The sequence below is a fragment of the Syngnathus floridae genome, chromosome 15, assembly GCF_059516105.1.
Source record: "Syngnathus floridae isolate MCC-2025c chromosome 15, RoL_Sflo_1.0, whole genome shotgun sequence".
Classification (NCBI taxonomy): domain Eukaryota; kingdom Metazoa; phylum Chordata; class Actinopteri; order Syngnathiformes; family Syngnathidae; genus Syngnathus; species Syngnathus floridae.
This window is the reverse complement of record NC_142427.1, coordinates 1,237,971-1,307,879: the sequence shown is the minus strand read 5'-3', so window position 1 is coordinate 1,307,879 and position 69,909 is coordinate 1,237,971. Positions and strand designations below refer to the sequence as shown.

General features: G+C 47.3%; 3 protein-coding genes and 2 long non-coding RNA genes across 7 annotated transcripts; all 5 read right to left on the bottom strand.

Annotated features, from left to right (window-relative positions):
- Positions 1-5,396: 5,396 nt before the first annotated feature.
- Positions 5,397-6,812, bottom strand: LOC148385855 (janus kinase and microtubule-interacting protein 3-like). Of its 2 annotated transcripts, none has more exons than XM_088399199.1 (5): positions 6,659-6,812; positions 6,474-6,572; positions 6,145-6,384; positions 5,835-6,030; positions 5,397-5,758 (listed from the first exon to the last, which is right to left on the bottom strand). In XM_088399199.1, the coding sequence occupies exons 2-4, from the start codon at positions 6,561-6,563 to the stop codon at positions 5,845-5,847; spliced, it is 516 nt and encodes a 171-aa protein (XP_088255325.1). In that variant the 5' UTR covers positions 6,564-6,572; positions 6,659-6,812; the 3' UTR covers positions 5,397-5,758; positions 5,835-5,844. The 2 variants fall into 2 exon arrangements, with proteins under 2 accessions (XP_088255325.1, XP_088255326.1); XM_088399200.1 differs by having other exon boundaries at positions 6,151-6,384; positions 6,659-6,810.
- A 285-nt stretch (positions 6,813-7,097) lies between these two features.
- LOC148385854 (uncharacterized) lies at positions 7,098-8,900 on the bottom strand. The gene is made up of 3 exons (XR_015863161.1): positions 7,634-8,900; positions 7,393-7,497; positions 7,098-7,248 (listed from the first exon to the last, which is right to left on the bottom strand). It is a non-coding gene; the product is annotated as an uncharacterized LOC148385854 (long non-coding RNA).
- A 1,772-nt stretch (positions 8,901-10,672) lies between these two features.
- Positions 10,673-13,869, bottom strand: LOC148385853 (uncharacterized). The gene is made up of 3 exons (XM_088398780.1): positions 13,591-13,869; positions 13,402-13,478; positions 10,673-12,934 (listed from the first exon to the last, which is right to left on the bottom strand). Exon 3 carries the CDS (start codon positions 11,555-11,557, stop codon positions 10,841-10,843), a length of 717 nt encoding a protein of 238 aa, XP_088254906.1. The 5' UTR covers positions 11,558-12,934; positions 13,402-13,478; positions 13,591-13,869; the 3' UTR covers positions 10,673-10,840.
- Positions 13,870-23,625: 9,756 nt separating this feature from the next.
- On the bottom strand, positions 23,626-24,427 carry LOC148385852 (uncharacterized). Its single transcript, XR_015863253.1, has 3 exons — positions 24,320-24,427; positions 23,812-24,233; positions 23,626-23,691 (listed from the first exon to the last, which is right to left on the bottom strand). It is a non-coding gene; the product is annotated as an uncharacterized LOC148385852 (long non-coding RNA).
- A 21,417-nt stretch (positions 24,428-45,844) lies between these two features.
- Positions 45,845-47,296, bottom strand: LOC148385851 (janus kinase and microtubule-interacting protein 3-like). Of its 2 annotated transcripts, XM_088399112.1 has the most exons (3): positions 46,725-47,296; positions 46,520-46,645; positions 45,845-46,150 (listed from the first exon to the last, which is right to left on the bottom strand). In XM_088399112.1, the coding sequence occupies exons 1-2, from the start codon at positions 46,935-46,937 to the stop codon at positions 46,529-46,531; spliced, it is 330 nt and encodes a 109-aa protein (XP_088255238.1). In that variant the 5' UTR covers positions 46,938-47,296; the 3' UTR covers positions 45,845-46,150; positions 46,520-46,528. The 2 variants fall into 2 exon arrangements, with proteins under 2 accessions (XP_088255238.1, XP_088255236.1); XM_088399110.1 differs by having other exon boundaries at positions 45,845-46,645.
- Positions 47,297-69,909: the final 22,613 nt, after the last annotated feature.

Below are 69,909 nucleotides of genomic sequence, written 5' to 3'. Positions count from 1 at the left end.
GCGGGATGGTGTTGTTCATTGCGGCATGGTGTTGTTCAGTGCGGCATGGTGTTGTTCAGTGCGGCATGGTGTTGTTCAGTGCGGCATGGTGTTGTTCAGTGCGGGATGGTGTTGTTCAGTGCGGCATGGTGTTGTTCAATGCGGCATGGTGTTGTTCAGTTCGGGATGGTGTTCAGTGCGGCATGGTGTTGTTCAGTGTGGCATGGTGTTGTTCAGTGCGGCATGGTGTTGTTCAGTGCGGCATGGTGTTGTTCAGTGCAGCATAGTGTTGTTCAGTGCGGCATGGTGTTGTTCAGTGCGGAATGGTGTTGTTCAGTGCGGCATGGTGTTGTTCAGTACGGCATGGTGTTGTTCAGTGCGGCATGGTGTTGTTCAGTGCGGCATGGTGTTGTTCAGTGCGGGATGGTGTTCAATGCGGGATCGTGTTGTTCAGTGCGGCATGGTGTTGTTCAGTGCGGCATGGTGTTGTTCATTTCGGCATAATGTTGTTCAGTGCAGCATAATGTTGTTTAGTGCGGCATGGTGTTGTTCAGTGCGGGATGGTGTTGTTCAGTGCGTTATAATGTTGTTCAGTGCGGCATGGTGTTGTTCAGTGTGGCATGGTGTTGTTCAGTGCGGCATGGTGTTGTTCAGTGCGGCATAATGTTGTTCAGTGCGGCATAATGTTGTTCAGTGCGGCATGGTGTTGTTCAGTGCGGGATGGTGTTGTTCAGTGCGGGATGGTGTTGTTCAGTGCGGCATGGTGTTCAATGCGGAATGGTGTTGTTCAGTGCAGGATGGTGTTGTTCAGTGCGGCATGGTGTTGTTCAGTGCGGCATAATGTTGTTCAGTGCGGCATGGTGTTGTTCAGTGCGGCATGGTGTTGTTCAGTGCGGCATGGTGTTGTTCAGTGCGGCATGGTGTTGTTCAGTGCGGCATAATGTTGTTCAGTGCGGCATGGTGTTGTTCAGTGCGGCATGGTGTTGTTCAGTGCGGCATAATGTTCAGTGCGGCATAATGTTGTTCAGTGCGGCATGGTGTTGTTCAGTGCGGGATGGTGTTGTTCAGTGCAGGATGGTGTTGTTCAGTGCGGCATGGTGTTCAGTGCGGGATGGTGTCTTTCAGTGCGGCATGGTGTCGTTCAGTGCGGCATGGTGTCTTTCAGTGCGGCATGGTGTCGTTCAGTGAGGCATGGTGTTGTTCAGTGCGGCATGGTGTTGTTTAGTGCGGCATGGTGTTGTTCAGTGCGGGATGGTGTTGTTCAGTGTGGCATGGTGTTCAGTGCGGCATGGTGTTGTTCAGTGCGGTATCGTGTTGTTCAGTGCGGTATCGTGTTTCTCAGTGCGGTATCGTGTTGTTCAGTGCAGTATCGTTGTGTTGTTCGTATTGTGTTTAACACTTAGCCTCTAACACTTAGCCTCTAACACTTAGCCTCTAGCATCTAGAAGGTAAATAAATAGGAAGGAAGGACTCACCGGTGACGCCTTCGCCCACGTCCAAGCGTTGTACTTTGTATTTTCATCCTTCTGACAGTGGAAAACATAGCCAACAAACACCGTGGAACCTAAACGAATGAAAGAAAACTATCATTTGGCCACAACCAACATTCACAGATACAACACAATGTGACGTGCGGGGTTGAGGTTAAAGGTTGAGTGAAGGGCCCTCGTTTTAAACTACTTTTTTGAAAAGGATTGGGAACAAGTAAGACGTATTTAATTTATTTAATGGGAAGTAGAAAGAGCTATATAATTTAATCTATGTATTATATTCTATTGTATTGTATTCTGTTGTATTCTTTTGGATTGTATTCACACTAACCCCACTAAAACTTCAGCCCACAAATACTCGCCTCTGGCGCCTAGCCTCTGGCACTTAGCCTCTAACACTTAGCCTTTAACACTTAGCCTTTAACACTTAGCCGTTAACACTTAGCCTTTAACACTTAGCCTAGAAGGTGAATAAATAGGGTTACAGGTTGAGTGAAGGGACCTCGTTTTAAACTACTTTTTTGAAAAGGAGTGGGAACAAGACAGACTTTTTTAATTTATTTAATGGGAAGAAGACTTATTTAGTTTAATTGATCTATTTTTGTTCCCTGCCAAAATTCGATTTGCTGCAATTCCAAATTTCCAAAGTGAATGAAGGAAAGAAGTCGTTTAAATTATGATTTTGTTTAAATACTAGGCATAGACACAAAATCTACGGCACAAAATGGGCAGACTTTACTTGTTTGAAGAGGACTGGTTACAAGACAGACTTTTCTGATTTATTTAATGGGAAGAGGACTTATTTAGTTTATTTAATCTATTTTTGTTCCCTGGCAAAATTGGATTTGCTGAAATTGTATTTTGCCAAATCTCGATTTGAGACCTGATAGGAAGTATTAAACGCTTAGTTAAATCAATACAAGTTGGTAATAAGAGCGAGTAATGTTGGTTGAACCGATGAATGAAGGTTGAAAGCAATTTAAATTATGACTTTGTATAAATACTAGATATTAACAGAACATCTACTGCGCAAAATGGGCAGAGTTTACTTGTTTGAGAAGGAGTGGCTTATTCAAAACTAAGATTTATGTAATCTGTTTGTTCCAAGGCAAAATTGGATGTGATGCAATTCCAAATTTCACCACATGATGGTGCCCAATTTTGACTTCATAGGACATATTAAACACTTAGCTTGTTATTATGTTCAAGGTAATCAGATTTGTTTATCATTCTAATGGCCTCTTCAAAACTATTCTGGATTACTACTTTGGATCTATTCTACATTACTTGGCAACAACATACTCTGTAACAGATTAGGCAGTATAATCACATATGTTAACTTGAGAGTGCCCACACTCAATCTACTTATCGTGATGTGTTAAATCAATTACTGTTAGACATTATTTGTCTGATAATCTACCAAATCTTTGAATTGAAGAATTTGTGATTTAATTAATAGCTTGTTCAGGGTAATCAGACTTGTATATAATTCTAATGGCCTTCTTTTGAAAACTATTCTGAATTACAACTTTGGATCTTATATTACTTTGCAACAATCTACTCGGTGACAGATTAGGCAGTATAATCACATATGTTAACTTCAGTGCCCACACTGTATTTATTTATGGTTATTTGTTAAATCAAGTACTGTTAGACATGAAATAGGAAGTGTTTAACATAAATGTTATGGCTACTCACCATTGTAGCTCGCTCCTGGTCAATGATATGAGCCTCTTCTTGCAGTGGAAAACTTGCAGCCAACAAACACCGTGGAACCTAAAGGAATGAAATTAAACATTAACATTTCGCCCGGACCAACATTCACACGTACAACGCAACGCGGCTACACTTCTGCTATTACAAACGTAAATCTCCTTAAACACAACGAGTGTTACTTACCGTGTACGCTCTAGGCAAAATTGGATGTGATGCAATTCCAAATCTATCTGAAACGGCAGTTAAAAGTAGAGTTACATCAAGTTTTCTTTTTTAATCAACACAATCATTTACAACCGTTGACCAGAAAGAATCGTCGAAATTCGACGTCCCCCACAAACGCCACGCTCACTCGCTTTTCAGGGCAACAAAAGTACTTCTTTTTAAAAACGATGAGTTGTACTTACCGTGTACACTCTGGACGGTCCAGTTGCAAGCAGAAAATAAAAATATTTCTCTTGTTAGTCGTATGTTACCATCCGCTGTGTCTTTGTCAACATCGCCGCCATTTTCCTACTTCCTGCTGCGAGCCACGCCCACGGATTTAAATTTGGGCGGAAGCTCTTTCCATTGGCGTCGTTTTTGCGTATAGCAAATCCGATTGGTTGGGAAGGGGGCACGGTTATGCAGCCGAGGGGTCCTGTGATCGGTGGGATGTAAAGTAGGCGTCGACGTCACGTCCGCGTCACGTGACCACGACGTGGCAGACGTCATATAGCAACCGCTGTTTTGTTTAGTAGACTTACAGTTGTTATGCATTGACATAATGGCGCACACACCAAATAGATTTAAATAAATTAAATAATTCTTCTGCCCACTCTCTTTTAAACAAGTTAACTCTCCCCGCGGATTTGAATTCCGGCGAAAGTTACGCCCATCGACGTCACGTATGTCACGTGACCACGACGTGGCAGATGTCATATAGCAACCGCTGTTTTGTTTAGTAGATTTACAGTTGTTATGCATTGGCATAATGGTGTGCACTCAAAATAGATTTAAATAAATTAAATATTTCTTCTGCCTACTCCCTTTTAAACAAGTTAACTCTGCCCACGTCCATTGACGTCTTGTCTGCGTCACGTGACCACGACGTAGCGACGTCATATAGTAACCGCTGTTTTGACCAGTAGACTTAGTTATTATGCGTTGACATAATGGCGCACTGGTTAGCATGGCCACCTCTTAAGCATGATGATGCGGGTTCGACGCCTGATCAATGTTAGCATGGAGTGAGCTGAAGTGCATGGCGCTGAAGATATGAATCTTTGAAATGCGCTGAGGTCTGACATATCAGGCAGAATGGTTTGCCATCACGTTCAACAAAAAATAGAAACTTTCCCACTCTGATTAAAACGTCCTGTGTTCATCTACGTATTTTCGTTTTGCTGTGCATCTTTTCCCTGCCATTTCGAGAGCCCAATTGACACTCATAGTTTAAAGAAATGTGTTTGCCCATCCTACTTTGTGGAATTTCACCACATGCGCTTTTGACCAAAATACCAAATTGAACTCAAGTGAAGCCAACACGCACAACCCCCCCCCCCCCCCCCCCACACACACACACAAATGTTGATATGAACATAAAAGAGCCGCATGCGGTTCGGGAGTTGCGGCTTGGCCAAACCTGTACTATACAACTTTATTTGTATAAAATTTTCACAACAGCTGTCACACAAACAAAGCGGGAAAAACCGAAGACGTGCGTGTTCCGCCCACGCTGGATTTATTTGCACCTTTGAAAAGACACCGTATTGCCGCAGATGTGGCAAAGAGTACTTTTGGGCATCTGAGACGGAAGGATGTCCAAAGCATCACGTCACCTGCTCTGGTAGGCATGGTGGTGGGACGTTGAGGTCAACCGCTTTGGGGTTGGCTGAATCTTTGATCGCAGGATGCCACACACTTGAAGACAGAAGCAGAAAAGCAGAGCTAAATGCAAAATGTACTCACCGGTGACTCCATCGGAGGTGTCGAGTGCGGTGCCGCTGGAGCTCACTCACCAGCTGGTGTTAGGGCCACAGAATGAAGGCCAAGGAGAAGAATAGAAAGAGAAACAGAAACTTCTCCTCCAATTGTTTGATTTGTCTCTTCTGAGCTTCGATGAATTCTTTCAGCTCTTTGTTCCTCTAGGACGGACAAATGGAAAGTGGCATTCAAAAGCCAGTAAGCGTGCAAGTAAGTGCCGGGCTGGCTTTGGGCCCTTACCTGTTGCGCGCTGTGCAGCAGATCCATTCTCTCTTGGAGGATGCAAGCGTCGCGCTCCCTCAACTCGCACATCAGGGCTCGCTTCCATTGGTCCACGGCGCTCCTAAGCTCTTCTCTCTGATCCGCCGTCAGCACGTCATTCACGCCAGCGTGGCTGGCTTTTTCGCCGTCCGTGGCGGGGCAGTCCCGCTGCGGTAGCGCCTCGTACAACATGGCCTCCAGCTCCAGGATCCTCTGGGCCGCAATCCTCGTCCATCAGTGGTCCGGCGGGAGATTTGAGGGCGGCTTACCTTATGAGCCTGGTCCATGGAACACTTCCTGAAGTCCAACTCTTCATCCAGGTAGCCCTTCTGCTTGCAGAACATATCCTAGCACAGCTCAAGGTCAGAATTGTTGGGGCACATTGCCGGAGTTCCCCTTGGCTGATGTCGCGTGTCTGTCTACCTTCTCACTTTCAATGTCCAACATCTTCTGTTGAAGTGCTGACTTGGTCACTTTGATGTATTCTAACCACTGAGGAAAGGCTGCTGTCACATAAGCAGAATGCGAGAGCGTGCGTGGACGTGCGCGTTACCTTCTCGGCTAGGGTGAGAAGGGTCCTGGCGTGAATCACGACCACCTGCTCCTCGTTGGTGAGATTCTGCAAGAGCCCAAAGGCACAGCGTCAACAAGCTTCTTTCAGCGCAAAGCCTTCCAAAAGTCACATTTGAGCCGCCGAGTCTCGTGGAGTGCGAACATAAGGAGTTCGACATACACTTACGGCGTTATAGCCCAGGATGTCCAGCTTCTTCATCAGATCACTGATGACGATGTCCGGGGGAAAGGCGCAAGGAGCAATGTAAGGTGTTCTGGGACCTCGGGTTAAGGTTAGGGTTGCGAGGGACGCCTTACGTACGCTCACGCCCTCGGCCTCGCAGTAGATCTGCAAAGGGCTGAGGCCGTCTGGGAAACGGACTTGCAGAAACTTCAAGACGGGGGAGCGCCACTCCCTCTCCTGAAAGGCAGAGGCATGCATCCGTCCGTCCGTCCGTCCGTCCGTCCGTCACATCTCTGGCCTCAACACGCTTGTGCGAGTCTTCCCACCTCCAGCTCCAGGATGCGGAACTCAAGCAGTTCGTTTTGGTCTCGGATATCCTGGATGTGCTCTTTCAGACGCGCTTCTTCCGCCTCCATCCGCCTGACCTGAAAAGACAGTCAGACCTCATCTGCGGGGCTTCCCGACAGATGTGACGCCAAGCGACTCCGCCCAGCGCCTTTCTTTCCGTCACCTTTTCGGCCAACTGCTGATTGCTCTGACGCAGCAGCTGCTTCTCCTCCACCCACTTGACATTCTAGAAGAGACAAACGCGTGGACAGCTTTGGAATGTTGTGTCATTTTCATCCACAAATTCTTTGGTTGACTGGAAAATGACATTTGCTTTTCTCCGCATTTTCCCAGCCACGTTCGGGGGGGGGGGGGGGGTTGGTCCAGTAATGCCAGACGGATGAGTGACTGAAGAATGTAGCTATTTTGTCTGAGAAAAAGGTGTGCTCATTGATGAGCTTACCTGTCCTTGTTGCTTCAGCGCTGACTCCAGATCTGCTACTCTGCTTTGATAGTGACCCATTTCTACCATCAGCTTTTCTCTGGTCTGAAAGGAGGAGGAGGGAGGCTCCTCCTCCTCCTTTCAGACCAGAGAACACCCGAGGCTGGGTGAGAACGGGGAGGCTGCGACCCGGCCGGGGGTTGCGGGAAGGGGCGCCACCTTGATCTCCTTCTCGGCGTCGTAGTCCCCTTCGCTGGTCTGGGCTAGCAGAGCGTAGGCTCGTTGCAGCGCTTGATATTCTTGCGTCAGCTGGCGGTAGCGAAGCTCCGCCTCTTCATGCACACACCAATGCAACACAGCACTAGTACCAGAATCAGTCAGACCGGCGACAAAGCACCCGCGACGCAAAGACGAGTCCGATTCCAGGCTGAAGAGGAATGTTTGGTGCCAATACGCTGGCAGAAATGGCGGGCTACCTCTTCGGGTTCCGTGTCGGGGGTTCTGTCGGTGTGAAAAGACAAGGACGATCCGTCCGAGTCCACCAACACGTCTTCGTCGTAGCCGTAAAATTTTTCGATGACCTGCGGGCGCGGAAGCGAACATCTCTCTGAACAAACTGAAGCGACACCTCACGATGAATCGACGAGAGGAACGATAGCGAGAAAAAGGCCATTTCATCTTGCGCAACACCAAGCAGCCGCAAACAAACAGACTCACCTTGCAGGACCTCACGCTTTGTTCCTCCTCAGAGATTCTCGACGTCGGTATCGTAGCAGCAAATCTCTCTCCTGTCGACACAAATAATCCGCCTTTGAGATTCTTTGGATGCAAAGGGAACGAACGGCTCCGGCGCAGAAACAAACGCGACTCACAATGACATTTCTGACATGAGCTCCTGTCTCCAGAGCCTGAAAAACACGTCACCGGCGATGATTGGAGGGACGCTCGTCTTTTCCAAAAGTGACAACTACAGGGTGTGTCAGGGTTTTCCAGATTATCTTTATCGTATCATTGTGTTGCTTTGACTTTGACTGCGACCTGTAATAAATAATATTATTTATCCCTTATTTATCCCTATCGCTTATCCCTTCCTACACAAAGTCGTAAAACACCCCTTGCTATGTTTTGACTAGAGGTCAAGGGCTTCCTCTATTCAATCCACTCTTACACCCACCCTGTTTCTCTTAATTAAAATGCTCGTGCAGGAGCCGAGAGTCAGACTTCATTCGTACAACGGATGGACTCTCCACCTGCAGGTGTCCAAAAGAACTTACTTGTCTCCCGTGTGGTTCTTGCAAAATAAGTTGGAGCGAGCGCAACTCTAACAGGGTGCATTTTGCCACTAGCTGCCTACGGACAATGACGTCGCGCTCGCGGCTCATGGTTGACGGGCTGAGCAGCCGGGCAAGTCCGTCGTTTTCAGCGCACAGCGAGTGGCAAAGGCGCTGACAAAACGGGAGCTTTGAGCTGCTGAAAACGGCAAAACAAGTCTAAAGCGTGTTCAAACGCGTGCGCACAATGCTCCTGCTTGAAAGGTCGGAATTTAAGGGGCCAATTTTTTGGATGGCGGCCGCCGGCCAAGCTTTGGACGGAAAAGGTTTCCTGGCGACAGCGAGCGAGCGCGGCGCTGCCGTACGTGCACCGAGTCGCCTGCCTGAAGACCTTGGACAAGTCGTCGATGATGTGCCGCTGCTCCACAACTTGAAGGAACTCCATTTCACCGTCCTGCTGGCCGCAACCGCGGTCCAGGTCATTGAGCGAACTAGGCCTTCTCTGTGGAACACAAATGCAGTGGACTCTGTTGGCACGCCGCCGTTGTCCGCGTCGACTTACCAAGCTTGCCATCTCCTCGTTCTCCTGGGTGACAAAGCGCACTTTGTTTTCAAGGCGACACAGCACCAGCGAGAGTTCTTCATTCTTCCTGCTCAGGCGTTTGTTTTTGTACAGGAGTGGCAGAAACTGGCTTTCTGTTTCTCTCAGTCGCTTTAGCTGCAAGCATGAAGTGCGGGATGTGAAAGACGCACAACACGCGGGCCAGAACGTATCCATTCCTTTTGCATCGGTTTGAACGGAATCGTGGCTTTGGCTCCCAATAAAAGACATCTACCAGGCAACCGACTCGCCGCGCCGCTCAACTAATAAGCAAGCGCAATGGGTGCCTCGCTGGATGGCGCGCATCAAATGTAGTGCCGTCAATAAATTACCAGTTCATTGCGCTCTTCAGAAAGCAGGGCGTTTCGATCCTCCAGTTTCCTGATGACTGCGCTGAGCTCAGCGATTTTCAGATGAAACCGTCGCGTGTCCCGATCCTCCTGAGACTGAAAACGCCCCGCAACACACACACACAAGCACTCGTTCAAAGTTCAAAACTGTTTTTGTGCTACCTTCCTCCAGCAACGAACTAAGTCATGCGTACTGCAAGTGTGTGATGAGGTGGCTTACGCAATGAAGAGGATTGCTAGTAGCGGCATTGACCCCACTTCCAGGGTAGTTTAGGCCCGCCCTTTGGGAATCCCTCAGGGCAGCGATCTGCTGCTCGGCAGCCTGAGTCTGCAGCTGAAGGCGGTGGACGTGGCCGGCCCCAGGGCTTCATCCAAAACACTAACCGCTCTGTCTTTCAGCTTGATCTCATCCGTCTGGATGTACAAACGGGGAGCGCTCAGGCAGGCGGGCAAACTCATTTGCCAGAATTGTGACAAAAACAAAGAGAGCAACCGGCCAATTTTTTTCTTGAATCGACTAGAACACCTTTGCTGTGACAAAAGCGAAGCGAGCAACCGGACATTTTCTTCTTGTGAAATAGAATAGAATAGAATGCCTTAGGTGTCATTGCACTGCAGGTATACAACGAAATTGGGAACATAGCCACGCACCGCGCATCTGATCAGTCCTACCAGTCGGCGGATCTCCCTCTCGCAGTCTCTCTTGGTTCGGCTCAGCTCCTCCCGATGCTGGTGATGAGCCGATCGGAGCTCGGCCGCTCGGGACTGCCAGGCCTGCTGGGCCGCTGCCAGGGCTTCTTCCGCGCTCCTGGTGGAGGCGACACCGCTCGGTCTCCCGACACCGCCGCGTCTCCTCCACCTCCGCCAGCAAAGCGCCCCCCCTCCTCACCTGAGCAGACATTGCGCCACACCGGGCCGTTGAGACCGCAACGGAGCGCCGCGACGCTTACTGGGGACAAGCTACACAATACGGTAGCGGCCGCATCGAAGCCCGACGTGGCGTGCGGATAGTCAGACACGGATAGAGCGGATCACCTTGTCCATGGAGCCGTCCCTCAGGCTGAGGACCAAGGCATTCAGTCGCTGGATCTCTCCATCTTTGATTTTGATCACTCTCATCAGCTCCATTTCATGCTGCCGCAGTAATGTCTCCCTGGTAATGGCTAACTCTTTCTGCTTCTCCTCATGGAGTTTGCTTTTGAGTTCCGTCATGGCGGCGGTGGCACGGTGGTGCTCCGCCCGCAGGTCCTGACTTCTCTCTCTCTCCAGACAGCTGACCTGACATGACTTAGACTTAGACAAACTTTATTGTCATCTTGTCTGCACATGGTGCATACAAAACGAAATTCCGTTGCATACGTCTTACAACAAAGTAGTGATATTGCAGTTGAATAGAAGTAACATATCCTATGAAAATATATATATATACATATATACTATATATATATATATATATATATATTGAAAATAAGTATAAAGTGCAGCAGTGATAATTATGCAATAGTGCAAGTAGGCAAAACAGTATTCAAGAGTGTGCAGAGGAATGCTAAACCATGTATTAAACTTCTATTTAAAGGGTTTATACAAGTTCAGTAAAGTTGGTAGTGCGAGATAGTGCAAGATAGAGGTCCGTAGTGTCATAAAGTACAGTTCTGTGAATGTGTGATGCAGAGTTCAGTTTAGAGCTCAACAGTTCTAGTGTTCAACAGTCTGATGACAGCAGGGAAAAAGCTGTTGCAGAACCTGGTGGACCTGCAGCGGATGCTGCAAACCTCTTCCCAGAGGGCAGCAGGGAGAACAGTCCATGGTGGGGGTGTGATGGGTCATTGATGATGTTACGGGCACGGGACATGCAGCGCTGAGATGAAATGTCCTGAATGGAGGGAAGAGGAGCCCCTATGATCCTCTCTGCTGTCCTCACCACTCTCCTCACGTTCTTCCAATCGGAGGCGGTGCAGCCTCCACACCACACAGAGAGACAGCTTGTCAGAATGCTCTCTATGGTGCTCCTGTAGAACGTCCTCATGATGGGTGGGGGCAGGTGGGCTCTCCTCATCCTCCGCAGGAAGTACAAGCGCTTCTGTGCCCTCTTGACCAGTGCCGTAGTGTTCATAGTCCAGGTGAGGTCTTCTGTGATGTGGACCCCCAGGAATTTGGTGGTGCTGACCACCTCCACAGCTGAGCTGTTGATGATCAGTGGAGCGTGGTGAGGCTGTTTTTTCCTGAAGTCGACGATGATCTCCTTCATCTTCTCCTCATTCAGGATCAGGCTGTTTTCTCTGCACCAGCCCACCAGCTGCTCCACCTCCTCTCTGTAGTCCAGGTCGTTGTTGTCTCTGATGAGCCCCACCACCGTTGTGTCGTCTGCTGACTTCACGATGTGATTGGTGGTGAACCTGAGGACGCAGTCGTGTGTCATCAGGGTGCACAGCAGGGGGCTCAGGACGCAGCCCTGAAGGGAGCCTGTGCTGAGGGTGATGACATCAGAGGTGTTCTGTCCGACCCGGACTGACTGAGGTCTGTTGGTGACTTCCTAGCAGCCAGTTGCGAAGGGGGGGTGTTGAAGCCCAGGTGTTCCAATTTTCCTACCAGATGCTGTGGGATGATGGTGTTAAACGCTGAGCTGAAGTCCAGGAACAGCCTCCGCACATGGGTGTTCTTCTCCTCCAGGTGAGCCAGGCTCAGGTGAAGAACGGAGGAGATGGCGTCCTGAGTGGAGCGGTTTTGCCGGTCGGCAAACTGGAACGGGTCAAATAATAGGGGGAGTCTGGAAACGATGTGACCTTTAAGCAGCCTTTCGAAGCACTTCATCATAACCGGAGTCAGTGCAACAGGCCGGTAATCATTAAATGAGGTGATTTGAGGTTTCTTCGGCACCGGAATGATGGAGGCAGTCTTAAAGCACGCCGGCACTGTGGCTTGGCCCAGCGAGGTGTTAAAAATGTCTGTGATGACCCCAGCCAGATGACTTGCACATTCCCTGAACACACGCCCAGGAATGTTGTCGGGGCCAGGGGCCTTACAGGGGTTGACTCTCCTCAGGGTCTTCAACACATCGGCGGAGTCAAGGCAGAGTACCTCCTCTTCCTGATGGGGGACAGTTTTAACTGCTGGAGTGCCGTTTAGTGCCTCGAACCTCCCAAAGAAGTTATTTAGACCATTTAGAAAGTCAGCATCAACTACACCCACCGGGGGGGGGGGAGGGTGAGTTGTAGTCTGTAATCGCCCGTATGCCTTGCCACATACTCCTGATGTTTTTGACGTCGTGGAAACGATCCTGAAATTTTCGACTGCGGTCTCGCTTCGCTATCCTGATGGCACGGTTCAAGTTGGCTCTCGCTGTCCTCAGTGTCTCCTTGTCGCCAGACTTGAAGGCAGAGTTCCGCGCTCGTAGCGTTTGACGTACCTCCTCAGTCATCCAGGGTCGTTGGTTGCCCCGGGTGATGATATTCTTAGTGGTGCTGACGTCCTCGGTGCATTTGTTGATGTAGGCTGACACAGTCATGGCACACGCATGTCTAATCTACATCGGGAAAACTGGGAGGGAGGGAGGCAGGCAGGGAGGCAGGCAGGGAGGCAGGCAGGGAGGCAGGCAGTGTCTGTCTGTTGAGGTTTTCACCTTGTTCTTCTCCTGCTGAAGTTCTAACTGGACGTCCATCAGTTTGGTTCTCAGCTCGTCATTGGCGGCCTGAAGGGCGTCCGTTCGCTCCGCCTTGGCCCGCCCTGCCGGAGCTCGTTTGGACATCTCTTACTCGAGTCTCGCCCGGTCGTCAGTCAGAGATCACAACATTTGTACCTGGAGAGCACAAACGCAGCGCTGTTTTCCACTGGCTTCGAACTCAACTTCAATCGGTACCGTAACTTACAACATCATAAACATAGAACTAGCTTGACTTATTCATTGAATAAATGCATTTGGTTCTTCAAAACTGCATCACGCAACATAGCGTGACCGAGACGGCCGTTATCCACCTGCGTGAAGTTATTTGGTGAAATGAATGAGATGTTTAAGACACCATCGTTCTGTCTCTATGTAGATGAAGGGAAATAATCGATTGCTGAAGGTCCAAAGGTGTTGTGATAAACAAATAAACATATTAGTGATTAGTGACATATTTGTGATAAACATATTAGGCAGGATAATCACATATGTTAACGTGACTGCCCACACTGTATTTATTTATGGTTATTTGTTAGATCGAGTACTGTTAGACATGAAATAGGAAGTGTTTAACATAAATGGAAGACGAAAGGGGTACTCACCATTGTAGCTCTTGCTGGTCAATGATACGAGCCTCTTCTTGCAGTGGAAAACATACAGCCAACAAACACCGTGGAACCTAAAGGAATGAAATTAAACATTAACATTTAGCCTCAACCAACATTCACAGATACAACGCAACGCAAACTACACAAACGTAAATCTTTTTAAACACAATGAGTTGTACTTACCGTGTACGCTCTAGACGGTCCACTTGCAAGCAGAAAATAAAGATATTTCTGTTGATAATCGTCGTGTTTGTATCCGGTGTCTCGCTCAAGGCCATTGCGCCCACAGATTTGAATTTTGGCGAGAGTTCAGCCTATTGACGTCATTTCCGCGGTGTAATACCCGCATATCTGAAACGGCAAAGTTAAGAGTAGAGTTAAATAAAGTTTTTAGTCAACGCAATAATTTACAACCGTTGACCAGTCGAAATAATCGTCGAAATTTGGCGTCTGTGGCTGGAAGGAGACGCCGAGTTCGACATTCCTCCCAAACGCCACACTCCCTCGCTTTTCAGGGCTAAAAAAAAACAGTTGTAATTACCTTGTACGCTCTAGACGGTCAAGTTGCAAGCTGAAAACAAAAATATTTGCCTTGTTAGTCATCGTGTTACTAACCGCTGTGTCTTGTTTGCCAGAATTGCCGCTTTCCTACTTCCTGTTGCAAGCCACGCCCACGGATTATAATTTTGCCGTGAGTTCCGCCTATTGACGTCAGGTCCGCGTCACATGACTGCGACGTAATATTATCTAAAACTGTTTGTGCGGTATTGTGTTGTTCTGTGCGGTATTGTGTTATTCTGTGCGGCGTCGTGTTGTTCTGTGCGGCGTCGTGTTGTTCAGTGCGACGTCGTGTTGTTCAGTGCGGCATGGTGTTGTTCAGTGCGGCATGGTGTTGTTCAGTGCGGCATGGTGTTGTTCAGTGCGGCATAATGTTGTTCAGTGCGGCATAATGTTGTTCAGTGCGGCATGGTGTTGTTCAGTGCGGCATGGTGTTGTTCAGTGCGGCATGGTGTTGTTCAGTGCGGCATAATGTTGTTCAGTGCGCCATAATGTTGTTCAGTGCGGCATGGTGTTGTTCAGTGCGGGATGGTGTTGTTCAGTGCAGGATGGTGTTGTTCAGTGCGGCATGGTGTTGTTCAATGCGGCATGGTGTTGTTCAGTGCGGGATGGTGTTGTTCAGTGCGGCATGGTGTTGTTCAGTGCGGCATAATGTTGTTCAGTGCGGCATGGTGTTGTTCAGTGCGGCATGGTGTTGTTCAGTGCGGCATGGTGTTGTTCAGTGCGGCATGGTGTTGTTCAGTGCGGAATGGTGTTGTTCAGTGCGGCATGGTGTTGTTCAGTCCGGGATGGTGTTGTTCAATGCGGGATCGTGTTGTTCAGTGCGGGGTGGTGTTGTTCAGTGCGGGATGGTGTTGTTCAGTGCGGCATGGTGTTGTTCAATGCGGCATGGTGTTGTTCAGTGCGGGATGGTGTTGTTCATTGCGGCATGGTGTTGTTCAGTGCGGCATGGTGTTGTTCAGTGCGGCATGGTGTTGTTCAGTGCGGCATGGTGTTGTTCAGTGCGGCATAATGTTGTTCAGTGCGGCATGGTGTTGTTCAGTGTGGAAAGGTGTTGTTCAGTGCAGGATGGTGTTGTTCAGTGCGGCATGGTGTTGTTCAATGCAGGATCGTGTTGTTCAGTGCAGCATAATGTTGTTCAGTGCAGCATGGTGTTGTTCAGTGCGGCATGGTGTTGTTCAGTGCGGCATGGTGTTGTTCAGTGCAGGATGGTGTTGTTCAATGCGGGATCATGTTGTTCAGTGCGGCATGGTGTTGTTCAGTGCGGCATGGTGTTGTTCAGTGCGGCATGGTGTTGTTCAGTGCGGCATGGTGTTGTTCAGTGCGGCATGGTGTTGTTCAGTGCGGCATGGTGTTGTTCAGTGCGGCATGGTGTTGTTCAGTGCGGCATAATGTTGTCCAGTGCGCCATAATGTTGTTCAGTGCGGCATGGTGTTGTTTAGTGCGGGATGGTGTTGTTCAGTGCAGGATGGTGTTGTTCAGTGCGGCATGGTGTTGTTCAGTGCGGCATGGTGTTGTTCAGTGCGGCATGGTGTTGTTCAGTGCAGGATGGTGTTGTTCAGTGCGGCATGGTGTTGTTCAATGCGGCATGGTGTTGTTCAGTGCGGGATGGTGTTGTTCAGTGCAGGATGGTGTTCAGTGCGGCATGGTGTTGTTCAGTGCGGAATGGTGTTGTTCAGTGCGGCATGGTGTTGTTCAGTGCGGCATGGTGTTGTTCAGTGCAGGATGGTGTTGTTCAATGCGGGATCGTGTTGTTCAGCGCGGCATGGTGTTGTTCAGTGCGGCATGGTGTTGTTCAGTGCGGCATAATGTTGTTCAGTGCGGGATGGTGTTGTTCATTGCGGCATGGTGTTCTTCAGTGCGGCATGGTGTTGTTCAGTGCGGCATGGTGTTGTTCAGTGCGGCATAATGTTGTCCAGTGCGCCATAATGTTGTTCAGTGCGGCATGGTGTTGTTTAGTGCGGGATGGTGTTGTTCAGTGCATGGTGTTGTTTAGTGCGGGATGGTGTTGTTCAGTGCAGGATGGTGTTGTTCAGTGCGGCATGGTGTTGTTCAATGCGGCATGGTGTTGTTCAGTGCGGGATGGTGTTGTTCAGTGCGGCATGGTGTTGTTCAGTGCGGCATAATGTTGTTCAGTGCGGCATGGTGTTGTTCAGTGCGGCATGGTGTTGTTCAGTGCGGCATGGTGTTGTTCAGTGCGGCATGGTGTTGTTCAGTGCGGAATGGTGTTGTTCAGTGCGGCATGGTGTTGTTCAGTGCGGGATGGTGTTGTTCAATGCGGGATCGTGTTGTTTAGTGCGGGGTGTTGTTGTTCAGTGCAGGATGGTGTTGTTCAGTGCAGGATGGTGTTGTTCAGTGCGGCATGGTGTTGTTCAATGCAGGATCGTGTTGTTCAGTGCAGCATAATGTTGTTCAGTGCAGCATGGTGTTGTTCAGTGCGGCATGGTGTTGTTCAATGCGGCATGGTGTTGTTCAGTGCGGCATGGTGTTTTTCAGTGCGGCATAATGTTGTTCAGTGCGGCATGGTGTTGTTCAGTGCGGCATGGTGTTGTTCAGTGCGACATAATGTTGTTCAGTGCGGCATAATGTTGTTCAGTGCGGCATGGTGTTGTTCAGTGCGGCATGGTGTTGTTCAGTGCGGCATGGTGTTGTTCAGTGCGGCATGGTGTTGTTCAGTGCGGCATGGTGTTGTTCAGTGCAGGATGGTGTTGTTCAGTGCAGGATGGTGTTGTTCAATGCGGCATGGTGTTGTTCAGTGCGGGATGGTGTTGTTCAGTGCAGGATGGTGTTGTTCAGTGCGTCATGGTGTTGTTCAGTGCGGCATGGTGTTGTTCAGTGCGGCATGGTGTTGTTCAGTGCGGCATGGTGTTGTTCAGTGCAGGATGGTGTTGTTCAATGCGGGATGGTGTTGTTCAGTGCGGGATGGTGTTGTTCAGTGCAGGATGGTGTTGTTCAGTGCGGCATGGTGTTGTTCAATGGGGCATGGTGTTGTTCAGTGCAGGATGGTGTTGTTCAGTGCGGCATGGTGTTGTTCAATGCGGCATGGTGTTGTTCAATGCGGCATGGTGTTGTTCAGTGCGGGATGGTGTTGTTCAGTGCGGCATGGTGTTGTTCAGTGCAGCGTAATGTTGTTCAGTGCGGCATGGTGTTGTTCAGTGCGGAATGGTGTTGTTCAGTGCGGCATGGTGTTGTTCAGTGCGGGATGGTGTTGTTCAGTGCGGCATGGTGTTGCTCAGTGCGGCATGGTGTTGTTCAGTGCGGGATGGTGTTGTTCATTGCGGCATGGTGTTGTTCAGTGCGGCATGGTGTTGTTCAGTGCGGCATGGTGTTGTTCAGTGCGGCATAATGTTGTTCAGTGCGCCATAATGTTGTTCAGTGCGGCATGGTGTTGTTCAGTGAGGGATGGTGTTGTTCAGTGCGGCATGGTGTTGTTCAATGCGGGATGGTGTTGTTCAGTGCGGGATGGTGTTGTTCAGTGCGGCATGGTGTTGTTCAGTGCGGCATGGTGTTGTTCAGTGCGGCATGGTGTTGTTCAGTGCGGCATGGTGTTGTTCAGTGCGGCATGGTGTTGTTCAGTGCGGCATGGTGTTGTTCAGTGCGGCATAATGTTGTTCAGTGCGGCATAATGTTGTTCAGTGCGGCATAATGTTGTTCAGTGCGGCATAATGTTGTTCAGTGCGGCATAATGTTGTTCAGTGCGGGATGGTGTTGTTCATTGCGGCATGGTGTTGTTCAGTGCGGCATGGTGTTGTTCAGTGCGGCATGGTGTTGTTCAGTGCGGCATGGTGTTGTTCAGTGCGGGATGGTGTTGTTCAGTGCGGCATGGTGTTGTTCAATGCGGCATGGTGTTGTTCAGTTCGGGATGGTGTTCAGTGCGGCATGGTGTTGTTCAGTGTGGCATGGTGTTGTTCAGTGCGGCATGGTGTTGTTCAGTGCGGCATAGTGTTGTTCAGTGCGGCATAGTGTTGTTCAGTGCGGCATGGTGTTGTTCAGTGCGGAATGGTGTTGTTCAGTGCGGCATGGTGTTGTTCAGTACGGCATGGTGTTGTTCAGTGCGGCATGGTGTTGTTCAGTGCGGCATGGTGTTGTTCAGTGCGGGATGGTGTTCAATGCGGGATCGTGTTGTTCAGTGCGGCATGGTGTTGTTCAGTGCGGCATGGTGTTGTTCATTTCGGCATAATGTTGTTCAGTGCAGCATAATGTTGTTTAGTGCGGCATGGTGTTGTTCAGTGCGGGATGGTGTTGTTCAGTGCGTTATAATGTTGTTCAGTGCGGCATGGTGTTGTTCAGTGTGGCATGGTGTTGTTCAGTGCGGCATGGTGTTGTTCAGTGCGGCATAATGTTGTTCAGTGCGGCATAATGTTGTTCAGTGCGGCATGGTGTTGTTCAGTGCGGGATGGTGTTGTTCAGTGCGGGATGGTGTTGTTCAGTGCGGCATGGTGTTCAATGCGGAATGGTGTTGTTCAGTGCAGGATGGTGTTGTTCAGTGCGGCATGGTGTTGTTCAGTGCGGCATAATGTTGTTCAGTGCGGCATGGTGTTGTTCAGTGCGGCATGGTGTTGTTCAGTGCGGCATGGTGTTGTTCAGTGCGGCATGGTGTTGTTCAGTGCGGCATAATGTTGTTCAGTGCGGCATGGTGTTGTTCAGTGCGGCATGGTGTTGTTCAGTGCGGCATAATGTTCAGTGCGGCATAATGTTGTTCAGTGCGGCATGGTGTTGTTCAGTGCGGGATGGTGTTGTTCAGTGCAGGATGGTGTTGTTCAGTGCGGCATGGTGTTCAGTGCGGGATGGTGTCTTTCAGTGCGGCATGGTGTCGTTCAGTGCGGCATGGTGTCTTTCAGTGCGGCATGGTGTCGTTCAGTGAGGCATGGTGTTGTTCAGTGCGGCATGGTGTTGTTTAGTGCGGCATGGTGTTGTTCAGTGCGGGATGGTGTTGTTCAGTGTGGCATGGTGTTCAGTGCGGCATGGTGTTGTTCAGTGCGGTATCGTGTTGTTCAGTGCGGTATCGTGTTTCTCAGTGCGGTATCGTGTTGTTCAGTGCAGTATCGTTGTGTTGTTCGTATTGTGTTTAACACTTAGCCTCTAACACTTAGCCTCTAACACTTAGCCTCTAGCATCTAGAAGGTAAATAAATAGGAAGGAAGGACTCACCGGTGACGCCTTCGCCCACGTCCAAGCGTTGTACTTTGTATTTTCATCCTTCTGACAGTGGAAAACATAGCCAACAAACACCGTGGAACCTAAACGAATGAAAGAAAACTATCATTTGGCCACAACCAACATTCACAGATACAACACAATGTGACGTGCGGGGTTGAGGTTAAAGGTTGAGTGAAGGGCCCTCGTTTTAAACTACTTTTTTGAAAAGGATTGGGAACAAGTAAGACGTATTTAATTTATTTAATGGGAAGTAGTAAGAGCTATATAATTTAATCTATGTATTATATTCTATTGTATTGTATTCTGTTGTATTCTTTTGGATTGTATTCACACTAACCCCACTAAAACTTCAGCCCACAAAAACTCGCCTCTGGCGCCTAGCCTCTGGCACTTAGCCTCTAACACTTAGCCTTTAACACTTAGCCTTTAACACTTAGCCTTTAACACTTAGCCTTTAACACTTAGCCTAGAAGGTGAATAAATAGGGTTACAGGTTGAGTGAAGGGACCTCGTTTTAAACTACTTTTTTGAAAAGGAGTGGGAACAAGACAGACTTTTTTAATTTATTTAATGGGAAGAAGACTTATTTAGTTTAATTGATCTATTTTTGTTCCCTGCCAAAATTCGATTTGCTGCAATTCCAAATTTCCAAAGTGAATGAAGGAAAGAAGTCGTTTAAATTATGATTTTGTTTAAATACTAGGCATAGACACAAAATCTACGGCACAAAATGGGCAGACTTTACTTGTTTGAAGAGGACTGGTTACAAGACAGACTTTTCTGATTTATTTAATGGGAAGAGGACTTATTTAGTTTATTTAATCTATTTTTGTTCCCTGGCAAAATTGGATTTGCTGAAATTGTATTTTGCCAAATCTCGATTTGAGACCTGATAGGAAGTATTAAACGCTTAGTTAAATCAATACAAGTTGGTAATAAGAGCGAGTAATGTTGGTTGAACCGATGAATGAAGGTTGAAAGCAATTTAAATTATGACTTTGTATAAATACTAGATATTAACAGAACATCTACTGCGCAAAATGGGCAGAGTTTACTTGTTTGAGAAGGAGTGGCTTATTCAAAACTAAGATTTATGTAATCTGTTTGTTCCAAGGCAAAATTGGATGTGATGCAATTCCAAATTTCACCACATGATGGTGCCCAATTTTGACTTCATAGGACATATTAAACACTTAGCTTGTTATTATGTTCAAGGTAATCAGATTTGTTTATCATTCTAATGGCCTCTTCAAAACTATTCTGGATTACTACTTTGGATCTATTCTACATTACTTGGCAACAACATACTCTGTAACAGATTAGGCAGTATAATCACATATGTTAACTTGAGAGTGCCCACACTCAATCTACTTATCGTGATGTGTTAAATCAATTACTGTTAGACATTATTTGTCTGATAATCTACCAAATCTTTGAATTGAAGAATTTGTGATTTAATTAATAGCTTGTTCAGGGTAATCAGACTTGTATATAATTCTAATGGCCTTCTTTTGAAAACTATTCTGAATTACAACTTTGGATCTTATATTACTTTGCAACAATCTACTCGGTGACAGATTAGGCAGTATAATCACATATGTTAACTTCAGTGCCCACACTGTATTTATTTATGGTTATTTGTTAAATCAAGTACTGTTAGACATGAAATAGGAAGTGTTTAACATAAATGTTATGGCTACTCACCATTGTAGCTCGCTCCTGGTCAATGATATGAGCCTCTTCTTGCAGTGGAAAACTTGCAGCCAACAAACACCGTGGAACCTAAAGGAATGAAATTAAACATTAACATTTCGCCCGGACCAACATTCACACGTACAACGCAACGCGGCTACACTTCTGCTATTACAAACGTAAATCTCCTTAAACACAACGAGTGTTACTTACCGTGTACGCTCTAGGCAAAATTGGATGTGATGCAATTCCAAATCTATCTGAAACGGCAGTTAAAAGTAGAGTTACATCAAGTTTTCTTTTTTAATCAACACAATCATTTACAACCGTTGACCAGAAAGAATCGTCGAAATTCGACGTCCCCCACAAACGCCACGCTCACTCGCTTTTCAGGGCAACAAAAGTACTTCTTTTTAAAAACGATGAGTTGTACTTACCGTGTACACTCTGGACGGTCCAGTTGCAAGCAGAAAATAAAAATATTTCTCTTGTTAGTCGTATGTTACCATCCGCTGTGTCTTTGTCAACATCGCCGCCATTTTCCTACTTCCTGCTGCGAGCCACGCCCACGGATTTAAATTTGGGCGGAAGCTCTTTCCATTGGCGTCGTTTTTGCGTATAGCAAATCCGATTGGTTGGGAAGGGGGCACGGTTATGCAGCCGAGGGGTCCTGTGATCGGTGGGATGTAAAGTAGGCGTCGACGTCACGTCCGCGTCACGTGACCACGACGTGGCAGACGTCATATAGCAACCGCTGTTTTGTTTAGTAGACTTACAGTTGTTATGCATTGACATAATGGCGCACACACCAAATAGATTTAAATAAATTAAATAATTCTTCTGCCCACTCTCTTTTAAACAAGTTAACTCTCCCCGCGGATTTGAATTCCGGCGAAAGTTACGCCCATCGACGTCACGTATGTCACGTGACCACGACGTGGCAGATGTCATATAGCAACCGCTGTTTTGTTTAGTAGATTTACAGTTGTTATGCATTGGCATAATGGTGTGCACTCAAAATAGATTTAAATAAATTAAATATTTCTTCTGCCTACTCCCTTTTAAACAAGTTAACTCTGCCCACGTCCATTGACGTCTTGTCTGCGTCACGTGACCACGACGTAGCGACGTCATATAGTAACCGCTGTTTTGACCAGTAGACTTAGTTATTATGCGTTGACATAATGGCGCACTGGTTAGCATGGCCACCTCTTAAGCATGATGATGCGGGTTCGACGCCTGATCAATGTTAGCATGGAGTGAGCTGAAGTGCATGGCGCTGAAGATATGAATCTTTGAAATGCGCTGAGGTCTGACATATCAGGCAGAATGGTTTGCCATCACGTTCAACAAAAAATAGAAACTTTCCCACTCTGATTAAAACGTCCTGTGTTCATCTACGTATTTTCGTTTTGCTGTGCATCTTTTCCCTGCCATTTCGAGAGCCCAATTGACACTCATAGTTTAAAGAAATGTGTTTGCCCATCCTACTTTGTGGAATTTCACCACATGCGCTTTTGACCAAAATACCAAATTGAACTCAAGTGAAGCCAACACGCACAACCCCCCCCCCCCCCCCCCACACACACACACAAATGTTGATATGAACATAAAAGAGCCGCATGCGGTTCGGGAGTTGCGGCTTGGCCAAACCTGTACTATACAACTTTATTTGTATAAAATTTTCACAACAGCTGTCACACAAACAAAGCGGGAAAAACCGAAGACGTGCGTGTTCCGCCCACGCTGGATTTATTTGCACCTTTGAAAAGACACCGTATTGCCGCAGATGTGGCAAAGAGTACTTTTGGGCATCTGAGACGGAAGGATGTCCAAAGCATCACGTCACCTGCTCTGGTAGGCATGGTGGTGGGACGTTGAGGTCAACCGCTTTGGGGTTGGCTGAATCTTTGATCGCAGGATGCCACACACTTGAAGACAGAAGCAGAAAAGCAGAGCTAAATGCAAAATGTACTCACCGGTGACTCCATCGGAGGTGTCGAGTGCGGTGCCGCTGGAGCTCACTCACCAGCTGGTGTTAGGGCCACAGAATGAAGGCCAAGGAGAAGAATAGAAAGAGAAACAGAAACTTCTCCTCCAATTGTTTGATTTGTCTCTTCTGAGCTTCGATGAATTCTTTCAGCTCTTTGTTCCTCTAGTACGGACAAATGGAAAGTGGCATTCAAAAGCCAGTAAGCGTGCAAGTAAGTGCCGGGCTGGCTTTGGGCCCTTACCTGTTGCGCGCTGTGCAGCAGATCCATTCTCTCTTGGAGGATGCAAGCGTCGCGCTCCCTCAACTCGCACATCAGGGCTCGCTTCCATTGGTCCACGGCGCTCCTAAGCTCTTCTCTCTGATCCGCCGTCAGCACGTCATTCACGCCAGCGTGGCTGGCTTTTTCGCCGTCCGTGGCGGGGCAGTCCCGCTGCGGTAGCGCCTCGTACAACATGGCCTCCAGCTCCAGGATCCTCTGGGCCGCAATCCTCGTCCATCAGTGGTCCGGCGGGAGATTTGAGGGCGGCTTACCTTATGAGCCTGGTCCATGGAACACTTCCTGAAGTCCAACTCTTCATCCAGGTAGCCCTTCTGCTTGCAGAACATATCCTAGCACAGCTCAAGGTCAGAATTGTTGGGGCACATTGCCGGAGTTCCCCTTGGCTGATGTCGCGTGTCTGTCTACCTTCTCACTTTCAATGTCCAACATCTTCTGTTGAAGTGCTGACTTGGTCACTTTGATGTATTCTAACCACTGAGGAAAGGCTGCTGTCACATAAGCAGAATGCGAGAGCGTGCGTGGACGTGCGCGTTACCTTCTCGGCTAGGGTGAGAAGGGTCCTGGCGTGAATCACGACCACCTGCTCCTCGTTGGTGAGATTCTGCAAGAGCCCAAAGGCACAGCGTCAACAAGCTTCTTTCAGCGCAAAGCCTTCCAAAAGTCACATTTGAGCCGCCGAGTCTCGTGGAGTGCGAACATAAGGAGTTCGACATACACTTACGGCGTTATAGCCCAGGATGTCCAGCTTCTTCATCAGATCACTGATGACGATATCCGGGGGAAAGGCGCAAGGAGCAATGTAAGGTGTTCTGGGACCTCGGGTTAAGGTTAGGGTTGCGAGGGACGCCTTACGTACGCTCACGCCCTCGGCCTCGCAGTAGATCTGCAAAGGGCTGAGGCCGTCTGGGAAACGGACTTGCAGAAACTTCAAGACGGGGGAGCGCCACTCCCTCTCCTGAAAGGCAGAGGCATGCATCCGTCCGTCCGTCCGTCCGTCCGTCCGTCACATCTCTGGCCTCAACACGCTTGTGCGAGTCTTCCCACCTCCAGCTCCAGGATGCGGAACTCAAGCAGTTCGTTTTGGTCTCGGATATCCTGGATGTGCTCTTTCAGACGCGCTTCTTCCGCCTCCATCCGCCTGACCTGAAAAGACAGTCAGACCTCATCTGCGGGGCTTCCCGACAGATGTGACGCCAAGCGACTCCGCCCAGCGCCTTTCTTTCCGTCACCTTTTCGGCCAACTGCTGATTGCTCTGACGCAGCAGCTGCTTCTCCTCCACCCACTTGACATTCTAGAAGAGACAAACGCGTGGACAGCTTTGGAATGTTGTGTCATTTTCATCCACAAATTCTTTGGTTGACTGGAAAATGACATTTGCTTTTCTCCGCATTTTCCCAGCCACGTTCGGGGGGGGGGGGGGGGGTTGGTCCAGTAATGCCAGACGGATGAGTGACTGAAGAATGTAGCTATTTTGTCTGAGAAAAAGGTGTGCTCATTGATGAGCTTACCTGTCCTTGTTGCTTCAGCGCTGACTCCAGATCTGCTACTCTGCTTTGATAGTGACCCATTTCTACCATCAGCTTTTCTCTGGTCTGAAAGGAGGAGGAGGGAGGCTCCTCCTCCTCCTTTCAGACCAGAGAACACCCGAGGCTGGGTGAGAACGGGGAGGCTGCGACCCGGCCGGGGGTTGCGGGAAGGGGCGCCACCTTGATCTCCTTCTCGGCGTCGTAGTCCCCTTCGCTGGTCTGGGCTAGCAGAGCGTAGGCTCGTTGCAGCGCTTGATATTCTTGCGTCAGCTGGCGGTAGCGAAGCTCCGCCTCTTCATGCACACACCAATGCAACACAGCACTAGTACCAGAATCAGTCAGACCGGCGACAAAGCACCCGCGACGCAAAGACGAGTCCGATTCCAGGCTGAAGAGGAATGTTTGGTGCCAATACGCTGGCAGAAATGGCGGGCTACCTCTTCGGGTTCCGTGTCGGGGGTTCTGTCGGTGTGAAAAGACAAGGACGATCCGTCCGAGTCCACCAACACGTCTTCGTCGTAGCCGTAAAATGTTTCGATGACCTGCGGGCGCGGAAGCGAACATCTCTCTGAACAAACTGAAGCGACACCTCACGATGAATCGACGAGAGGAACGATAGCGAGAAAAAGGCCATTTCATCTTGCGCAACACCAAGCAGCCGCAAACAAACAGACTCACCTTGCAGGACCTCACGCTTTGTTCCTCCTCAGAGATTCTCGACGTCGGTATCGTAGCAGCAAATCTCTCTCCTGTCGACACAAATAATCCGCCTTTGAGATTCTTTGGATGCAAAGGGAACGAACGGCTCCGGCGCAGAAACAAACGCGACTCACAATGACATTTCTGACATGAGCTCCTGTCTCCAGAGCCTGAAAAACACGTCACCGGCGATGATTGGAGGGACGCTCGTCTTTTCCAAAAGTGACAACTACAGGGTGTGTCAGGGTTTTCCAGATTATCTTTATCGTATCATTGTGTTGCTTTGACTTTGACTGCGACCTGTAATAAATAATATTATTTATCCCTTATTTATCCCTATCGCTTATCCCTTCCTACACAAAGTCGTAAAACACCCCTTGCTATGTTTTGACTAGAGGTCAAGGGCTTCCTCTATTCAATCCACTCTTACACCCACCCTGTTTCTCTTAATTAAAATGCTCGTGCAGGAGCCGAGAGTCAGACTTCATTCGTACAACGGATGGACTCTCCACCTGCAGGTGTCCAAAAGAACTTACTTGTCTCCCGTGTGGTTCTTGCAAAATAAGTTGGAGCGAGCGCAACTCTAACAGGGTGCATTTTGCCACTAGCTGCCTACGGACAATGACGTCGCGCTCGCGGCTCATGGTTGACGGGCTGAGCAGCCGGGCAAGTCCGTCGTTTTCAGCGCACAGCGAGTGGCAAAGGCGCTGACAAAACGGGAGCTTTGAGCTGCTGAAAACGGCAAAACAAGTCTAAAGCGTGTTCAAACGCGTGCGCACAATGCTCCTGCTTGAAAGGTCGGAATTTAAGGGGCCAATTTTTTGGATGGCGGCCGCCGGCCAAGCTTTGGACGGAAAAGGTTTCCTGGCGACAGCGAGCGAGCGCGGCGCTGCCGTACGTGCACCGAGTCGCCTGCCTGAAGACCTTGGACAAGTCGTCGATGATGTGCCGCTGCTCCACAACTTGAAGGAACTCCATTTCACCGTCCTGCTGGCCGCAACCGCGGTCCAGGTCATTGAGCGAACTAGGCCTTCTCTGTGGAACACAAATGCAGTGGACTCTGTTGGCACGCCGCCGTTGTCCGCGTCGACTTACCAAGCTTGCCATCTCCTCGTTCTCCTGGGTGACAAAGCGCACTTTGTTTTCAAGGCGACACAGCACCAGCGAGAGTTCTTCATTCTTCCTGCTCAGGCGTTTGTTTTTGTACAGGAGTGGCAGAAACTGGCTTTCTGTTTCTCTCAGTCGCTTTAGCTGCAAGCATGAAGTGCGGGATGTGAAAGACGCACAACACGCGGGCCAGAACGTATCCATTCCTTTTGCATCGGTTTGAACGGAATCGTGGCTTTGGCTCCCAATAAAAGACATCTACCAGGCAACCGACTCGCCGCGCCGCTCAACTAATAAGCAAGCGCAATGGGTGCCTCGCTGGATGGCGCGCATCAAATGTAGTGCCGTCAATAAATTACCAGTTCATTGCGCTCTTCAGAAAGCAGGGCGTTTCGATCCTCCAGTTTCCTGATGACTGCGCTGAGCTCAGCGATTTTCAGATGAAACCGTCGCGTGTCCCGATCCTCCTGAGACTGAAAACGCCCCGCAACACACACACACAAGCACTCGTTCAAAGTTCAAAACTGTTTTTGTGCTACCTTCCTCCAGCAACGAACTAAGTCATGCGTACTGCAAGTGTGTGATGAGGTGGCTTACGCAATGAAGAGGATTGCTAGTAGCGGCATTGACCCCACTTCCAGGGTAGTTTAGGCCCGCCCTTTGGGAATCCCTCAGGGCAGCGATCTGCTGCTCGGCAGCCTGAGTCTGCAGCTGAAGGCGGTGGACGTGGCCGGCCCCAGGGCTTCATCCAAAACACTAACCGCTCTGTCTTTCAGCTTGATCTCATCCGTCTGGATGTACAAACGGGGAGCGCTCAGGCAGGCGGGCAAACTCATTTGCCAGAATTGTGACAAAAACAAAGAGAGCAACCGGCCAATTTTTTTCTTGAATCGACTAGAACACCTTTGCTGTGACAAAAGCGAAGCGAGCAACCGGACATTTTCTTCTTGTGAAATAGAATAGAATAGAATGCCTTAGGTGTCATTGCACTGCAGGTATACAACGAAATTGGGAACATAGCCACGCACCGCGCATCTGATCAGTCCTACCAGTCGGCGGATCTCCCTCTCGCAGTCTCTCTTGGTTCGGCTCAGCTCCTCCCGATGCTGGTGATGAGCCGATCGGAGCTCGGCCGCTCGGGACTGCCAGGCCTGCTGGGCCGCTGCCAGGGCTTCTTCCGCGCTCCTGGTGGAGGCGACACCGCTCGGTCTCCCGACACCGCCGCGTCTCCTCCACCTCCGCCAGCAAAGCGCCCCCCCTCCTCACCTGAGCAGACATTGCGCCACACCGGGCCGTTGAGACCGCAACGGAGCGCCGCGACGCTTACTGGGGACAAGCTACACAATACGGTAGCGGCCGCATCGAAGCCCGACGTGGCGTGCGGATAGTCAGACACGGATAGAGCGGATCACCTTGTCCATGGAGCCGTCCCTCAGGCTGAGGACCAAGGCATTCAGTCGCTGGATCTCTCCATCTTTGATTTTGATCACTCTCATCAGCTCCATTTCATGCTGCCGCAGTAATGTCTCCCTGGTAATGGCTAACTCTTTCTGCTTCTCCTCATGGAGTTTGCTTTTGAGTTCCGTCATGGCGGCGGTGGCACGGTGGTGCTCCGCCCGCAGGTCCTGACTTCTCTCTCTCTCCAGACAGCTGACCTGACATGACTTAGACTTAGACAAACTTTATTGTCATCTTGTCTGCACATGGTGCATACAAAACGAAATTCCGTTGCATACGTCTTACAACAAAGTAGTGATATTGCAGTTGAATAGAAGTAACATATCCTATGAAAATATATATATATACATATATACTATATATATATATTTATATATATATATATTGAAAATAAGTATAAAGTGCAGCAGTGATAATTATGCAATAGTGCAAGTAGGCAAAACAGTATTCAAGAGTGTGCAGAGGAATGCTAAACCATGTATTAAACTTCTATTTAAAGGGTTTATACAAGTTCAGTAAAGTTGGTAGTGCGAGATAGTGCAAGATAGAGGTCCGTAGTGTCATAAAGTACAGTTCTGTGAATGTGTGATGCAGAGTTCAGTTTAGAGCTCAACAGTTCTAGTGTTCAACAGTCTGATGACAGCAGGGAAAAAGCTGTTGCAGAACCTGGTGGACCTGCAGCGGATGCTGCAAACCTCTTCCCAGAGGGCAGCAGGGAGAACAGTCCATGGTGGGGGTGTGATGGGTCATTGATGATGTTACGGGCACGGGACATGCAGCGCTGAGATGAAATGTCCTGAATGGAGGGAAGAGGAGCCCCTATGATCCTCTCTGCTGTCCTCACCACTCTCCTCACGTTCTTCCAATCGGAGGCGGTGCAGCCTCCACACCACACAGAGAGACAGCTTGTCAGAATGCTCTCTATGGTGCTCCTGTAGAACGTCCTCATGATGGGTGGGGGCAGGTGGGCTCTCCTCATCCTCCGCAGGAAGTACAAGCGCTTCTGTGCCCTCTTGACCAGTGCCGTAGTGTTCATAGTCCAGGTGAGGTCTTCTGTGATGTGGACCCCCAGGAATTTGGTGGTGCTGACCACCTCCACAGCTGAGCTGTTGATGATCAGTGGAGCGTGGTGAGGCTGTTTTTTCCTGAAGTCGACGATGATCTCCTTCATCTTCTCCTCATTCAGGATCAGGCTGTTTTCTCTGCACCAGCCCACCAGCTGCTCCACCTCCTCTCTGTAGTCCAGGTCGTTGTTGTCTCTGATGAGCCCCACCACCGTTGTGTCGTCTGCTGACTTCACGATGTGATTGGTGGTGAACCTGAGGACGCAGTCGTGTGTCATCAGGGTGCACAGCAGGGGGCTCAGGACGCAGCCCTGAAGGGAGCCTGTGCTGAGGGTGATGACATCAGAGGTGTTCTGTCCGACCCGGACTGACTGAGGTCTGTTGGTGAGGAAGTCTAGCAGCCAGTTGCGAAGGGGGGTGTTGAAGCCCAGGTGTTCCAATTTTCCTACCAGATGCTGTGGGATGATGGTGTTAAACGCTGAGCTGAAGTCCAGGAACAGCCTCCGCACATGGGTGTTCTTCTCCTCCAGGTGAGCCAGGCTCAGGTGAAGAACGGAGGAGATGGCGTCCTGAGTGGAGCGGTTTTGCCGGTCGGCAAACTGGAACGGGTCAAATAATAGGGGGAGTCTGGAAACGATGTGACCTTTAAGCAGCCTTTCGAAGCACTTCATCATAACCGGAGTCAGTGCAACAGGCCGGTAATCATTAAATGAGGTGATTTGAGGTTTCTTCGGCACCGGAATGATGGAGGCAGTCTTAAAGCACGCCGGCACTGTGGCTTGGCCCAGCGAGGTGTTAAAAATGTCTGTGATGACCCCAGCCAGATGACTTGCACATTCCCTGAACACACGCCCAGGAATGTTGTCGGGGCCAGGGGCCTTACAGGGGTTGACTCTCCTCAGGGTCTTCAACACATCGGCGGAGTCAAGGCAGAGTACCTCCTCTTCCTGATGGGGGACAGTTTTAACTGCTGGAGTGCCGTTTAGTGCCTCGAACCTCCCAAAGAAGTTATTTAGACCCTTTAGAAAGTCAGCATCAACTACACCCACCGGGGGGGGGGAGGGTGAGTTGTAGTCTGTAATCGCCCGTATGCCTTGCCACATACTCCTGATGTTTTTGACGTCGTGGAAACGATCCTGAAATTTTCGACTGCGGTCTCGCTTCGCTATCCTGATGGCACGGTTCAAGTTGGCTCTCGCTGTCCTCAGTGTCTCCTTGTCGCCAGACTTGAAGGCAGAGTTCCGCGCTCGTAGCGTTTGACGTACCTCCTCAGTCATCCAGGGTCGTTGGTTGCCCCGGGTGATGATATTCTTAGTGGTGCTGACGTCCTCGGTGCATTTGTTGATGTAGGCTGACACAGTCATGGCACACGCATGTCTAATCTACATCGGGAAAACTGGGAGGGAGGGAGGCAGGCAGGGAGGCAGGCAGGGAGGCAGGCAGGGAGGCAGGCAGTGTCTGTCTGTTGAGGTTTTCACCTTGTTCTTCTCCTGCTGAAGTTCTAACTGGACGTCCATCAGTTTGGTTCTCAGCTCGTCATTGGCGGCCTGAAGGGCGTCCGTTCGCTCCGCCTTGGCCCGCCCTGCCGGAGCTCGTTTGGACATCTCTTACTCGAGTCTCGCCCGGTCGTCAGTCAGAGATCACAACATTTGTACCTGGAGAGCACAAACGCAGCGCTGTTTTCCACTGGCTTCGAACTCAACTTCAATCGGTACCGTAACTTACAACATCATAAACATGGAACTAGCTTGACTTATTCATTGAATAAATGCATTTGGTTCTTCAAAACTGCATCACGCAACATAGCGTGACCGAGACGGCCGTTATCCACCTGCGTGAAGTTATTTGGTGAAATGAATGAGATGTTTAAGACACCATCGTTCTGTCTCTATGTAGATGAAGGTAAATAATCGATTGCTGAAGGTCCAAAGGTGTTGTGATAAACAAATAAACATATTAGTGATTAGTGACATATTTGTGATAAACATATTAGGCAGGATAATCACATATGTTAACGTGACTGCCCACACTGTATTTATTTATGGTTATTTGTTAAATCGAGTACTGTTAGACATGAAATAGGAAGTGTTTAACATAAATGGAAGACGAAAGGGGTACTCACCATTGTAGCTCCTGCTGGTCAATGATACGAGCCTCTTCTTGCAGTGGAAAACATACAGCCAACAAACACCGTGGAACCTAAAGGAATGAAATTAAACATTAACATTTAGCCTCAACCAACATTCACAGATACAACGCAACGCAAACTACACAAACGTAAATCTTTTTAAACACAATGAGTTGTACTTACCGTGTACGCTCTAGACGGTCCACTTGCAAGCAGAAAATAAAGATATTTCTGTTGATAATCGTCGTGTTTGTATCCGGTGTCTCGCTCAAGGCCATTGCGCCCACAGATTTGAATTTTGGCGAGAGTTCAGCCTATTGACGTCATTTCCGCGGTGTAATACCCGCATATCTGAAACGGCAAAGTTAAGAGTAGAGTTAAATAAAGTTTTTAGTCAACGCAATAATTTACAACCGTTGACCAGTCGAAATAATCGTCGAAATTTGGCGTCTGTGGCTGGAAGCAGACGCCGAGTTCGACATTCCTCCCAAACGCCACACTCCCTCGCTTTTCAGGGCTAAAAAAAAACTGTTGTAATTACCTTGTACGCTCTAAACGGTCAAGTTGCAAGGTGAAAACAAAAATATTTGCCTTGTTAGTCATCGTGTTACTAACCGCTGTGTCTTGATTGCCAGAACTGCCGCTTTCCTACTTCCTGTTGCAAGCCACGCCCACGGATTATAATTTTGCCGTGAGTTCCGCCTATTGACGTCATGTCCGCGTCACATGACTGCGACGTAATATTATCTAAAACTGTTTGTGCGGTATTGTGTTGTTCTGTGCGGTATTGTGTTATTCTGTGCGGCGTCGTGTTGTTCTGTGCGGCGTCGTGTTGTTCAGTGCGACGTCGTGTTGTTCAGTGCGGCATGGTGTTGTTCAGTGCGGCATGGTGTTGTTCATGGCGGCATAATGTTGTTCAGTGCGGCATAATGTTGTTCAGTGCGGCATGGTGTTGTTCAGTGCGGCATGGTGTTGTTCAGTGCGGCATGGTGTTGTTCAGTGCGGCATAATGTTGTTCAGTGCGCCATAATGTTGTTCAGTGCGGCATGGTGTTGTTCAGTGCGGGATGGTGTTGTTCAGTGCAGGATGGTGTTGTTCAGTGCGGCATGGTGTTGTTCAATGCGGCATGGTGTTGTTCAGTGCGGGATGGTGTTGTTCAGTGCGGCATGGTGTTGTTCAGTGCGGCATAATGTTGTTCAGTGCGGCATGGTGTTGTTCAGTGCGGCATGGTGTTGTTCAGTGCGGCATGGTGTTGTTCAGTGCGGCATGGTGTTGTTCAGTGCGGAATGGTGTTGTTCAGTGCGGCATGGTGTTGTTCAGTCCGGGATGGTGTTGTTCAATGCGGGATCGTGTTGTTCAGTGCGGGGTGGTGTTGTTCAGTGCGGGATGGTGTTGTTCAGTGCGGCATGGTGTTGTTCAATGCGGCATGGTGTTGTTCAGTGCGGGATGGTGTTGTTCATTGCGGGATGGTGTTGTTCAGTGCGGCATGGTGTTGTTCAGTGCGGCATGGTGTTGTTCAGTGCGGCATGGTGTTGTTCAGTGCGGCATAATGTTGTTCAGTGCGGCATGGTGTTGTTCAGTGTGGAAAGGTGTTGTTCAGTGCAGGATGGTGTTGTTCAGTGCGGCATGGTGTTGTTCAATGCAGGATCGTGTTGTTCAGTGCAGCATAATGTTGTTCAGTGCAGCATGGTGTTGTTCAGTGCGGCATGGTGTTGTTCAATGCGGCTTGGTGTTGTTCACTGCGGGATGGTGTTGTTCAATGCGGGATCGTGTTGTTCAGTGCGGCATAATGTTGTTCAGTGCAGCATGGTGTTGTTCAGTGCGGCATGGTGTTGTTCATTGCGACAATGTTTAGTGCGGCATAATGTTGTTCAGTGCGGCATAATGTTGTTCAGTGCGGCATGGTGTTGTTCAGTGCGGCATGGTGTTGTTCAGTGCGGCATGGTGTTGTTCAGTGCAGGATGGTGTTGTTCAGTGCGGCATGGTGTTGTTCAGTGCGGCATGGTGTTGTTCAGTGCAGGATGGTGTTGTTCAGTGCGGCATGGTGTTGTTCAGTGCAGGATGGTGTTGTTCGATGCGGGATCGTGTTGTTCAGTGCGGCATGGTGTTGTTCAGTGCGGCATGGTGTTGTTCAGTGCGGCATAATGTTGTTCAGTGCGGCATGGTGTTGTTCAGTGCGGCATGGTGTTGTTCAGTGCGGCATGGTGTTGTTCAGTGCGGCATGGTGTTGTTCAGTGCGGCATAATGTTGTCCAGTGCGCCATAATGTTGTTCAGTGCGGCATGGTGTTGTTTAGTGCGGGATGGTGTTGTTCAGTGCAGGATGGTGTTGTTCAGTGCGGCATGGTGTTGTTCAATGCGGCATGGTGTTGTTCAGTGCGGGATGGTGTTGTTCAGTGCGGCATGGTGTTGTTCAGTGCGGCATAATGTTGTTCAGTGCGGCATGGTGTTGTTCAGTGCGGCATGGTGTTGTTCAGTGCGGCATGGTGTTGTTCAGTGCGGCATGGTGTTGTTCAGTGCGGAATGGTGTTGTTCAGTGCGGCATGGTGTTGTTCAGTGCGGGATGGTGTTGTTCAATGCGGGATCATGTTGTTCAGTGCGGGGTGGTGTTGTTCAGTGCAGGATGGTGTTGTTCAGTGCAGGATGGTGTTGTTCAGTGCGGCATGGTGTTGTTCAATGCAGGATCGTGTTGTTCAGTGCAGCATAATGTTGTTCAGTGCAGCATGGTGTTGTTCAGTGCGGCATGGTGTTGTTCAATGCGGCATGGTGTTGTTCAGTGCGGGATGGTGTTGTTCAGTGCGGCATGGTGTTTTTCAGTGCGGCATAATGTTGTTCAGTGCGGCATGGTGCTGTTCAGTGCGGCATGGTGTTGTTCAGTGCAGGATGGTGTTGTTCAGTGCGGCATGGTGTTGTTCAATGCAGGATCGTGTTGTTCAGTGCAGCATAATGTTGTTCAGTGCAGCATGGTGTTGTTCAGTGCGGCATGGTGTTGTTCAATGCGGCATGGTGTTGTTCACTGCGGGATGGTGTTGTTCAATGCGGGATCGTGTTGTTCAGTGCGGCATAATGTTGTTCAGTGCAGCATGGTGTTGTTCAGTGCGGCATGGTGTTGTTCAGTGCGACATAATGTTGTTTAGTGCGGCATAATGTTGTTCAGTGCGGCATAATGTTGTTCAGTGCGGCATGGTGTTGTTCAGTGCGGCATGGTGTTGTTCAGTGCGGCATGGTGTTGTTCAGTGCAGGATGGTGTTGTTCAGTGCGGCATGGTGTTGTTTAATGCGGCATGGTGTTGTTCAGTGCGGGATGGTGTTTTTCAGTGCAGGATGGTGTTGTTCAGTGCGGCATGGTGTTGTTCAGTGCGGAATGGTGTTGTTCAGTGCGGCATGGTGTTGTTCAGTGCGGCATGGTGTTGTTCAGTGCAGGATGGTGTTGTTCAATGCGGGATCGTGTTGTTCAGTGCGGCATGGTGTTGTTCAGTGCGGCATGGTGTTGTTCAGTGCGGCATAATGTTGTTCAGTGCGGCATGGTGTTGTTCAGTGCGGCATGGTGTTGTTCAGTGCGGCATGGTGTTGTTCAGTGCGGCATGGTGTTGTTCAGTGCGGCATAATTTTGTCCAGTGCGCCATAATGTTGTTCAGTGCGGCATGGTGTTGTTTAGTGCGGGATGGTGTTGTTCAGTGCAGGATGGTGTTGTTCAGTGCGGCATGGTGTTGTTCAATGCGGCATGGTGTTGTTCAGTGCGGGATGGTGTTGTTCAGTGCGGCATGGTGCTGTTCAGTGCGGCATAATGTTGTTCAGTGCGGCATGGTGTTGTTCAGTGCGGCATGGTGTTGTTCAGTGCGGCATGGTGTTGTTCAGTGCGGAATGGTGTTGTTCAGTGCGGCATGGTGTTGTTCAGTGCGGGATGGTGTTCAATGCGGGATCGTGTTGTTCAGTGCGGGGTGGTGTTGTTCAGTGCAGGATGGTGTTGTTCAGTGCAGGATGGTGTTGTTCAGTGCGGCATGGTGTTGTTCAATGCAGGATCGTGTTGTTCAGTGCAGCATAATGTTGTTCAGTGCAGCATGGTGTTGTTCAGTGCGGCATGGTGTTGTTCAATGCGGCATGGTGTTGTTCAGTGCGGGATGGTGTTGTTCAGTGCGGCATGGTGTTTTTCAGTGCGGCATAATGTTGTTCAGTGCGGCATGGTGTTGTTCAGTGCGGCATGGTGTTGTTCAGTGCGGCATGGTGTTGTTCAGTGCGACATAATGTTGTTCAGTGCGGCATAATGTTGTTCAGTGCGGCATGGTGTTGTTCAGTGCGGCATGGTGTTGTTCAGTGCGGCATGGTGTTGTTCAATGCGGCATGGTGTTGTTCAGTGCGGCATGGTGTTGTTCAGTGCGGCATGGTGTTGTTCAGTGCAGCGTAATGTTGTTCAGTGCGGCATGGTGTTGTTCAGTGCGGAATGGTGTTGTTCAGTGCGGCATGGTGTTGTTCAGTGCAGGATGGTGTTGTTCAGTGCGGCATGGTGTTGCTCAGTGCGGCATGGTGTTGTTCAGTGCGGGATGGTGTTGTTCATTGCGGCATGGTGTTGTTCAGTGCGGCATGGTGTTGTTCAGTGCGGCATGGTGTTGTTCAGTGCGGCATAATGTTGTTCAGTGCGCCATAATGTTGTTCAGTGCGGCATGGTGTTGTTCAGTGCGGGATGGTGTTGTTCAGTGCAGGATGGTGTTGTTCAGTGCGGCATGGTGTTGTTCAATGCGGGATCGTGTTGTTCAGTGCGGCATGGTGTTGTTCAGTGCGGCATGGTGTTGTTCAGTGCGGCATGGTGTTGTTCAGTGCGGCATGGTGTTGTTCAGTGCGGCATAATGTTGTTCAGTGCGGCATAATGTTGTTCAGTGCGGCATAATGTTGTTCAGTGCGGCATAATGTTGTTCAGTGCGGCATGGTGTTGTTCAGTGCGGGATGGTGTTGTTCAGTGCAGGATGGTGTTGTTCAGTGCGGCATGGTGTTGTTCAGTGCGGCATGGTGTTGTTCATTTCGGCATAATGTTGTTCAGTGCGGCATAATGTTGTTTAGTGCGGCATGGTGTTGTTCAGTGCGGGATGGTGTTGTTCAGTGCGTTATAATGTAGTTCAGTGCGGCATGGTGTTGTTCAGTGCGGCATGGTGTTGTTCAGTGCGGCATGGTGTTGTTCAGTGCGGCATAATGTGTTTCAGTGCGGCATAATGTTGTTCAGTGCGGCATGGTGTTGTTCAGTGCGGGATGGTGTTGTTCAGTGCGGGATGGTGTTGTTCAGTGCGGCATGGTGTTCAATGCGGAATGGTGTTGTTCAGTGCAGGATGGTGTTGTTCAGTGCGGCATGGTGTTGTTCAGTGCGGCATGGTGTTGTTCAGTGCAGGATGGTGTTGTTCAGTGCAGGATGGTGTTGTTCAATGCGGCATGGTGTTGTTCAGTGCGGGATGGTGTTGTTCAGTGCAGGATGGTGTTGTTCAGTGCGGCATGGTGTTGTTCAGTGCGGAATGGTGTTGTTCAGTGCGGCATGGTGTTGTTCAGTGCGGCATGGTGTTGTTCAGTGCGGCATGGTGTTGTTCAATGCGGCATGGTGTTGTTCAGTGCAGGATCGTGTTGTTCAGTGCGGCATGGTGTTGTTCAATGCGGCATGGTGTTGTTCAATGCGGCATGGTGTTGTTCAGTGCGGCATGGTGTTGTTCAGTGCGGCATGGTGTTGTTCAGTGCAGCGTAATGTTGTTCAGTGCGGCATGGTGTTGTTCAGTGCGGAATGGTGTTGTTCAGTGCGGCATGGTGTTGTTCAGTGCAGGATGGTGTTGTTCAGTGCGGCATGGTGTTGCTCAGTGCGGCATGGTGTTGTTCAGTGCGGGATGGTGTTGTTCATTGCGGCATGGTGTTGTTCAGTGCGGCATGGTGTTGTTCAGTGCGGCATGGTGTTGTTCAGTGCGGCATAATGTTGTTCAGTGCGCCATAATGTTGTTCAGTGCGGCATGGTGTTGTTCAGTGCGGGATGGTGTTGTTCAGTGCAGGATGGTGTTGTTCAGTGCGGCATGGTGTTGTTCAATGCGGGATCGTGTTGCTCAGTGCGGCATGGTGTTGTTCAGTGCGGCATGGTGTTGTTCAGTGCGGCATGGTGTTGTTCAGTGCGGCATGGTGTTGTTCAGTGCGGCATAATGTTGTTCAGTGCGGCATAATGTTGTTCAGTGCGGCATAATGTTGTTCAGTGCGGCATAATGTTGTTCAGTGCGGGATGGTGTTGTTCATTGCGGCATGGTGTTGTTCAGTGCGGCATGGTGTTGTTCAGTGCGGCATGGTGTTGTTCAGTGCGCGATGGTGTTGTTCAGTGCAGGATGGTGTTGTTCAGTGCGGCATGGTGTTGTTCAGTGCGGCATGGTGTTGTTCATTTCGGCATAATGTTGTTCAGTGCGGCATAATGTTGTTTAGTGTGGCATGGTGCTGTTCAGTGCGGGATGGTGTTGTTCAGTGCGTTATAATGTAGTTCAGTGCGGCATGGTGTTGTTCAGTGCGGCATGGTGTTGTTCAGTGCGGCATGGTGTTGTTCAGTGCGGCATAATGTTGTTCAGTGCGGCATAATGTTGTTCAGTGCGGCATGGTGTTGTTCAGTGCGGGATGGTGTTGTTCAGTGCGGGATGGTGTTGTTCAGTGCGGGATGGTGTTCAATGCGGAATGGTGTTGTTCAGTGCAGGATGGTGTTGTTCAGTGCGGCATGGTGTTGTTCAGTGCGGCATAATGTTGTTCAGTGCGGCATGGTGTTGTTCAGTGCTGCATGGTGTTGTTCAGTGCGGCATGGTGTTGTTCAGTGCGGCATAATGTTGTTCAGTGCGGCATGGTGTTGTTCAGTGCGGCATGGTGTTGTTCAGTGCGGCATAATGTTCAGTGCGGCATAATGTTGTTCAGTGCGGCATGGTGTTGTTCAGTGCGGGATGGTGTTGTTCAGTGCAGGATGGTGTTGTTCAGTGCGGCATGGTGTTCAGTGCGGGATGGTGTCTTTCAGTGCGGCATGGTGTCGTTCAGTGCGGCATGGTGTCTTTCAGTGCGGCATGGTGTCGTTCAGTGAGGCATGGTGTTGTTCAGTGCGGTATGGTGTTGTTTAGTGCGGCATGGTGTTGTTCAGTGCGGGATGGTGTTGTTCAGTGTGGCATGGTGTTCAGTGCGGCATGGTGTTGTTCAGTGCGGTATCGTGTTGTTCAGTGCGGTATCGTGTTTCTCAGTGCGGTATCGTGTTGTTCAGTGCAGTATCGTTGTGTTGTTCGTATTGTGTTTAACACTTAGCCTCTAACACTTAGCCTCTAACACTTAGCCTCTAGCATCTAGAAGGTAAATAAATAGGAAGGAAGGACTCACCGGTGACGTCTTCGCCCACGTCCAAGCGTTGTACTTTGTATTTTCATCCTTCTGACAGTGGAAAACATAGCCAACAAACACCGTGGAACCTAAACGAATGAAAGAAAACTATCATTTGGCCACAACCAACATTCACAGATACAACACAATGTGACGTGCGGGGTTGAGGTTAAAGGTTGAGTGCAGGGCCCTCGTTTTAAACTACTTTTTTGAAAAGGATTGGGAACAAGTAAGACGTATTTAATTTATTTAATGGGAAGTAGTAAGAGCTATTGAATTTAATCTATGTATTATATTCTATTGTATTGTATTCTGTTGTATTCTTTTGGATTGTATTCACACTAACCCCACTAAAACTTCAGCCCACAAAAACTCGCCTCTGGCGCCTAGCCTCTGGCACTTAGCCTCTAACACTTAGCCTTTAACACTTAGCCTTTAACACTTAGCCTTTAACACTTAGCCTAGAAGGTGAATAAATAGGGTTAAAGGTTGAGTGAAGGGACCTCGTTTTAAACTACTTTTTTGTAAAGGAGTGGGAACAAGTAAGACGTATTTAATTTATTTAATGGGAAGTAGTAAGACTTATTAAATTTATTTAATCTACTTTTCTTCCCAGGCAAAATTTGATGTGCTGCAATTCCAAATTTCCAAAGTGAATGAAGGAATGAAGTCCTTTAAATTATGATTTTGTATAAATACTAGGCATTAACACAAAATCGACGGCACAAAATGGGCAGACTTTACTTGTTTGAAAAGGACTGGTTACAAGACAGACTTTTTTAATTTATTTAATGGGAAGAAGACTTATTTAGTTTAATTGATCTATTTTTGTTCCCTGGCAAAATTCGATTTGCTGCAATTCCAAATTTCCAAAGTGAATGAAGGAAAGAAGTCGTTTAAATTATGATTTTGTTTAAATACTAGGCATAGACACAAAATCTACGGCACAAAATGGGCAGACTTTACTTGTTTGAAGAGGACTGGTTACAAGACAGACTTTTCTGATTTATTTAATGGGAAGAAGACTTATTTAGTTTATTTAATCTATTTTTGTTCCCTGGCAAAATTGGATTTGCTGAAATTGTATTTTGCCAAATCTTGCCTTGAGACCTGATAGGAAGTATTAAACGCTTAGTTAAATCAATACAAGTTGGTAATAAGAGCGAGTAATGTTGGTTGAACCGATGAATGAAGGTTGAAAGCAATTTAAATTATGACTTTGTATAAATACTAGATATTAACAGAACATCTACTGCGCGAAATGGGCAGAGTTTACTTGTTTGAGAAGGAGTGGCTTATTCAAAACTAAGATTTATTTAATCTGTTTGTTCCCAGGCAAAATTGGATGTGATGCAATTCCAAATTTCACCACATGATGGTGCCCAATTTTGACTTCATAGGACATATTAAACACTTAGCTTGTTATTATGTTCAAGGTAATCAGATTTGTTTATTATTCTAATGGCCTCTTCAAAACTATTCTGGATTACTACTTTGGATCTATTCTACATTACTTGGCAACAACATACTCTGTAACAGATTAGGCAGTATAATCATATCTGTTAACTTGAGAGTGCCCACACTCAATCTACTTATCGTGATGTGTTAAATCAATTACTGTTAGACATTATTTGTCTGATAATCTACCAAATCTTTGAATTGAAGAATTTGTGATTTAATTAATAGCTTGTTGTTATGTTAAGGGTAATCAGACTTGTATATAATTCTAATGGCCTTCTTTTGAAAACTATTCTGAATTACAACTTTGGATCTTATATTACTTTGCAACAATCTACTCCGTGACAGATTAGGCAGTATAATCACATATGTTAACTTCAGTGCCCACACTGTATTTATTTATGGTTATTTGTTAAATCAAGTACTGTTAGACATGAAATAGGAAGTGTTTAACATAAATGTTATGGCTACTCACCATTGTAGCTCGCTCCTGGTCAATGATACGAGCCTCTTCTTGCAGTGGAAAACTTGCAGCCAACAAACACCGTGGAACCTAAAGGAATGAAATTAAACATTAACATTTCGCCTCGACCAATTTTCACACGTACAACGCAACGCGGCTACACTTCTGCTATTACAAACGTAAATCTCCTTAAACACAATGAGTGTTACTTACCGTGTACGCTCTAGACGGTCCAGTTGCAAGCAGAAAATAAAGATATTTCTGTTGATAATCGTCGCTGCTCAGTGGCTCACGGCCATCGCGCCAACAGATTTGAATTTTGGCGGAGGTTCGGGCAATTACGTCATATCCACGGCACATGACTGCGACGTAATACCCGCTTATCTGAAACGGCAGTTAAAAGTAGAGTTACATCAAGTTTTCTTGGAACCTAAACGAATGAAAGAAAACTATCATTTGGCCACAACCAACATTCACAGATACAACACAACGTGCGGGGTTGGGGTTAAAGATTGAGTGAAGGGCCCTCGTTTTAAACTACTGTTTTGAAAAGGAGTGGGAACAAGTAAGACGTATTTAATTTATTTAATGGGAAGTAGTAAGACTTATTAAATTTATTTAATCTACTTTTCTTCCCAGGCAAAATTTGATGTGCTGCAATTCCAAATTTCCAAAGTGAATGAAGGAATGAAGTCCTTTAAATTATGATTTTGTATAAATACTAGGCATTAACACAAAATCGACGGCACAAAATGGGCAGACTTTACTTGTTTGAAAAGGACTGGTTACAAGACAGACTTTTTTAATTTATTTAATGGGAAGAAGACTTATTTAGTTTAATTGATCTATTTTTGTTCCCTGCCAAAATTCGATTTGCTGCAATTCCAAATTTCCAAAGTGAATGAAGGAAAGAAGTCGTTTAAATTATGATTTTGTTTAAATACTAGGCATAGACACAAAATCTACGGCACAAAATGGGCAGACTTTACTTGTTTGAAGAGGACTGGTTACAAGACAGACTTTTCTGATTTATTTAATGGGAAGAGGACTTATTTAGTTTATTTAATCTATTTTTGTTCCCTGGCAAAATTGGATTTGCTGAAATTGTATTTTGCCAAATCTCGATTTGAGACCTGATAGGAAGTATTAAACGCTTAGTTAAATCAATACAAGTTGGTAATAAGAGCGAGTAATGTTGGTTGAACCGATGAATGAAGGTTGAAAGCAATTTAAATTATGACTTTGTATAAATACTAGATATTAACAGAACATCTACTGCGCAAAATGGGCAGAGTTTACTTGTTTGAGAAGGAGTGGCTTATTCAAAACTAAGATTTATGTAATCTGTTTGTTCCCAGGCAAAATTGGATGTGATGCAATTCCAAATTTCACCACATGATGGTGCCCAATTTTGACTTCATAGGACATATTAAACACTTAGCTTGTTATTATGTTCAAGGTAATCAGATTTGTTTATCATTCTAATGGCCTCTTCAAAACTATTCTGGATTACTACTTTGGATCTATTCTACATTACTTGGCAACAACATACTCTGTAACAGATTAGGCAGTATAATCACATATGTTAACTTGAGAGTGCCCACACTCAATCTACTTATCGTGATGTGTTAAATCAATTACTGTTAGACATTATTTGTCTGATAATCTACCAAATCTTTGAATTGAAGAATTTGTGATTTAATTAATAGCTTGTTCAGGGTAATCAGACTTGTATATAATTCTAATGGCCTTCTTTTGAAAACTATTCTGAATTACAACTTTGGATCTTATATTACTTTGCAACAATCTACTCCGTGACAGATTAGGCAGTATAATCACATATGTTAACTTCAGTGCCCACACTGTATTTATTTATGGTTATTTGTTAAATCAAGTACTGTTAGACATGAAATAGGAAGTGTTTAACATAAATGTTATGGCTACTCACCATTGTAGCTCGCTCCTGGTCAATGATACGAGCCTCTTCTTGCAGTGGAAAACTTGCAGCCAACAAACACCGTGGAACCTAAAGGAATGAAATTAAACATTAACATTTCGCCTCGACCAATTTTCACACGTACAACGCAACGCGGCTACACTTCTGCTATTACAAACGTAAATCTCCTTAAACACAATGAGTGTTACTTACCGTGTACGCTCTAGACGGTCCAGTTGCAAGCAGAAAATAAAGCTATTTCTGTTGATAATCGTCGCTGCTCAGTGGCTCACGGCCATCGCGCCAACAGATTTGAATTTTGGCGGAGGTTCGGGCAATTACGTCATATCCGCGGCATTTGACTGCGACGTAATACCCGCTTATCTGAAACGGCAGTTAAAAGTAGAGTTACATCAAGTTTTCTTGGAACCTAAACGAATGAAAGAAAACTATCATTTGGCCACAACCAACATTCACAGATACAACACAACGTGCGGGGTTGAGGTTAAAGATTGAGTGAAGGGCCCTCGTTTTAAACTACTGTTTTGAAAAGGAGTGGGAACAAGTAAGACGTATTTAATTTATTTAATGGGAAGTAGTAAGACTTATTAAATTTATTTAATCTACTTTTCTTCCCAGGCAAAATTTGATGTGCTGCAATTCCAAATTTCCAAAGTGAATGAAGGAATGAAGTCCTTTAAATTATGATTTTGTATAAATACTAGGCATTAACACAAAATCGACGGCACAAAATGGGCAGACTTTACTTGTTTGAAAAGGACTGGTTACAAGACAGACTTTTTTAATTTATTTAATGGGAAGAAGACTTATTTAGTTTAATTGATCTATTTTTGTTCCCTGCCAAAATTCGATTTGCTGCAATTCCAAATTTCCAAAGTGAATGAAGGAAAGAAGTCGTTTAAATTATGATTTTGTTTAAATACTAGGCATAGACACAAAATCTACGGCACAAAATGGGCAGACTTTACTTGTTTGAAGAGGACTGGTTACAAGACAGACTTTTCTGATTTATTTAATGGGAAGAGGACTTATTTAGTTTATTTAATCTATTTTTGTTCCCTGGCAAAATTGGATTTGCTGAAATTGTATTTTGCCAAATCTCGATTTGAGACCTGATAGGAAGTATTAAACGCTTAGTTAAATCAATACAAGTTGGTAAGAAGAGCGAGTAATGTTGGTTGAACCGATGAATGAAGGTTGAAAGCAATTTAAATTATGACTTTGTATAAATACTAGATATTAACAGAACATCTACTGCGCAAAATGGGCAGAGTTTACTTGTTTGAGAAGGAGTGGCTTATTCAAAACTAAGATTTATGTAATCTGTTTGTTCCCAGGCAAAATTGGATGTGATGCAATTCCAAATTTCACCACATGATGGTGCCCAATTTTGACTTCATAGGACATATTAAACACTTAGCTTGTTATTATGTTCAAGGTAATCAGATTTGTTTATCATTCTAATGGCCTCTTCAAAACTATTCTGGATTACTACTTTGGATCTATTCTACATTACTTGGCAACAACATACTCTGTAACAGATTAGGCAGTATAATCACATATGTTAACTTGAGAGTGCCCACACTCAATCTACTTATCGTGATGTGTTAAATCAATTACTGTTAGACATTATTTGTCTGATAATCTACCAAATCTTTGAATTGAAGAATTTGTGATTTAATTAATAGCTTGTTCAGGGTAATCAGACTTGTATATAATTCTAATGGCCTTCTTTTGAAAACTATTCTGAATTACAACTTTGGATCTTATATTACTTTGCAACAATCTACTCGGTGACAGATTAGGCAGTATAATCACATATGTTAACTTCAGTGCCCACACTGTATTTATTTATGGTTATTTGTTAAATCAAGTACTGTTAGACATGAAATAGGAAGTGTTTAACATAAATGTTATGGCTACTCACCATTGTAGCTCGCTCCTGGTCAATGATATGAGCCTCTTCTTGCAGTGGAAAACTTGCAGCCAACAAACACCGTGGAACCTAAAGGAATGAAATTAAACATTAACATTTCGCCCGGACCAACATTCACACGTACAACGCAACGCGGCTACACTTCTGCTATTACAAACGTAAATCTCCTTAAACACAACGAGTGTTACTTACCGTGTACGCTCTAGGCAAAATTGGATGTGATGCAATTCCAAATCTATCTGAAACGGCAGTTAAAAGTAGAGTTACATCAAGTTTTCTTTTTTAATCAACACAATCATTTACAACCGTTGACCAGAAAGAATCGTCGAAATTCGACGTCCCCCACAAACGCCACGCTCACTCGCTTTTCAGGGCAACAAAAGTACTTCTTTTTAAAAACGATGAGTTGTACTTACCGTGTACGCTCTGGACGGTCCAGTTGCAAGCAGAAAATAAAAATATTTCTCTTGTTAGTCGTATGTTACCATCCGCTGTGTCTTTGTCAACATCGCCGCCATTTTCCTACTTCCTGCTGCGAGCCACGCCCATGGATTTAAATTTGTGCGGAAGCTCTTTCCATTGGCGTCGTTTTTGCGTATAGCAAATCCGATTGGTTGGGAAGGGGGCACGGTTATGCAGCCGAGGGGTCCTGTGATCGGTGGGATGTAAAGTAGGCGTCGACGTCACGTCCGCGTCACGTGACCACGACGTGGCAGACGTCATATAGCAACCGCTGTTTTGTTTAGTAGACTTACAGTTGTTATGCATTGACATAATGGCGCACACACCAAATAGATTTAAATAAATTAAATAATTCTTCTGCCCACTCTCTTTTAAACAAGTTAACTCTCCCCGCGGATTTGAATTCCGGCGAAAGTTACGCCCATCGACGTCACGTATGTCACGTGACCACGACGTGGCAGATGTCATATAGCAACCGCTGTTTTGTTTAGTAGATTTACAGTTGTTATGCATTGGCATAATGGTGTGCACTCAAAATAGATTTAAATAAATTAAATATTTCTTCTGCCTACTCCCTTTTAAACAAGTTAACTCTGCCCACGTCCATTGACGTCTTGTCTGCGTCACGTGACCACGACGTAGCGACGTCATATAGTAACCGCTGTTTTGACCAGTAGACTTAGTTATTATGCGTTGACATAATGGCGCACTGGTTAGCATGGCCACCTCTTAAGCATGATGATGCGGGTTCGACGCCTGATCAATGTTAGCATGGAGTGAGCTGAAGTGCATGGCGCTGAAGATTTGAATCTTTGAAATGCGCTGAGGTCTGACATATCAGGCAGAATGGTTTGCCATCACGTTCAACAAAAAATAGAAACTTTCCCACTCTGATTAAAACGTCCTGTGTTCATCTACGTATTTTCGTTTTGCTGTGCATCTTTTCCCTGCCATTTCGAGAGCCCAATTGACACTCATAGTTTAAAGAAATGTGTTTGCCCATCCTACTTTGTGGAATTTCACCACATGCGCTTTTGACCAAAATACCAAATTGAACTCAAGTGAAGCCAACACGCACAACCCCCCCCCACACACACACACACACACACACACAAATGTTGATATGAACATAAAAGAGCCGCATGCGGTTCGGGAGTTGCGGCTTGGCCAAACCTGTACTATACAACTTTATTTGTATAAAATTTTCACAACAGCTGTCACACAAACAAAGCGGGAAAAACCGAAGACGTGCGTGTTCCGCCCACGCTGGATTTATTTGCACCTTTGAAAAGACACCGTATTGCCGCAGATGTGGCAAAGAGTACTTTTGGGCATCTGAGACGGAAGGATGTCCAAAGCATCACGTCACCTGCTCTGGTAGGCATGGTGGTGGGACGTTGAGGTCAACCGCTTTGGGGTTGGCTGACTCTTTGATCGCAGGATGCCACACACTTGAAGACAGAAGCAGAAAAGCAGAGCTAAATGCAAAATGTACTCACCGGTGACTCCAATTTTTTTCACCCCTGAAGAAACAGCTGGACGGGTGGCCCCGGCTGGCCAGTGGGACTCTTGTTATTCTGACCCTTTTTAGTGCGCGTTTGGGGCAACAACCGTTTTTTGTGGCGCTCTCTTCTGGTTCAAAAGTGCCCTGCATGTGAATTTGCTTTTCCTGCCTTCTGATTGGATGAGCGCCGGTGTGACGCGGTGCCTCTGTCACCGTGGCGGGGGGTATACGTTGGCATCGGAGCGTCTGCCAACGTCTGAGACCGGCTGGCAGTGTATCGGAGGTGTCGAGTGCGGTGCCGCTGGAGCTCACTCACCAGCTGGTGTTAGGGCCACAGAATGAAGGCCAAGGAGAAGAATAGAAAGAGAAACAGAAACTTCTCCTCCAATTGTTTGATTTGTCTCTTCTGAGCTTCGATGAATTCTTTCAGCTCTTTGTTCCTCTAGGACGGACAAATGGAAAGTGGCATTCAAAAGCCAGTAAGCGTGCAAGTAAGTGCCGGGCTGGCTTTGGGCCCTTACCTGTTGCGCGCTGTGCAGCAGATCCATTCTCTCTTGGAGGATGCAAGCGTCGCGCTCCCTCAACTCGCACATCAGGGCTCGCTTCCATTGGTCCACGGCGCTCCTAAGCTCTTCTCTCTGATCCGCCGTCAGCACGTCATTCACGCCAGCGTGGCTGGCTTTTTCGCCGTCCGTGGCGGGGCAGTCCCGCTGCGGTAGCGCCTCGTACAACATGGCCTCCAGCTCCAGGATCCTCTGGGCCGCAATCCTCGTCCATCAGTGGTCCGGCGGGAGATTTGAGGGCGGCTTACCTTATGAGCCTGGTCCATGGAACACTTCCTGAAGTCCAACTCTTCATCCAGGTAGCCCTTCTGCTTGCAGAACATATCCTAGCACAGCTCAAGGTCAGAATTGTTGGGGCACATTGCCGGAGTTCCCCTTGGCTGATGTCGCGTGTCTGTCTACCTTCTCACTTTCAATGTCCAACATCTTCTGTTGAAGTGCTGACTTGGTCACTTTGATGTATTCTAACCACTGAGGAAAGGCTGCTGTCACATAAGCAGAATGCGAGAGCGTGCGTGGACGTGCGCGTTACCTTCTCGGCTAGGGTGAGAAGGGTCCTGGCGTGAATCACGACCACCTGCTCCTCGTTGGTGAGATTCTGCAAGAGCCCAAAGGCACAGCGTCAACAAGCTTCTTTCAGCGCAAAGCCTTCCAAAAGTCACATTTGAGCCGCCGAGTCTCGTGGAGTGCGAACATAAGGAGTTCGACATACACTTACGGCGTTATAGCCCAGGATGTCCAGCTTCTTCATCAGATCACTGATGACGATGTCCGGGGGAAAGGCGCAAGGAGCAATGTAAGGTGTTCTGGGACCTCGGGTTAAGGTTAGGGTTGCGAGGGACGCCTTACCTACGCTCACGCCCTCGGCCTCGCAGTAGATCTGCAAAGGGCTGAGGCCGTCTGGGAAACGGACTTGCAGAAACTTCAAGACGGGGGAGCGCCACTCCCTCTCCTGAAAGGCAGAGGCATGCATCCGTCCGTCCGTCCGTCCGTCCGTCACATCTCTGGCCTCAACACGCTTGTGCGAGTCTTCCCACCTCCAGCTCCAGGATGCGGAACTCAAGCAGTTCGTTTTGGTCTCGGATATCCTGGATGTGCTCTTTCAGACGCGCTTCTTCCGCCTCCATCCGCCTGACCTGAAAAGACAGTCAGACCTCATCTGCGGGGCTTCCCGACAGGTGTGACGCCAAGCGACTCCGCCCAGCGCCTTTCTTTCCGTCACCTTTTCGGCCAACTGCTGATTGCTCTGACGCAGCAGCTGCTTCTCCTCCACCCACTTGACATTCTAGAAGAGACAAACGCGTGGACAGCTTTGGAATGTTGTGTCATTTTCATCCACAAATTCTTTGGTTGACTGGAAAATGACATTTGCTTTTCTCCGCATTTTCCCAGCCACGTTCGGGGGGGGGGGGGGGGGGGGTTGGTCCAGTAATGCCAGACGGATGAGTGACTGAAGAATGTAGCTATTTTGTCTGAGAAAAAGGTGTGCTCATTGATGAGCTTACCTGTCCTTGTTGCTTCAGCGCTGACTCCAGATCTGCTACTCTGCTTTGATAGTGACCCATTTCTACCATCAGCTTTTCTCTGGTCTGAAAGGAGGAGGAGGGAGGCTCCTCCTCCTCCTTTCAGACCAGAGAACACCCGAGGCTGGGTGAGAACGGGGAGGCTGCGACCCGGCCGGGGGTTGCGGGAAGGGGCGCCACCTTGATCTCCTTCTCGGCGTCGTAGTCCCCTTTCGCTGGTCTGGGCTAGCAGAGCGTAGGCTCGTTGCAGCGCTTGATATTCTTGCGTCAGCTGGCGGTAGCGAAGCTCCGCCTCTTCATGCACACACCAATGCAACACAGCACTAGTACCAGAATCAGTCAGACCGGCGACAAAGCACCCGCGACGCAAAGACGAGTCCGATTCCAGGCTGAAGAGGAATGTTTGGTGCCAATACGCTGGCAGAAATGGCGGGCTACCTCTTCGGGTTCCGTGTCGGGGGTTCTGTCGGTGTGAAAAGACAAGGACGATCCGTCCGAGTCCACCAACACGTCTTCGTCGTAGCCGTAAAATGTTTCGATGACCTGCGGGCGCGGAAGCAAACATCTCTCTGAACAAACTGAAGCGACACCTCACGATGAATCGACGAGAGGAACGATAGCGAGAAAAAGGCCATTTCATCTTGCGCAACACCAAGCAGCCGCAAACAAACAGACTCACCTTGCAGGACCTCACGCTTTGTTCCTCCTCAGAGATTCTCGACGTCGGTATCGTAGCAGCAAATCTCTCTCCTGTCGACACAAATAATCCGCCTTTGAGATTCTTTGGATGCAAAGGGAACGAACGGCTCCGGCGCAGAAACAAACGCGACTCACAATGACATTTCTGACATGAGCTCCTGTCTCCAGAGCCTGAAAAACACGTCACCGGCGATGATTGGAGGGACGCTCGTCTTTTCCAAAAGTGACAACTACAGGGTGTGTCAGGGTTTTCCAGATTATCTTTATCGTATCATTGTGTTGCTTTGACTTTGACTGCGACCTGTAATAAATAATATTATTTATCCCTTATTTATCCCTATCGCTTATCCCTTCCTACACAAAGTCGTAAAACACCCCTTGCTATGTTTTGACTAGAGGTCAAGGGCTTCCTCTATTCAATCCACTCTTACACCCACCCTGTTTCTCTTAATTAAAATGCTCGTGCAGGAGCCGAGAGTCAGACTTCATTCGTACAACGGATGGACTCTCCACCTGCAGGTGTCCAAAAGAACTTACTTGTCTCCCGTGTGGTTCTTGCAAAATAAGTTGGAGCGAGCGCAACTCTAACAGGGTGCATTTTGCCACTAGCTGCCTACGGACAATGACGTCGCGCTCGCGGCTCATGGTTGACGGGCTGAGCAGCCGGGCAAGTCCGTCGTTTTCAGCGCACAGCGAGTGGCAAAGGCGCTGACAAAACGGGAGCTTTGAGCTGCTGAAAACGGCAAAACAAGTCTAAAGCGTGTTCAAACGCGTGCGCACAATGCTCCTGCTTGAAAGGTCGGAATTTAAGGGGCCAATTTTTTGGATGGCGGCCGCCGGCCAAGCTTTGGACGGAAAAGGTTTCCTGGCGACAGCGAGCGAGCGCGGCGCTGCCGTACGTGCACCGAGTCGCCTGCCTGAAGACCTTGGACAAGTCGTCGATGATGTGCCGCTGCTCCACAACTTGAAGGAACTCCATTTCACCGTCCTGCTGGCCGCAACCGCGGTCCAGGTCATTGAGCGAACTAGGCCTTCTCTGTGGAACACAAATGCAGTGGACTCTGTTGGCACGCCGCCGTTGTCCGCGTCGACTTACCAAGCTTGCCATCTCCTCGTTCTCCTGGGTGACAAAGCGCACTTTGTTTTCAAGGCGACACAGCACCAGCGAGAGTTCTTCATTCTTCCTGCTCAGGCGTTTGTTTTTGTACAGGAGTGGCAGAAACTGGCTTTCTGTTTCTCTCAGTCGCTTTAGCTGCAAGCATGAAGTGCGGGATGTGAAAGACGCACAACACGCGGGCCAGAACGTATCCATTCCTTTTGCATCGGTTTGAACGGAATCGTGGCTTTGGCTCCCAATAAAAGACATCTACCAGGCAACCGACTCGCCGCGCCGCTCAACTAATAAGCAAGCGCAATGGGTGCCTCGCTGGATGGCGCGCATCAAACGTAGCGCAAACCTTCAAGCGTGCCGTCAATAAATTACCAGTTCATTGCGCTCTTCAGAAAGCAGGGCGTTTCGATCCTCCAGTTTCCTGATGACTGCGCTGAGCTCAGCGATTTTCAGATGAAACCGTCGCGTGTCCCGATCCTCCTGAGACTGAAAACGCCCCGCAACACACACACACAAGCACTCGTTCAAAGTTCAAAACTGTTTTTGTGCTACCTTCCTCCAGCAACGAACTAAGTCATGCGTACTGCAAGTGTGTGATGAGGTGGCTTACGCAATGAAGAGGATTGCTAGTAGCGGCGTTGACCCCACTTCCAGGGTAGTTTAGGCCCGCCCTTTGGGAATCCCTCAGGGCAGCGATCTGCTGCTCGGCAGTAAAGGAAAATGTGTTTTTGGGAGTTTGCAAACATATTTTTTAAGGTTGTGTTAAACTTATAATCATATTAATATCTAGTATTGAAGTGCTCATGTGGATTGGTGGGGGCCGAGGAATGTGCAGGCAAACTGCATGAACTTGTTTTCTTGGAAGTGTTGTGTATAGGCCCAGACAGGGAGTACCGGACGAGATAATCTCAAGGTCGGTGAGAAAGGAGAACAACAGCACATCTATGGGACTGGGCATCGAGGGGAAAACCCAACCGCCTGACCTCAGCGACACCTGGACGGGGAGGAGATGGCCATCCACCAATCATCTCACAATATTTTGCATGCTTTAATATTCATATTGTGTTTCTTTAAAACTGGGCAACCCGGAAGAATGTGTCGTCTTTTGGTGGTCACAAAAACGCACGAGTTTTAGTGTGAGGGACCCGGGACCCAGGCCTGTATTAGTGCGCTTTGTCAGGAATAAATAATTGGTAAATTTGGTCTGATTGATCTACTGGTCTTCTCTTTGACAGAACGAACTCGCAAAATTGTTAGGTGCGCCAGTGTGTGGATTAGGACATAGCAATTTATGTGTTAAGTGTTGATCGCAATTTGGAGTCAGATCAATAACTAGAATCCGTAACCTAACAATTTCTTGGTGACCGCGGACGTGATGTCAAGAGAAGGGTAATTGACAACTCGTGGTCTTTAGCCAAGACACCGGACAGTGTCAGGGACACTGTCTCCCGGTCGGCGAACCGTTTGGAATAAGCGCACAACGTTGAGCTGGTACGACGTCTCCTAAACCCTGAGCTCATCACCGATAAGGTAAGCAGAATACCTGTTACTATAAGTCGAAATGCTGCAAATTGAAAGAGGAAATTTAAGAGGAGACTGTCGTTCAGATCAAATAAGGAGTGCATGAAGTTAAGATACATACGGTGAATAAGTTTGGAACTTACGTGTGTAACGTGTACGGTAAAGTCAGGGACTTACGCGTACTAAGGATAGGTCAGGGACCTAGTGCTTCGTCGTGGCGGACAAGGGTGCGGTGACGATCGTATTCAAATAGCTGGGGTTAATAAAGAGATCCCCGAGGGGAAGTGAGGCCTCCTCAAAAAATATCCGGTGGTAACAGTTCCTCCTGTGAGAGATCAGACCGCTAAAATATCCAAAATGAACCAAATTGGGGGGAGAGTGTGTGTGCGCGCAGAGGATCCTCATGAGTGGGTGTGTATATCAGTGTGTGTGAGTGAGATGTGTGTTCTATGGAAGAAATCAGTAATGGAGAATGTGAGAATGTTTAGGAGGCTTTTGAGCGATAATAGGGAAATTGAGAAGTGTACAATGGTGTGTTTAAGTTGGTTAGAGAAACTAAGATGAGCAAGGTGTGGCAGTAGAGAAAATAGGGCGTGTGTGCAATAGAGAAAATAAGACGTGTGTGGCAGAAAGTTACTAGAACGGTGGCTTGATAGGATGAGAATAAGAGACAACAAATGTTGTGTAGAAGACATTGAAAGATGTCGAATGTGAACATGATGAAGGGCGCAACAGCAAAGTTGGCCTGCCCTTTGAGAAGTTGAGACTGATGAGCGTGCCTGCACTCGCGCGTAGTCGCGGGTCTGGGCTGTGCGCGTGGGCCTGTGCTATGCTCGTGCGGGCGGTGGGCCGGCATCATGATTGTTGCAGGAAATGGCCAGCCTGTAACCGGTCAACATTGATGCCGCGACCCCCCTCCTCGCACGGGGGGTGCTATGGCCCGGGCGGGGCAGGGACAGTGTGAGTTTCTCAGTGAATGTTTGAAGCAGTGAGATTGAAGGAATGTATATGCTGATGTGGAAGCGCAAATTGTGAATGGTATTGACCGATAGAAAGTGGCAAAGAAGCTACATGAGAGATGGATTGTGCGTGCGTGCGTGCGTGCATGTGGATGCGTGTGTGTGTGTGTACGTGCGATTGTGTGCGCGCTCGGTGTGTGCGTTTATGTGCACACCCTGTGTGGGTGCAGGCGTGTGAGGAGGAAGACTGCATGGATCAGAGAATGTTCAAGAAAGGGGGGGGGGCTAACTCGTAAATAATGAGGAGCTATTGGGAGTAACCTGTTTGTCCTTTCTTTAAGGTTAGGTTAAGTTAGCAACATGAGCGATTTAGAGGTTCAAAAGAAAGACAATTAAAAGAAAATAACATTTTTGATTTGGACAATTGCAGGCTAACAGGAGCATAGATTGTTTTTGTTTGTTTTTAAAGATATATTTAACAGTTTATCTCGGTGCAGTAAGGATATAGCAATTTTGAAAGACTTAAAATTAAAAGCAAAATTACATTTTAATTCTGACACATGCCAGCTAACATGAGGATGGCAAATAAATGAATAAATACTCGCTCAAATGCGGCATGTGTTTTAAATTGGGCGATAAGACATTCACTTTCAAGCACTATCATTTAGCGCTGCTGACAACAATAATTTATGAGATGGTAAACCAAGGAGGAGTGTCATAGTTGGAACACAGGCGCTGTATGACCTATAGATTGAACAATAACATTCACCGCATATACAACCATGTTGGTAGATTGTTAAATTACATTACAGTTTATTATAAAGGATTTCGGAACTTTATTTGATGATAAACACTGGAACGAGGATTTTAGCCGTGTTAATGGGTAGGGTGGATGGATTACTCAAAAAAAAAAAAAAAAACATTTGATAAGGGCGGCTTGATAGTAAGATGATGAGTGTGCGCAACTGATAGGATACAAAATGTTAATAGGAAGATTTGGGGTGTAAGGAACAAATACTACACATGAAGACTGATAACACGAAGATAGTTTTGTGAAATTTGTGTCCAGTGTGTTCTGCCCTAGCGCATGGCACAAGTCCTGAACTGAGTCCTTGTACTCTACTGGCTGCCTCAAAATCAACAGAGGACTGTCCCTGGTCATGAGACACCTTTGACCTTTGGGAGAACAACAGGAACTATTATCATGCTTGAAGGGGGCAAGCACGGCTCTTCACAGGACAAGAACCATACAGTTGGTGGAATACACACAGTCGCAGATCAAAAAATAGACTGAAAGAACAAAGACAAGATGGATGCATTTGAGAATGGCGGACGGTCCAGCCCTGAATCATCATCATGAGAATCTAAGAGGAGAGGCTGCTAAAGACTTGCACGAGTCACATGAAGTCAAACTGGACACATTGCTAAAGACTGCTGAAGCATTACAAAGTTGGTGGAGTATGGGACAAAAGGGATGGAAGTGTGTTTGGGTGCTGGGGCAGACATAACTGAGGAGTTTTGATAAAAGAGGGAATAATAAGGCTGCTTATTGACACTGAAACGGGGATAAAAAACAAAATACATAGATATGGTCAGTGAAGATGCACTGACAAATTATACGACAGCGTGATCAGAAACTTTGCAAAGTGGACATTGATCAATAGAAATTAAATAATTTGAATCATACATTTTTATATGTAACTTAGCATTTCGAATACATAATTAATCTAACTGAAATAATGAAATTTTATAATTGGACCAGTGAAAATTTGGATTCGGGCAACAGAAGGCTGAATTGCTAAACTTAATTGACCTTTATCAAAGCAACAGAATTTAATTACACATCAACTGCGACTGATTTATAGGATGCATATTTCAGCTTGAAGGGGTGAGGGGCCATAAGAAAGTTGGAATTCTGGATAGTCAGCAAAATAGTAATAAAGGGCACTACTTAATAAAAAAAAAGAATACAGTAGGGCTTTAAATAACGAATACATTGACATGACCCTTGCGACAATTGATTTAAATGGCAATTTATGATAGGCATTTGGGGTTAGGATTAACAATCCATCCATCCATCCATTACTGGTGCGGCTTGTCCTTACGAAGGCCACGGATGATTAACAATAATAACTAGAATTATTAATTTCCGTAGAAATTGCGTGTGAAGGCGAAGAGGCTGAATAAAAATTCGGGGAAAGCCACAAGATTATGTTTAAATTTGGAACGTGTTGAATTGGTCAGAAAATTGATAAAAATATAGAAAGAATTTTGTAAAATTGGGCGTGAATTTTAAAGTTGAAAATTTGAGAGGGGGGAGTGAGACTCGCCAAGAGGGGCAATAAAGAGAAGAAGACTGAGAAACATATTTGAGCTAGACAACAGGAAAAAGGGGGAGAGCCAAATGATGACGTAAAAATCCAGAGGGAATAGTCGGACCCATCTTTATTGAATTTAATTAGGATAAGTAATAGAGATCGAGTTTGTAGGAGCAATCTGAGGTTATGGAGGCTCCCCTGACACGCGGGTCCCACAGTCGGCCCCCCCCAGATAGACATATATGACAATTTGCGATGAATCTGATGGGCGAGTTTATGGAAAATTGAATTGGAGATTTTACAATAGGTCATGTTGACAACTATGTCCAAATGTGAAGAGTTACTATTAGGAGTCAATGTTTGCCTGCACACTAACATACTAACTTTGAGTGTGTGTGCGCAGTATGATTGGCCAGAGAGGTCTGAAGTTGGGGTGATGTGTTTGCAATTGAGGATAAAATTCCTCTCACCTGAAGGGGTGGTACAGACTGGAGGGTCTGGAACTGGTAAGTGATGAGTTCTGACTGGAACCATGGCTCAATGATCAATCAGGGGCACCATCGACAACAAAACGGTGTGATGGAGAAGGCCCATTTCAGTGATATGGTCAGACAAGACAGAACTAGTATCGAACAGCAAGACTTTGGACGATTTGACGTGTGACGACTTTGAGCTCACCCGACGGGGTGACGGACTAGGTGGACAGTGACCAATTGTTTGACGCTTGAACGTGTTTGCGACAATAGCACGCTCTGCTTTGTTTTTCTGTGTGACTTGATTTTTTTTTTTTTTTGCAGCACCAGCCACCAGCCAAGGAGCGGATTGCGCGTTGCTTGCATAACTTGTTTTCATTCTTGCAGGTTGTCGATTGCGTTCGTGGAAAGTTTGTGTTGGATTTACAAGAATATGTTAACCCTTGCCCTTTTGGTTTTTATGATGAACTTGTTGATGACGTGGTTTTCAGGACATGATCCGCGGGCGCCAGGATTCATTTTATGACTGTTTTTGTTTTGATACTTGATGTCTGTTTTTGTTTTTGTGTGTACAAATGTCCGCTGTCAGCAGGGCTATAAGCTCACTGACAGGAGTGCGATGATTTTTGTTTGTGTTGCCGAGTGTGTGTGGTGGACAGTCAAGTTTCAAGGACTTGGGGTGACGGTCCCGGGGCCCAGATGGGAGCTAGAGGTTCCGCGGGCCTGGCTACAATGAGAGTGGTGATGAGAGGGGACGCTTTGCAGGTTCCTTTTGATACGTAATGACACATTGGGGGAATGTGTCAAAGGGGGAGTGGTAAAATAGAAATGGGTGAGTAGGTTTCAATTTGTAATTGTGATATACAACGTTTTTTCCAAATTCACTTGTTTTCAAGCTTTAACAGGACATGCCAGAATTCACCCAGCAGTGATGGAAGGAGCAGAGGAAGACCAGTGACATCTGGTTGTGGTGTGGTGATGACAAATTATAGGATCTCTTGCCGAAGAATGCATCAGGTATCTGTGCCCTCGTGTCTTTGATAATGCCTGTGGTGGTTGTCCCCATTGAAATACAGAATCTCAATTGGGACCTGGAGTCCCCACTGGCGGGGCTCCTGAAGCGAGCCAAAAGAGACGTTTTGCCCCCGTGATTGAGAGACGACGATCCCACATATATTGACACTATAGGAGTGCCCCGGGGTGTGTCAGATAAGTATAAACTCGTTAATCAAGTGTTCTCGGGATTCGAAAGTATCTTCCTATGGATCACCCCCAATAAAAATGTAGACAGTATTAATTACATTCATTACAATGTCCAACGACTGGGTAATTATACAGCTGAATCATTCGCCGCAGTTCATGAACAATTGGCTGCAACGTCGTTAATGGCGTTCCAAAATAGAATTGCGTTGGACATGCTATTGGCTAAGGAACATGGTGTAGGTGGAATGTTTGGTGATGCATGTTGTACTGAAGACTGCATGGATCAGAGAATGTTCAAGAAAGGGGGGGGGGCTAACTCGTAAATAATGAGGAGCTATTGGGAGTAACCTGTTTGTCCTTTCTTTAAGGTTAGGTTAAGTTAGCAACATGAGCGATTTAGAGGTTCAAAAGAAAGACAATTAAAAGAAAATAACATTTTTGATTTGGACAATTGCAGGCTAACAGGAGCATAGATTGTTTTTGTTTGTTTTTAAAGATATATTTAACAGTTTATCTCGGTGCAGTAAGGATATAGCAATTTTGAAAGACTTAAAATTAAAAGCAAAATTACATTTTAATTCTGACACATGCCAGCTAACATGAGGATGGCAAATAAATGAATAAATACTCGCTCAAATGCGGCATGTGTTTTAAATTGGGCGATAAGACATTCACTTTCAAGCACTATCATTTAGCGCTGCTGACAACAATAATTTATGAGATGGTAAACCAAGGAGGAGTGTCATAGTTGGAACACAGGCGCTGTATGACCTATAGATTGAACAATAACATTCACCGCATATACAACCATGTTGGTAGATTGTTAAATTACATTACAGTTTATTATAAAGGATTTCGGAACTTTATTTGATGATAAACACTGGAACGAGGATTTTAGCCGTGTTAATGGGTAGGGTGGATGGATTACTCAAAAAAAAAAAAAAAAACATTTGATAAGGGCGGCTTGATAGTAAGATGATGAGTGTGCGCAACTGATAGGATACAAAATGTTAATAGGAAGATTTGGGGTGTAAGGAACAAATACTACACATGAAGACTGATAACACGAAGATAGTTTTGTGAAATTTGTGTCCAGTGTGTTCTGCCCTAGCGCATGGCACAAGTCCTGAACTGAGTCCTTGTACTCTACTGGCTGCCTCAAAATCAACAGAGGACTGTCCCTGGTCATGAGACACCTTTGACCTTTGGGAGAACAACAGGAACTATTATCATGCTTGAAGGGGGCAAGCACGGCTCTTCACAGGACAAGAACCATACAGTTGGTGGAATACACACAGTCGCAGATCAAAAAATAGACTGAAAGAACAAAGACAAGATGGATGCATTTGAGAATGGCGGACGGTCCAGCCCTGAATCATCATCATGAGAATCTAAGAGGAGAGGCTGCTAAAGACTTGCACGAGTCACATGAAGTCAAACTGGACACATTGCTAAAGACTGCTGAAGCATTACAAAGTTGGTGGAGTATGGGACAAAAGGGATGGAAGTGTGTTTGGGTGCTGGGGCAGACATAACTGAGGAGTTTTGATAAAAGAGGGAATAATAAGGCTGCTTATTGACACTGAAACGGGGATAAAAAACAAAATACATAGATATGGTCAGTGAAGATGCACTGACAAATTATACGACAGCGTGATCAGAAACTTTGCAAAGTGGACATTGATCAATAGAAATTAAATAATTTGAATCATACATTTTTATATGTAACTTAGCATTTCGAATACATAATTAATCTAACTGAAATAATGAAATTTTATAATTGGACCAGTGAAAATTTGGATTCGGGCAACAGAAGGCTGAATTGCTAAACTTAATTGACCTTTATCAAAGCAACAGAATTTAATTACACATCAACTGCGACTGATTTATAGGATGCATATTTCAGCTTGAAGGGGTGAGGGGCCATAAGAAAGTTGGAATTCTGGATAGTCAGCAAAATAGTAATAAAGGGCACTACTTAATAAAAAAAAAGAATACAGTAGGGCTTTAAATAACGAATACATTGACATGACCCTTGCGACAATTGATTTAAATGGCAATTTATGATAGGCATTTGGGGTTAGGATTAACAATCCATCCATCCATCCATTACTGGTGCGGCTTGTCCTTACGAAGGCCACGGATGATTAACAATAATAACTAGAATTATTAATTTCCGTAGAAATTGCGTGTGAAGGCGAAGAGGCTGAATAAAAATTCGGGGAAAGCCACAAGATTATGTTTAAATTTGGAACGTGTTGAATTGGTCAGAAAATTGATAAAAATATAGAAAGAATTTTGTAAAATTGGGCGTGAATTTTAAAGTTGAAAATTTGAGAGGGGGGAGTGAGACTCGCCAAGAGGGGCAATAAAGAGAAGAAGACTGAGAAACATATTTGAGCTAGACAACAGGAAAAAGGGGGAGAGCCAAATGATGACGTAAAAATCCAGAGGGAATAGTCGGACCCATCTTTATTGAATTTAATTAGGATAAGTAATAGAGATCGAGTTTGTAGGAGCAATCTGAGGTTATGGAGGCTCCCCTGACACGCGGGTCCCACAGTCGGCCCTCCCCAGATAGACATATATGACAATTTGCGATGAATCTGATGGGCGAGTTTATGGAAAATTGAATTGGAGATTTTACAATAGGTCATGTTGACAACTATGTCCAAATGTGAAGAGTTACTATTAGGAGTCAATGTTTGCCTGCACACTAACATACTAACTTTGAGTGTGTGTGCGCAGTATGATTGGCCAGAGAGGTCTGAAGTTGGGGTGATGTGTTTGCAATTGAGGATAAAATTCCTCTCACCTGAAGGGGTGGTACAGACTGGAGGGTCTGGAACTGGTAAGTGATGAGTTCTGACTGGAACCATGGCTCAATGATCAATCAGGGGCACCATCGACAACAAAACGGTGTGATGGAGAAGGCCCATTTCAGTGATATGGTCAGACAAGACAGAACTAGTATCGAACAGCAAGACTTTGGACGATTTGACGTGTGACGACTTTGAGCTCACCCGACGGGGTGACGGACTAGGTGGACAGTGACCAATTGTTTGACGCTTGAACGTGTTTGCGACAATAGCACGCTCTGCTTTGTTTTTCTGTGTGACTTGATTTTTTTTTTTTTTTGCAGCACCAGCCACCAGCCAAGGAGCGGATTGCGCGTTGCTTGCATAACTTGTTTTCATTCTTGCAGGTTGTCGATTGCGTTCGTGGAAAGTTTGTGTTGGATTTACAAGAATATGTTAACCCTTGCCCTTTTGGTTTTTATGATGAACTTGTTGATGACGTGGTTTTCAGGACATGATCCGCGGGCGCCAGGATTCATTTTATGACTGTTTTTGTTTTGATACTTGATGTCTGTTTTTGTTTTTGTGTGTACAAATGTCCGCTGTCAGCAGGGCTATAAGCTCACTGACAGGAGTGCGATGATTTTTGTTTGTGTTGCCGAGTGTGTGTGGTGGACAGTCAAGTTTCAAGGACTTGGGGTGACGGTCCCGGGGCCCAGATGGGAGCTAGAGGTTCCGCGGGCCTGGCTACAATGAGAGTGGTGATGAGAGGGGACGCTTTGCAGGTTCCTTTTGATACGTAATGACACATTGGGGGAATGTGTCAAAGGGGGAGTGGTAAAATAGAAATGGGTGAGTAGGTTTCAATTTGTAATTGTGATATACAACGTTTTTTCCAAATTCACTTGTTTTCAAGCTTTAACAGGACATGCCAGAATTCACCCAGCAGTGATGGAAGGAGCAGAGGAAGACCAGTGACATCTGGTTGTGGTGTGGTGATGACAAATTATAGGATCTCTTGCCGAAGAATGCATCAGGTATCTGTGCCCTCGTGTCTTTGATAATGCCTGTGGTGGTTGTCCCCATTGAAATACAGAATCTCAATTGGGACCTGGAGTCCCCACTGGCGGGGCTCCTGAAGCGAGCCAAAAGAGACGTTTTGCCCCCGTGATTGAGAGACGACGATCCCACATATATTGACACTATAGGAGTGCCCCGGGGTGTGTCAGATAAGTATAAACTCGTTAATCAAGTGTTCTCGGGATTCGAAAGTATCTTCCTATGGATCACCCCCAATAAAAATGTAGACAGTATTAATTACATTCATTACAATGTCCAACGACTGGGTAATTATACAGCTGAATCATTCGCCGCAGTTCATGAACAATTGGCTGCAACGTCGTTAATGGCGTTCCAAAATAGAATTGCGTTGGACATGCTATTGGCTAAGGAACATGGTGTAGGTGGAATGTTTGGTGATGCATGTTGTACTTTCATCCCAAACAACACGGCACGAGGAGGCCGACTGATCCAGGCGTTGGAAGGACTAAGGACACTGAACAAAAAGATGAAAGATCATTCAGGCCTACACACCGATATTTGGTCTGATTGGATGAAAACGTTCGGAAGCTGGAAAGGCCTCATCATGTCTGTGCTTGTTGCTGTGGCTATTTTTACTACAGTTATGATTTTATGCGATTGTTGTTGTATTCCATGTATTAGGTCACTCACTGTCCGGTTGATCGAGAAAACCGTTGGCCCGTTGCCACCGATGGGCCAATATGCCCTGGTGACTCAACATGAGCAGCGGGGGGAAGGAAGGATCGACAGCGCGCTGGTAGCTGTTTGCTAGGGTAACAGGTGATGACCTCATAAATGAGGTCATGAGAGGGAATAAAGGAAAATGTGTTTTTGGGAGTTTGCAAACATATTTTTTAAGGTTGTGTTAAACTTATAATCATATTAATATCTAGTATTGAAGTGCTCATGTGGATTGGTGGGGGCCGAGGAATGTGCAGGCAAACTGCATGAACTTGTTTTCTTGGAAGTGTTGTGTATAGGCCCAGACAGGGAGTACCGGACGAGATAATCTCAAGGTCGGTGAGAAAGGAGAACAACAGCACATCTATGGGACTGGGCATCGAGGGGAAAACCCAACCGCCTGACCTCAGCGACACCTGGACGGGGAGGAGATGGCCATCCACCAATCATCTCACAATATTTTGCATGCTTTAATATTCATATTGTGTTTCTTTAAAACTGGGCAACCCGGAAGAATGTGTCGTCTTTTGGTGGTCACAAAAACGCACGAGTTTTAGTGTGAGGGACCCGGGACCCAGGCCTGTATTAGTGCGCTTTGTCAGGAATAAATAATTGGTAAATTTGGTCTGATTGATCTACTGGTCTTCTCTTTGACAGAACGAACTCGCAAAATTGTTAGGTGCGCCAGTGTGTGGATTAGGACATAGCAATTTATGTGTTAAGTGTTGATCGCAATTTGGAGTCAGATCAATAACTAGAATCCGTAACCTAACAGCAGCCTGAGTCTGCAGCTGAAGGCGGTGGACGTGGCCGGCCCCAGGGCTTCATCCAAAACACTAACCGCTCTGTCTTTCAGCTTGATCTCATCCGTCTGGATGTACAAACGGGGAGCGCTCAGGCAGGCGGGCAAACTCATTTGCCAGAATTGTGACAAAAACAAAGAGAGCAACCGGCCAATTTTTTTCTTGAATCGACTAGAACACCTTTGCTGTGACAAAAGCGAAGCGAGCAACCAGACATTTTCTTCTTGTGAAATAGAATAGAATAGAATGCCTTAGGTGTCATTGCACTGCAGGTATACAACGAAATTGGGAACATAGCCACGCACCGCGCATCTGATCAGTCCTACCAGTCGGCGGATCTCCCTCTCGCAGTCTCTCTTGGTTCGGCTCAGCTCCTCCCGATGCTGGTGATGAGCCGATCGGAGCTCGGCCGCTCGGGACTGCCAGGCCTGCTGGGCCGCTGCCAGGGCTTCTTCCGCGCTCCTGGTGGAGGCGACACCGCTCGGTCTCCCGACACCGCCGCGTCTCCTCCACCTCCGCCAGCAAAGCGCCCCCCCCTCCTCACCTGAGCAGACATTGCGCCACACCGGGCCGTTGAGACCGCAACGGAGCGCCGCGACGCTTACTGGGGACAAGCTACACAATACGGTAGCGGCCGCATCGAAGCCCGACGTGGCGTGCGGATAGTCAGACACGGATAGAGCGGATCACCTTGTCCATGGAGCCGTCCCTCAGGCTGAGGACCAAGGCATTCAGTCGCTGGATCTCTCCATCTTTGATTTTGATCACTCTCATCAGCTCCATTTCATGCTGCCGCAGTAATGTCTCCCTGGTAATGGCTAACTCTTTCTGCTTCTCCTCATGGAGTTTGCTTTTGAGTTCCGTCATGGCGGCGGTGGCACGGTGGTGCTCCGCCCGCAGGTCCTGACTTCTCTCTCTCTCCAGACAGCTGACCTGACATGACTTAGACTTAGACAAACTTTATTGTCATCTTGTCTGCACATGGTGCATACAAAACGAAATTCCGTTGCATACGTCTTACAACAAAGTAGTGATATTGCAGTTGAATAGAAGTAACATATCCTATGAAAATATATATATATACATATATACTATATATATATATATATATATATTAAAAATAAGTATAAAGTGCAGCAGTGATAATTATGCAATAGTGCAAGTAGGCAAAACAGTATTCAAGAGTGTGCAGAGGAATGCTAAACCATGTATTAAACTTCTATTTAAAGGGTTTATACAAGTTCAGTAAAGTTGGTAGTGCGAGATAGTGCAAGATAGAGGTCCGTAGTGTCATAAAGTACAGTTCTGTGAATGTGTGATGCAGAGTTCAGTTTAGAGCTCAACAGTTCTAGTGTTCAACAGTCTGATGACAGCAGGGAAAAAGCTGTTGCAGAACCTGGTGGACCTGCAGCGGATGCTGCAAACCTCTTCCCAGAGGGCAGCAGGGAGAACAGTCCATGGTGGGGGTGTGATGGGTCATTGATGATGTTACGGGCACGGGACATGCAGCGCTGAGATGAAATGTCCTGAATGGAGGGAAGAGGAGCCCCTATGATCCTCTCTGCTGTCCTCACCACTCTCCTCACGTTCTTCCAATCGGAGGCGGTGCAGCCTCCACACCACACAGAGAGACAGCTTGTCAGAATGCTCTCTATGGTGCTCCTGTAGAACGTCCTCATGATGGGTGGGGGCAGGTGGGCTCTCCTCATCCTCCGCAGGAAGTACAAGCGCTTCTGTGCCCTCTTGACCAGTGCCGTAGTGTTCATAGTCCAGGTGAGGTCTTCTGTGATGTGGACCCCCAGGAATTTGGTGGTGCTGACCACCTCCACAGCTGAGCTGTTGATGATCAGTGGAGCGTGGTGAGGCTGTTTTTTCCTGAAGTCGACGATGATCTCCTTCATCTTCTCCTCATTCAGGATCAGGCTGTTTTCTCTGCACCAGCCCACCAGCTGCTCCACCTCCTCTCTGTAGTCCAGGTCGTTGTTGTCTCTGATGAGCCCCACCACCGTTGTGTCGTCTGCTGACTTCACGATGTGATTGGTGGTGAACCTGAGGACGCAGTCGTGTGTCATCAGGGTGCACAGCAGGGGGCTCAGGACGCAGCCCTGAAGGGAGCCTGTGCTGAGGGTGATGACATCAGAGGTGTTCTGTCCGACCCGGACTGACTGAGGTCTGTTGGTGAGGAAGTCTAGCAGCCAGTTGCGAAGGGGGGTGTTGAAGCCCAGGTGTTCCAATTTTCCTACCAGATGCTGTGGGATGATGGTGTTAAACGCTGAGCTGAAGTCCAGGAACAGCCTCCGCACATGGGTGTTCTTCTCCTCCAGGTGAGCCAGGCTCAGGTGAAGAACGGAGGAGATGGCGTCCTGAGTGGAGCGGTTTTGCCGGTCGGCAAACTGGAACGGGTCAAATAATAGGGGGAGTCTGGAAACGATGTGACCTTTAAGCAGCCTTTCGAAGCACTTCATCATAACCGGAGTCAGTGCAACAGGCCGGTAATCATTAAATGAGGTGATTTGAGGTTTCTTCGGCACCGGAATGATGGAGGCAGTCTTAAAGCACGCCGGCACTGTGGCTTGGCCCAGCGAGGTGTTAAAAATGTCTGTGATGACCCCAGCCAGATGACTTGCACATTCCCTGAACACACGCCCAGGAATGTTGTCGGGGCCAGGGGCCTTACAGGGGTTGACTCTCCTCAGGGTCTTCAACACATCGGCGGAGTCAAGGCAGAGTACCTCCTCTTCCTGATGGGGGACAGTTTTAACTGCTGGAGTGCCGTTTAGTGCCTCGAACCTCCCAAAGAAGTTATTTAGACCATTTAGAAAGTCAGCATCAACTACACCCACCGGGGGGGGGGAGGGTGAGTTGTAGTCTGTAATCGCCCGTATGCCTTGCCACATACTCCTGATGTTTTTGACGTCGTGGAAACGATCCTGAAATTTTCGACTGCGGTCTCGCTTCGCTATCCTGATGGCACGGTTCAAGTTGGCTCTCGCTGTCCTCAGTGTCTCCTTGTCGCCAGACTTGAAGGCAGAGTTCCGCGCTCGTAGCGTTTGACGTACCTCCTCAGTCATCCAGGGTCGTTGGTTCCCCGGGTGATGATATTCTTAGTGGTGCTGACGTCCTCGGTGCATTTGTTGATGTAGGCTGACACAGTCATGGCACACGCATGTCTAATCTACATCGGGAAAACTGGGAGGGAGGGAGGCAGGCAGGGAGGCAGGCAGGGAGGCAGGCAGGGAGGCAGGCAGTGTCTGTCTGTTGAGGTTTTCACCTTGTTCTTCTCCTGCTGAAGTTCTAACTGGACGTCCATCAGTTTGGTTCTCAGCTCGTCATTGGCGGCCTGAAGGGCGTCCGTTCGCTCCGCCTTGGCCCGCCCTGCCGGAGCTCGTTTGGACATCTCTTACTCGAGTCTCGCCCGGTCGTCAGTCAGAGATCACAACATTTGTACCTGGAGAGCACAAACGCAGCGCTGTTTTCCACTGGCTTCGAACTCAACTTCAATCGGTACCGTAACTTACAACATCATAAACATAGAACTAGCTTGACTTATTCATTGAATAAATGCATTTGGTTCTTCAAAACTGCATCACGCAACATAGCGTGACCGAGACGGCCGTTATCCACCTGCGTGAAGTTATTTGGTGAAATGAATGAGATGTTTAAGACACCATCGTTCTGTCTCTATGTAGATGAAGGTAAATAATCGATTGCTGAAGGTCCAAAGGTGTTGTGATAAACAAATAAACATATTAGTGATTAGTGACATATTTGTGATAAACATATTAGGCAGGATAATCACATATGTTAACGTGACTGCCCACACTGTATTTATTTATGGTTATTTGTTAAATCGAGTACTGTTAGACATGAAATAGGAAGTGTTTAACATAAATGGAAGACGAAAGGGGTACTCACCATTGTAGCTCCTGCTGGTCAATGATACGAGCCTCTTCTTGCAGTGGAAAACATACAGCCAACAAACACCGTGGAACCTAAAGGAATGAAATTAAACATTAACATTTAGCCTCAACCAACATTCACAGATACAACGCAACGCAAACTACACAAACGTAAATCTTTTTAAACACAATGAGTTGTACTTACCGTGTACGCTCTAGACGGTCCACTTGCAAGCAGAAAATAAAGATATTTCTGTTGATAATCGTCGTGTTTGTATCCGGTGTCTCGCTCAAGGCCATTGCGCCCACAGATTTGAATTTTGGCGAGAGTTCAGCCTATTGACGTCATTTCCGCGGTGTAATACCCGCATATCTGAAACGGCAAAGTTAAGAGTAGAGTTAAATAAAGTTTTTAGTCAACGCAATAATTTACAACCGTTGACCAGTCGAAATAATCGTCGAAATTTGGCGTCTGTGGCTGGAAGCAGACGCCGAGTTCGACATTCCTCCCAAACGCCACACTCCCTCGCTTTTCAGGGCTAAAAAAAAACAGTTGTAATTACCTTGTACGCTCTAGACGGTCAAGTTGCAAGCTGAAAACAAAAATATTTGCCTTGTTAGTCATCGTGTTACTAACCGCTGTGTCTTGTTTGCCAGAACTGCCGCTTTCCTACTTCCTGTTGCAAGCCACGCCCACGGATTATAATTTTGCCGTGAGTTCCGCCTATTGACGTCATGTCCGCGTCACATGACTGCGACGTAATATTATCTAAAACTGTTTGTGCGGTATTGTGTTGTTCTGTGCGGTATTGTGTTATTCTGTGCGGCGTCGTGTTGTTCTGTGCGGCGTCGTGTTGTTCAGTGCGACGTCGTGTTGTTCAGTGCGGCATGGTGTTGTTCAGTGCGGCATGGTGTTGTTCAGTGCGGCATGGTGTTGTTCAGTGCGGCATAATGTTGTTCAGTGCGGCATAGTGTTGTTCAGTGCGGCATGGTGTTGTTCAGTGCGGCATGGTGTTGTTCAGTGCGGCATGGTGTTGTTCAGTGCGGCATAATGTTGTTCAGTGCGCCATAATGTTGTTCAGTGCGGCATGGTGTTGTTCAGTGCGGGATGGTGTTGTTCAGTGCAGGATGGTGTTGTTCAGTGCGGCATGGTGTTGTTCAATGCGGCATGGTGTTGTTCAGTGCGGGATGGTGTTGTTCAGTGCGGCATGGTGTTGTTCAGTGCGGCATAATGTTGTTCAGTGCGGCATGGTGTTGTTCAGTGCGGCATGGTGTTGTTCAGTGCGGCATGGTGTTGTTCAGTGCGGCATGGTGTTGTTCAGTGCGGAATGGTGTTGTTCAGTGCGGCATGGTGTTGTTCAGTGCGGCATGGTGTTGTTCAGTGCGGCATGGTGTTGTTCAGTGCGGGGTGGTGTTGTTCAGTGCGGGATGGTGTTGTTCAGTGCGGCATGGTGTTGTTCAATGCGGCATGGTGTTGTTCAGTGCGGGATGGTGTTGTTCAATGCGGGATCGTGTTGTTCAGTGCGGCATAATGTTGTTCAGTGCAGCATGGTGTTGTTCAGTGCGGCATGGTGTTGTTCAGTGCGACATAATGTTGTTTAGTGCGGCATAATGTTGTTCAGTGCGGCATAATGTTGTTCAGTGCGGCATGGTGTTGTTCAGTGCGGCATGGTGTTGTTCAGTGCGGCATGGTGTTGTTCAGTGCAGGATGGTGTTGTTCAGTGCGGCATGGTGTTGTTCAATGCGGCATGGTGTTGTTCAGTGCGGGATGGTGTTGTTCAGTGCAGGATGGTGTTGTTCAGTGCGGCATGGTGTTGTTCAGTGTGGAATGGTGTTGTTCAGTGCGGCATGGTGTTGTTCAGTGCGGCATGGTGTTGTTCAGTGCAGGATGGTGTTGTTCGATGCGGGATGGTGTTGTTCAGTGCGGCATGGTGTTGTTCAGTGCAGGATGGTGTTGTTCAATGCGGGATGGTGTTGTTCAGTGCGGGATGGTGTTGTTCAGTGCAGGATGGTGTTGTTCAGTGCGGCATGGTGTTGTTCAATGCGGCATGGTGTTGTTCAGTGCAGGATGGTGTTGTTCAGTGCGGCATGGTGTTGTTCAATGCGGCATGGTGTTGTTCAATGCGGCATGGTGTTGTTCAGTGCGGCATGGTGTTGTTCAGTGCGGCATGGTGTTCAGTGCAGCGTAATGTTGTTCAGTGCGGCATGGTGTTGTTCAGTGCGGAATGGTGTTGTTCAGTGCGGCATGGTGTTGTTCAGTGCAGGATGGTGTTGTTCAGTGCGGCATGGTGTTGCTCAGTGCGGCATGGTGTTGTTCAGTGCGGGATGGTGTTGTTCATTGCGGCATGGTGTTGTTCAGTGCGGCATGGTGTTGTTCAGTGCGGCATGGTGTTGTTCAGTGCGGCATAATGTTGTTCAGTGCGCCATAATGTTGTTCAGTGCGGCATGGTGTTGTTCAGTGCGGGATGGTGTTGTTCAGTGCCGGATGGTGTTGTTCAGTGCGGCATGGTGTTGTTCAGTGCGGCATGGTGTTGTTCAGTGCGGCATAATGTTGTTCAGTGCGGCATAATGTTGTTCAGTGCGGGATGGTGTTGTTCATTGCGGCATGGTGTTGTTCAGTGCGGCATGGTGTTGTTCAGTGCGGCATGGTGTTGTTCAGTGCGGGATGGTGTTGTTCAGTGCAGGATGGTGTTGTTCAGTGCGGCATGGTGTTGTTCAGTGCGGCATGGTGTTGTTCATTTCGGCATAATGTTGTTCAGTGCGGCATAATGTTGTTTAGTGCGGCATGGTGTTGTTCAGTGCGGGATGGTGTTGTTCATTGCGTTATAATGTTGTTCAGTGCGGCATGGTGTTGTTCAGTGCGGCATGGTGTTGTTCAGTGCGGCATGGTGTTGTTCAGTGCGGCATAATGTTGTTCAGTGCGGCATAATGTTGTTCAGTGCGGCATGGTGTTGTTCAGTGCGGGATGGTGTTGTTCAGTGCGGGATGGTGTTGTTCAGTGCGGCATGGTGTTCAATGCGGAATGGTGTTGTTCAGTGCAGGATGGTGTTGTTCAGTGCGGCATGGTGTTGTTCAGTGCGGCATAATGTTGTTCAGTGCGGCATGGTGTTGTTCAGTGCGGCATGGTGTTGTTCAGTGCGGCATGGTGTTGTTCAGTGCGGCATAATGTTGTTCAGTGCGGCATGGTGTTGTTCAGTGCGGCATGGTGTTGTTCAGTGCGGCATAATGTTCAGTGCGGCATAATGTTGTTCAGTGCGGCATGGTGTTGTTCAGTGCGGGATGGTGTTGTTCAGTGCAGGATGGTGTTGTTCAGTGCGGCATGGTGTTCAGTGCGGGATGGTGTCTTTCAGTGCGGCATGGTGTCGTTCAGTGCGGCATGGTGTCTTTCAGTGCGGCATGGTGTCGTTCAGTGAGGCATGGTGTTGTTCAGTGCGGCATGGTGTTGTTTAGTGCGGCATGGTGTTGTTCAGTGCGGGATGGTGTTGTTCAGTGTGGCATGGTGTTCAGTGCGGCATGGTGTTGTTCAGTGCGGTATCGTGTTGTTCAGTGCGGTATCGTGTTTCTCAGTGCGGTATCGTGTTGTTCAGTGCAGTATCGTTGTGTTGTTCGTATTGTGTTTAACACTTAGCCTCTAACACTTAGCCTCTAACACTTAGCCTCTAGCATCTAGAAGGTAAATAAATAGGAAGGAAGGACTCACCGGTGACGTCTTCGCCCACGTCCAAGCGTTGTACTTTGTATTTTCATCCTTCTGACAGTGGAAAACATAGCCAACAAACACCGTGGAACCTAAACGAATGAAAGAAAACTATCATTTGGCCACAACCAACATTCACAGATACAACACAATGTGACGTGCGGGGTTGAGGTTAAAGGTTGAGTGAAGGGCCCTCGTTTTAAACTACTTTTTTGAAAAGGATTGGGAACAAGTAAGACGTATTTAATTTATTTAATGGGAAGTAGTAAGAGCTATTGAATTTAATCTATGTATTATATTCTATTGTATTGTATACTGTTGTATTCTTTTGGATTGTATTCACACTAACCCCACTAAAACTTCAGCCCACAAAAACTC

What these genes read in the sequence shown, in the direction of transcription:
- LOC148385851 (XM_088399110.1), bottom strand. Translation starts at nt 46,937, where the DNA reads ATGTTGTACGAGGCGCTACCGCAGCGGGACTGCCCCGCCACGGACGGC. An exon ending in TGCTGCACAGCGCGCAACAG is followed by an intron (nt 46,646 to 46,724) that starts GTAAGGGCCCAA and finishes TGTCCGTCCTAG; the next exon opens with AGGAACAAAGAGCTGAAAGA.
- LOC148385855 (XM_088399199.1), bottom strand. Translation starts at nt 6,563, where the DNA reads ATGGAGGCGGAAGAAGCGCGTCTGAAAGAGCACATCCAGGATATCCGA. An exon ending in TCCGCATCCTGGAGCTGGAG is followed by an intron (nt 6,385 to 6,473) that starts GTGGGAAGACTC and finishes TCTGCCTTTCAG; the next exon opens with GAGAGGGAGTGGCGCTCCCC. An exon ending in TGGGCTATAACGCCGTAAGT is followed by an intron (nt 6,031 to 6,144) that starts GTATGTCGAACT and finishes GGGCTCTTGCAG; the next exon opens with AATCTCACCAACGAGGAGCA.
- LOC148385853 (XM_088398780.1), bottom strand. Translation starts at nt 11,557, where the DNA reads ATGACACACGACTGCGTCCTCAGGTTCACCACCAATCACATCGTGAAG.